The sequence below is a fragment of the Ziziphus jujuba genome, chromosome 9 (genome assembly GCF_031755915.1).
Source record: "Ziziphus jujuba cultivar Dongzao chromosome 9, ASM3175591v1".
NCBI lineage: Eukaryota > Viridiplantae > Streptophyta > Magnoliopsida > Rosales > Rhamnaceae > Ziziphus > Ziziphus jujuba.
The window spans coordinates 24,784,173-24,856,261 of NC_083387.1; the positions used below are offsets into that span (position 1 = coordinate 24,784,173).

Consider the following 72,089-nt stretch of genomic DNA (forward strand, 5'->3'; position numbering starts at 1 on the left):
AATGATTTTTACTATTAGATTTTTTCCGCAAGAACACTTAAATATATTGTTAACATTTGAGAACTGATAAAATATATAAAGAATTGTTTTTTTTTTTTTTTTTTTTTTTTTGGGCTTCACAATAACAGATTACAGATGATCATGGACGGAACAACATTAATGCTTGGGGGCCCACAAGTTTTTTTAATTTTTTTTGAAAATTTCTATATAAATATATATATATATATATATCATATAAAATTAAGTATAGTATTTAGTATCCCAAAAAAAAATTGTATCGTTTACCTTTTAAATTTATCACTTTAAAATTAATAAGTTATCAATCAATTCTTTTTTTTCCTTAATGGAGTTTATAGTTATTTTTTTCTTTGATAAAGTTTATAAATTCTTAAATATCTAAGTTATTATTAACTCTAATTAGTGATCAATTTATTAATCAAATTCTTTTTTGCCTTGATCGAGTTTATAAATCTTTTTTTTTTCCTTGACTAAGTTTATAAATTTTTAAAAATCTAATATAAGTTATTATTAATTATTTTCTTTATAAATCTTTGCCTTTTTAGTAATAAATTCTTACTTGTCACATGTGTCTTTAACCTAACCTAACTGATTTAAAGTTTTTATATGCTGGAACAAAAATTGAAATATCTTTTCCCACCACAATACTATTCTATAAGATGCAATAAAAAGAAAAAAAAAAAAAACAAATTGAGGTTTGTTTCTCATATTCAATGACATTTTTTTTTAAAATTAATTATAAATAAAGAAACCATATAAGTTTTCGTTTTTATTCATTTATAATTTATAACTTAATAATGACATGTTTTGTTTAGTTTATACTTTAAAGTTTGTATAATTTGATGTATAGATCAATATGATCATATGACAAATAGTAAAAATATGTTCTTTATATATATATATATATATGAGCAATACTATAGGCACCAAATTTTTTTACCAAAATTTTGATAACTAATTATGTGGTAATTTTTTAATGATGTTAAATTGAAATTGTCATATATACATGAGAAGATAAACCATTTAAAATATACCAAATCATGAACAAAAATTTGATCACTTTAGATTTATCCTATATATATATATATATATATAGGTTGGTACTTAATAGGAAAAGATTTAATGTTAATTCAATTATACAGATTTTTGATATTTGAAACAACATGAAGTTAGATTTTAATCATTAAACGGTTATATGTAAATTTTGAACCCCCACCTCTATAATCTTGTGGACGATTATGATAATGTTGATGATGATAATGATTATGAGAAATAAAAAAAATTAAAACATTTCTAATACAATTATTGGATAAATATATTTTCTTAAGCTACGTAAAAAGATAAAGATCTTATGTTCTCATTTTTATTTGTTAATATTCTTAAAGGACATGGCATATGAACATGGTTTGACAGGAAAAAGTAAACAAAATATTATAGAGGTATGCTTTTAATTCATGTAATTGTAATAAATTCTTCATATAATAGATAGGCAATATAATGCAGTAGTCTACCTCCAAAAAAAAATAAAACAATGTAACAAGTAAATCAATTCTTATTTTCATACACTTTGTTGTAAAATAATATTAATTTTTAAGTATATGCCTCATCTACAAAATTTAATATTAAAAAAATAAAAAATAAAATAAAGTCATTATCTCATGCGGGGACTCTCAAATTATTTTTAGTTTTATGGCCCTTACTCATCACCATTACGTGGCACCATGTCAAACATTAATTTCTACACGTATGCATGCCTTATGTGATAATTACATATTTATACATATTTATATTCTTAGCTAAAAGAAATAATTCAGTAATAACAAACACAAATTTATACGTTTGTCTCTTTTGGTCAACATTCTCCACAAAAACAGATCAACCAAACCACATTTAATTATTCCATCTCCCACCCAAGTATCTGCAGCAAAAACAAAATCTCCCATTTCATATCCAAAAAAGCCTCTTCTTTGTGCATGAAAAATCCAATATTTTTTTGGTTCCTCTTGTGTATATTGTTCTGTTGTAATTAAGCATGTATGATCTAATCATTTTTGAGGAGCAGTTACAAACCATTGGTTACTCTCTTACATCATGGTTTTATTGCATAAAATATAGTTGTTTCACAGGAAAAAGAACAAAGGAAGAAATAATATCATGGAAAAGTGATTAGCATGGTCGTTTTAGACCATGTTGCAGTCAGAAACTAACAAAATTTTCTTTTCCCTGAAATAAAGTGTATAAATGCAGTTACTGATTGTTGTTTAGTTTTTTATTCAGATCTTGATTAGTTGTCATGACGTGATTCAGGAATGTCAGTGATTATGAATATAGGATTTCAATGTGTTTCTGAAATCTGGTTAAATAAATTTCACCAAAAAAAAAAAGAAGAAGAAAATCTGATTAAAGAATATATTTATTATAGATTAAAGAAAGGTTCTTTCCTGGATGAGATGGTACAAAAGTAAATTCGGCAGTTTTCTAGACCTAGTTTGAGTATCATGGACAAGTGAGATTACACCTTTACCTTTAGGGTTTAAACTTCGATCAAGATAAAAATCTTTATATCCCTAAATTGTAACAAATATATATATATATATATATATATATATATATATATATCATGTATATTTATTACAAATTAACATTATTTTGAAGTTTTTAAAATTAGATTGAAAAATAGAAAAGAATGCAGACCATATAATGATATGTAACACGTTAATTACTTGTGGCCACTCCACTAGTAAGCTTTCAGAAGTGGAATGGAAAATGATCATGAGAATGAGATATACAAGTACCTAAAAATCAAGGGACAAACCGAAAAAGAATGTGGTTGGTTGATGCATATATTTGATGCATCGAACTCATATTTTTTTCCCTGCCTCCACATCCATTATTCTTCATCAAATTCATTAATTTCCCTGCCTCCACATCCTTTATTTTCCATCCTCCGGGATTCGGTGGAACCAAAAAAAAAAAAAAAAAAAAAAGGTTAATTATTTAAAATACTACTGTGTTTTAGGAGAGAATGTCAAAATTATTTATTTTGATAGAAGTCAAAATTTTCCTTACATTGTTGTTATTTTAAGCAATATCTCCATACTCCTGAGCAATTAAATAATTTAAACAAAATTAAATTCAGCCCATATAGATTTTTAGTTTTAAACAAAACTAAAGTGATTATTATCATGTCAGCTACAAACTCACTAATTATGATTAGCATTTACTAATGACAAATAGTAAAATTAATTTGCAGACTGTAACCAACCCTGACTTTTCATTTTTTTTTTTTTGATAAAATACGACTTGTTTAATCATAATTATAAACCAAACACATCATTATTTCCCTCACCGTCAAATCCTTCAATCTACATCCTCTCGAAACAAACCGAAAAGCAAAAACAAAAAATAATAATAAAAACTATGAGCTTCTAAGTGGAGCAAAGTTCATTTTAAAGGCATAGAGTCTAATTCTAAGCTGATTTTTTATGATTTCGACTTCTTATTATTATTATTATTATTATTTTTTTTTATATCTTATTTTTTTTAATAAAATTTAATAACATTTGTATTTATGCATTATTTAGTATTATACATAGTTAAAAATACTATTTTTTTCTAACAATCTTAAAACTAATTTATTTGGTTAAATTCAATTAAATTTGAAGAAAATTTATAAAATCCATGTCGTTTGCAACTCTTTGATAGGTTCTTGTTTTCCAATCATTATTGGTGAAATTGAGATCATAAATCATCCTAAAATTCATAGATGATCAAACCTCTCTAACCCCATTGAAAATGGAGGCCCAATGAAATAAGGTTTAAGATTTCGATATTTATGAAAATACCGAGAATTCAAAATATGAAAATATTATGAAAATATAAAAAATATATATATTGAATATTTATAAAAAATCATAAAAAATGATAAAAATTGATGAAAAATAATTTTAGAAAAAAATTTTATTGAAATTTTAGAATTAGGTTATTTAATAAATTAATTATCAAATTAATCATAAAAATTGAAAAATTATTGAGTGAATATTATATTTCTATTAATTATATAATTTATAGTAAACATTAATAAGAATACTCATATATATATATATATATATTAAAATTATTTATTAACTAAAACATATAAAATAATTATCACAATTACATTATATTTTATAAATACCATTACAATGAGCTATACAATTTTTGAGTGATTGAGAATTGTTAAATTATTCTTTATTATTATTTTTAAATGTGAAATGTGAAAATAATTATTAAAAATATATCTCCTTAAAAGTTTGCATTCATTGTTAATGTATCAATTATATATGGATTTTGTATGAAATGTCATTATATGATATATATTAGTTGAGTTTATGCATCGTTCTTATTTTTGAATGGTAGAATTTGCAAAGAAATATGTTATCTTCGTATCTTTCAATTTTCATTTATGTTTTAATTTTTTATCAACTTTATAATATTTGTAAAATGATAGGTAGATAGACTTATGTCATATCAATTTTTCTCTAAGAATAAAATAGATAGACTTGTCCGGTACAGTTTTTGGACATTATTTGTTAAATATAATTTTTTATTTATTTATTTAATTTTTAAAAGGCAATTAAAAGGTAAAGGAAAAACCTATCAATAGAGTTAGCATGACAAAAAGTTTTATTCGACAATAATAATATTTATACATTTTTTTGCTAAAAAATTTTAAAAAATTAAAAAAAATTGAACTTAATAGATATTTTTAAAATTTCTAAAAAAATAATTTATGAAAATTTCTAAAAATGTTATGAATTTTTAACTAAATTATGAAACAATTAATATATATATATATATTTTTTTTTTTTTTTATGGAAATTTCTATAGTAATTCTAGAGAAGTAACAAAAATTTTCATAAAAATTGTATCCATTTTCATATGGAAACTAAATTTCCTATTAATATACTGAAAAAATAAAATTTTTATAGAAATTTCAAAAATAATTTCAATATTTTAAACCATAATATGAATTACATACAAAGCAAGTCGCATTTTCCTTTGACTTGCAAGTGGATAGCCAACTGGAGGTTGAATGTGATGCTGCTGTCATCACATATGCTAGATGCTCACCTCATTAATCCCATTCACAAAGTCATATATATATATATATATATATATTATATCTTAGTGTAATTTTATAGTGTAGACGTTTTTATTTTTTTATTATGAAAACATTTGTAAAGACGATGATTTTTTAAAAAATTATTATTTTTGTATGATGATATTGATAATAATTTTTAAAATTATTATTTTAAAGCATCCATACCATAAAAAAATACAAACATCTGCACTGTAGAAGAATTCTTATATCTTATATAATTTTTGATAATGAGTCAAGTCATATATACATTTTAACAAGGAGATCAAGTCTTGCTCAGGCCTCGTTATCTTTTTGGTAAAACTTGGCCACATGATCTTACTGAGGAAGACTTCTTGCTGCTTTTTCTAGTCTGTTTCTAATTTTACTTAAGAATCCTCATATAAATTCCCCTAATGAAATTAGTATATTTATACAGGGCAAGATTATAAAATAGCTCCACATTTTTAATTAACAAAAAGATTGTAATTATTTAGTGAAGATTTAATTTTGACAAATGTGGGCCTTGTATCAAAATGATAACGCCTAAAATATATGAAGTATCATTTAAAAATCTTTATAAGGAGACAACCATTTTTCATACTTATACGCTAGTTCAACTGTTTCATAATTATTTAACTGAAATACATGTGTAGGAAGCCATTTTCTCTATTTAAATTTCATCAAAAAAAAACTTTCTCTATTTAAAGCTTTTATAAATAGAAAATTCGTTACATTTTATCATCTTCAAAATTATTAATTAATTTCTTTTCTAATTTTAAATTTTTCTTTTTTCAAAAAAAAAATTAAAAATTTTCATAATTTATATACTCCATTATTTATTAAGAAAAGTATAATGTAGTATTTTTCTCTTGAAGTGTACTTTTTTTTTTTTGGCAAAATATGTATCAAAACTTATGTACTCCATTATTTGGTCGATGAAGCAAAATAAAATAAAACAAAAAAGCATAAAAAGTAAAATCAACATGTGTCATCGGTTGTGGTATGTGGCGCTCTTTCAATTTTTTTTTTTTGTTTTTTTTTTTGGAGAAATGCTTTTGACAAAGTTAGAAAGATAATATTTAATTACCATAATACAATAATTAACAATAATTTCATTCACTACTATTTAAATACTCTTTTTCGTATAATATTTAATTACCATTTTAGTTAGTTAATAACCAAATTTACCTAAATAAAACAAAAAAAAATGCTTATTATAATATTTATCTACTTTATTTTATTGTAATTAAAGAGAGGTTTTACGTTTAAAAAAATAAAAGAGGTCGACTTGTCAATTCTTTCATTAGTTTTTTATTTTTTTTTTTTCATTTTCTAATTTTCAATTTACTTTGGTTAATTTTTTTTTCCCATGAGTACGCATATATTTGATAAATCAGAAAAAGAAAAAAAAAATCAAAATGGTGCATATATTAATTATTTCTTTTTCAAATTGAAATCATATTTTTTCCTAAAACGAGTTTGAAGTAAAAGAAAAAGAATTTATAAATTATTATTTTTTAGTTTAAAGAATATTCTCATTATTTGGAGAGCATGTAACCAAAATGATGCATTTTTGGATATACTTTTGTATCTCCCAAAAAAAAAAAAATGAAAAACAATTATATACTCTTTTAAAAATTGTAAGTGTGCTCCTCCCCGAAAAATTTTATAGGTCTCCCACTGCTAAGAGTTGAAAAAAATAAAAGCATCTATTTTAAAGCATGATCTAAGAGGCTCAATGTTTGAACCTCAATTTCGATGAAAATTCTTTCTTCCTAAAACTATAATAAAAAATAAACGAAGCTTAGACCCAAAAAAAAAATAAATAAATAAAAATAAAAACCCAAAAGACGACGGTGCACGTTTGGACCAAAATGTAGTTTCCAGGGCTATAACTTTGAACCCTCCTAAACATTTGGTAGTATTTTATTCATGGCCAATGTGTAAGACGTAAGTTATTTTCCAACCAAGCGCGGTATTATTTATTCATAGCCAATCTGTAAAACCTAAGTCATTTCAGGAACCATTTTTTTTTGGTTATATTGTCTCTTCACAAAACATTCTGTGCAAACACACCATACAAGAATGCTAAATCGAATGAAGACATTTGTCATTCAAATAGTTTTACAAATGGTCCAAAAATTTCCAACAATATTTGGTATGTCAGATTCAGAAGCAAGTAGAGCTGACGAGGTAGCACCAGTTGAGGGGCACAACAAAATGGCTAAATTAATAATGGGATGGTGCTTTACATGGTCAATTGAAGTAGCTCTTTAGCGGCACAGCTTCAATCCAACCTCCCTTCTCTTCCATGTCCTTTCTTTCTCAATCTTATTTGCATTTGCTTCACTTTTTATGAGCCAAATTGTCATTTCCAGATTCCCAATTCTTTCACAATTTCTTGAAAGAGCTTCTATCTTCTTCATCATCACCACCTTCTTCATATATAGCCATTTCTATTCCACTTCCTCTCTTTCTCAAAATCATTGTCTGGCTGAGTTTTGCATTTTGCTTTCTCTTTGTTATACTCTACAACTTCTTCTATTAAATTAAGTTCTAGAAAAGACAGAAAACGACACCATCCGCACGCTTGCCTACGACACTGAGCTTGTCTCTACAAGACTGTTTCCACTAATAAATTTGACTAGTTTATGTTCCATTTTTATATTATACGTATTTTTTTGCTAGTTCTCGTTTTTCTTTTTTCTTCTTTTTTTTAATTTATTTTTTATTTATTACTAGGGAAACGTGCTTTGTACGTGTATTTAAAGTGAAATTATTTGTTCTTATTTTTATTTATAAATGATAAAAGCTATTCTTTCAAAAATAAAATAAAAATAACAAATGATAAGGGCTATTTTTGAAATGAAATATTTTATCGTTGTTTTGCTTAATAAATTATTGAATTATATATATATATTGTTATTTATAACAATTCTTTCGAATTTATAATCTTATAAATATGGATATAAATGACATATCAATTAAACCAATCTTATTTAACAATATTGGATCATATTTATATAATACCTCCAAATAATTCAAGTATTTACGATTTGAATATAATAAAAATTAGTATTTAGTTTAAAAACCATCCGATGAAAATAAATAGTATAAATCTCTAATATTATATGTGTGTACTTATTCTATATAATTCATCTAGTTATATTTTCTACACTGAACTTAATCAAACTTTATATATTTTACAATCTAATTAGACTTCATGTCCACAGTCTCATGCACCTATTTAGCACAATGTACTACAAAAGAAAAAAAAGTTATTCGATATCAATTTATGGAAAAAGAATACACAGCCATATTATATGTCTATTCACCCACAAAAAAAAAAAAAAAAAAAAAAAAAAAAAAAAAACCTTATATGTTTCGTGGGACCATAATAAGCAATTCATCAAACAATTAATCCCCCAAGCACAAATTCGTAGAAATTTGGGAAACTACTCCTGCAATAGTAAATCCATAAGTAGCTACCTATCAAATACGTGAAAATTGAGAGGCAAAAAAGAATAAAAGTTCTTTTTTTTTTTTTTTTAATAAATAAAAGAGGAAATAAAGAGAGCATACATATAGAGATAGTGTCATACAGTTGACGTACGTAGGAGTTGATGCTCTCCTTCAACACAGATTAAAGATTACCGGGAGAAAAATAAAAATGAGTCAAATATTTTTCCTCCGCGCTTTGAAGGAAAGACTAAATAATTAGAGAAGATGATTAAACTTACCTTTTTTCTGCAAATGGCTAGTGAGACACCAACGGAGGGGAGACTAATTAATCTCGATCGCCGGAAAAGAAAAAATTATCAAAAGCAACTTTCTTAGAAGCCAAGGAAGACCACATTTGTAAGTGGCATATGTAGTAGTAGTAAATACTTTTGACAGAGCCTCATGAATGGCAATTTATGTTTCCTTCTATGGTTGTGACAAAGTTTAAGGAAAAACACGTGTGTTTCAAACCTTATGATTAAAGTTTTAGTGTGATTTGATACGTATGTTGCTTCCTTTGATGTTATTTTTAGAATGTCAAGGTATATATGAAACATGAAGCTGCTACGAGAATCACTTTTTTTGTTGTAATTTTTTTCCCCCTAAATTTTATTATTTATTTTGCGTCACTTGGGAAGTTGGATAAAGCTCTAAGATTTGGCATGAAAGATACGTTTGGTACCAGGTACCAGAAGGCTTTTGGATCTGGATAATATTATAGAAGTGCTAGCATATCATATGTTTGCTTTATCACATGAATTACAAAGCACATTAAAATTTTGCTGGGCCCAACCATTATACCCTGTTTACCATATTCTGACCCATAGCCCATGGATTGGGCCGTGTTACGCGGATATGCAAGTGTTTTCTTTCCTATTTTTTTTATTTTTTATTTTTTATTTTTACTTTTTTAATGTTTCCTCAATTTAATAACTCTTCTCCTTTTGTCTTTCGTTTTTTCCTTTTTTTCATGATTTATTTTTTAATGTTTTTAAATGACACGATATTATGTCAAAAGTTGATATGATTGGAAAAAGAAAAAAAATCCATACCCCATGTCTAATGTGTTCATGTATATACGCTTCCATGTCATTTTTATATAAGCCAATGATTTAATGCCATATCATAGATTTAATTCCATTTTTATTCAATACAAAAAACTTCATCTTCTTCCCAAACACAAAATGTCTCTCTCTCTAAACCCATTTTTGATTGAGCGCAGTGGCTGAGCCACGTTGAAGTGGAGGGGGGCAATGATCCCCTAAGCATTTTCAAACTTTTTATATATATAAGGTTGTTTTGAAAAAGACTAAGAGAGAATATCTTTAAAAAGATAATTGCCCCCCTAAATAAAAGTTTATCTTATCTTTACACATAATAATTTTTTATAAGTATTTCTAAATTTTAACCAATAAATTTAATTAGTAGATATCAAAATAATTATGTATTAAGTAACAAGTATTCATGTTTTTAAATTAACACTCAATATTTATTTTAGCTAGTATTTACTAAAATTGTTTGCCATTTCACTTTAGCATATTTTGATATTTTAGATTTAAATTATTTAACTGTATTTTTAATTTGTTCTTATTAGTTGAGTTTTTATTTTGATTCTACTTTTTGTGTTTTAATAGTTGATTTTTGTATGTGTCTTTCATTTGGTTAAAATAAATTCACCATCTTATATTGTTAGTTCTATTGTTATAATTCATCCAAAATTAAAACCCATATGATATCTAAGAAAACGAATACTATCTAAATTTTCTTTTAAAGAATTATACAAAATTGCTATAAAAATCCAGTTAAAAATTCTTTTAATTTGTTAGTATTTCGACTATTAATAATAATTTCGGGTACTAATATTCTTATTTCTCAAAGCATAAGTCTGATTTTGTTTACAATTGGTCCCTCTTAAGACACATCTCTGGCTCCGCCTCTGATTAAGCATTTTCTCTGCCTAAATGCATTTTTAAGTACAACCATGTGTAAAATGGAGGAGTTAGACTTCAAAGAAAAGGAGGAGAAAGAAAAACACAGGCTATTTGACTTTCAGAAAAAACTTCCTTATCGGTGGCATGATAAAATAAGAATATGATTTCATCGTAGATCTAATAAAACAACAACGTTTTCATTAGAGAAAAGCTTCAAACTTTGTTAACAACGGAGAAATGCTCATATTGAAAAATCCTATAGAAAGAAAGAATGTGCAAATTTTCTAACTCCTAGTGTACCTAAATTTTCCTTTTTTCAGGAAAAAAAAAAAAAAAAAAAAACAAAAAGGACCAAAGAAACTATTATTTTCATTTCCAATAAAAATATGGCATGGACAATTTTAAATGACATGTGAATATAATATTGATTTGTAGTAACACATCATATTTTTAATGTTATCACCATTATACACAAATTTTTCTCCGATATAATAGTTAACGTAAGGTATTGTAATAAATTCTTCATGTCATAGATAGATAACATGATGCAGTAGTTAAATAAATTTTTTTTTTCATATACTTGGTTCTAAAATAATATTTTTATTATATTCTTATGTATATGCCTTACTTACATTTAAAAAAAATATATATATATATATATATCATAAAGTCATTATCTCATGTGGGAGCGCCCAAATTATTTTTGGTTTTAAAGCCTTTACTCATCACCATCACGTGGCACCATGACAAACATTAATTTCTACACGTATGCTTGCCTTACATTTTTTTGTTCTAGCGACTCGAACTCGCGCATCTCTGACGCAAGTACTGGCTGGTCGATCACCAGGCCAGGCCACTTCCCCGTATGGTTGCCTTACATAATAACTATGTATTTATACACATTAATATTCTTAGCCAAAACAAATAATTTAGTAATAACGAATACGGATTTATACATTTGTCTCTTTATGGTCAACATTCTCCACCAAAACAGATCAACCAAACAACATTTAATTATAATCCATCTCCCACCCAAAAATCTGCCTCAAAAACAAAACCTCCCAATTCATATCCACAAAAGTCTCTTCTTCGCGCATGAAAAATCCAATATTTTCCATTCCAAAAACTTAAAAAATAATGATAATAATAATAATAATAATAAACCAATAATCATTCTCTTTTTCTGATTTTTATTTTTGAAAATGTTACCCAGAAAACTTACAAAATGCTTTAGCTTCACGGCATCAAGAGACTGGGTATACCGGCAATCGTTCATCAACGCCGGTCTCCGATCGACCACCGTTGATCTGGGTGACGGCACGATCATGCACTGCTGGGTTCCGAAAGCCTACAAGCACAACAAACCCAATCTCCTCCTCATCCACGGCTTCGGAGCCAACGCCATGTGGCAATACGGCGACCATCTCCGGCAATTCACCTCCCGGTTCAACGTCTTCGTTCCGGACCTGCTCTTCTTCGGCCACTCCTTCACGTCGAGGAAGGAGAGGACGGAGTCGTTTCAGGCGGTGAGCGTAATTAAGATGATGGAAGCTCACGGTGTCAAAAGGATGAGCGTGGTTGGGATCAGTTACGGCGGTTTTGTTGGTTACAGCATGGCGGTTCAGTTTCCCAAGGCGGTTGAGCGGATCGTTCTTTGTTGTTCGGGAGTCTGCTTGGAAGAGAAGGATCTGGAAGATGGGTTGTTTAAGGTGTCCAATTTGGATGAAGCAGCTGACATTTTGTTGCCTCAGACACCCGACAGACTCCGGCAGTTGATGAGGTTCTCTTTCGCTAAGCCTGCTAGAGGTGTTCCTTCTTTCTTCCTCACGGATTTCATTCATGTAAGATCACCTTTTTTATTTATTATTATTATTATTCTTTTTTTTTTTGTGGCATTTGATCATTTAGTCCTTTTTTTGTCCATTTGTTTTTTATTTTCTGATAAAAATTTTAATCAGATTTTTATAAAAAAGTTATTTATCACTGTTAATGAATAATAATTAATCAGATGTATAAGTTATGTTGGATGATCAATAAATTATTAGTATTAAAGAGTTTATTTTTATAATTTTAATATACAAAAATAATAAAATTAAATATTTCAACTTATTAATGATTATCGATTAATAACAAAATTCAATTTAATCATTGTAAATGGACCCAAAAAAAAAAAATTACCATTTTGTTATTGACAAAATTTTTTACTATTAGATGGTTTATGTCCTACACCAGCTGTATTTAATTGATATGCCTAGCTCACGGTCTAATACTTTTTGTATATTTATTTAATTAATTTATTTTTTTTGCATATATATGTAAATAAGATTCTTATATTTTGTGTAAAGGTAATGTGCACAAACTATGTAGAAGAGAAGAGAGAATTGATTCACGCATTACTCAAGGGCAGAAAATTTTCTGATCTCCCTCGGATTACTCAGGTTAATTTTTTAATTATTTAAACCTATCTCCTATCTCACTCGAATATGGTACGCAGGTTAATTTATTGCTGTATATATATATATATATTGTTGACAATTTGTATATATAGATGAAACGTTGTGCAGAAATTAAGTAATATTAGTATGAGCATCAAGTAAAATAGTTTAATTATCAAATATAGAATACAAATTGATTTAAGACATCGTTTTATTGATTCGTATCATATTTATTTATATATTTATACCTTTTCTAAATTTAATTTTAACTCCTTTGCAAAACTAAAAAAAGGTTTAAATTTAACGATTAGAAAAAAAAAAAAATTATCATCTTGCAAGACTTGCATTCAAAAGTTGGTAAAACTTGAGCACTATTACAGTATTACTCTATCCAAAATAATAAATTTCAAATAATCTTGCAAAATGGACCAACTAGCCGGCAGCAAGCTGGTTTTTTTTTAGTCTTCCTTTTTAATTTTCTTGGTACTGTTTTAGTCTTCCTTACTTTTTATCTTTTTATAGGCAGCTATGTGATATATGAAAATGGTTAATTGCTCAGAAGAATTTTCTTTGCTTTTTTTTTTTTTTCATTTTTTTTTTGCATTAGTACTAATATGAAAGTCATTTATCGTTTTTTCTTTGTGATAAGCAGCCAACGTTGGTATTATGGGGTGAACAAGATCAAATATTCCCTTTGGAATTAGGGTATAGATTAAAAAAGTAAGTAATTTTTTTTAAAAGAAATTAAATATGAAGAAAGATTATTATTGTAAATTAGTGTAGAATTTTGACCCTCTATTCAATTTTATTTGACTTTTCAATTTTGAACATTTTTGGAATAGACATGTGGGAGAAAGTGCTCAAATTGTAGTCATAAAGAACGCAGGGCATGCTGTGAATCTTGAAAAGCCTAAGGAGTTTGCCAAGAACTTGAAATCCTTCCTTCTTGCTGATTTATTCTCATCCACATCTTCTACATCTTCATTTACTTGCAAAGATCAGAGCCACGACCAAAGAATAGATTCAACTTGTGGTGGTTTTATACGCAAATGAAAAATTATGATTAATATTGTACAAATATCGACATACAGGATTTGGATATATTGGTCATGATGAAGAATGCTATTTATCATTATGACGATAATATTAAAGATATAACAATTTGTACACTGATTATTGTATTATATAAATTTTGAAGTTAATATTTAAATATATTATTAGTAATGTGAAATCAGTCATCAATAACATATATATTGATGAATTATATTATACATTGATAAGTATAAGAAAGGTTATTAATTATCATTAGTGATAAAATTGACAATATGTTAATAATTTATTAAATCAATTTTAAAATACATATATAATTTTACTCTTGATGCAAAATAAATTATAAATAAATAGAAATATTTTAGAGATAATTACATTTTGGTACCTTAATTTTTAAAAATTTTATAATTTAGATTTTTAATTTTTCAATTTAGTAATTTAAGTTTTCAATTTTTTGATTTGTTATAATTTGGGCATCGTTTGAATTTTAACTGTAGGATTTAACTACCTTTTCACATAATTGGTATTAAACCACATGAATTTACAAACTAAAAGATATTAAAATACAAAATATTAAAACTATATTTAAAATTTTATACTTAGATATCCTTTATTTTTTAAAAAATAATTGTGCAAAAATTTAAATAATATTAAATTGTATCAAATTTTAAATTACAAAATGCTAAAAATGCATACTTTTAAAATTTTATGCTTTAATATTTTCTATTTCTAAATTTGACATATTTTTATATTAATTATGCAAGACGATTGGTCTAAATTGCACTAAACTAAAAAATTTTAAAAATTAACTTTTAAATTGAAAAATTAAGGAATTGAATTGTAAAATCTTAAAAATCAAAATATCAAAATCTTAATAGTCAAAATATCAAAGGTAATTATTCCATAAGAAATATTTGATTAATAGTAATTATGATGTTTTGGATATTATCATATCAAATGCCTCAAACATGTATGCTAATTATAGTTTTGCCAAAAACAAAAAAATGTACGTTAAATTATAGCATATGACATGACATTTTTTTAATGAGATTGCTAATTTTTTTTTTTTTTTTAAGATAAATGGGCTTGCAATTTTAAGAGTCAAGTTTTTGGTTGAAAAGTGAAATATTGAACATTGTCGTGTGTTCTGCCATTCATTCATTCATTTATTTATTTATTATCATTATTAATTTCTGTAAATTGGCCCGGAGAAATTTTAGCACAAGATCAAGAACTTTTAGTCCCAAAAATGCTGTTCTGCCAATTACAAGTACTGTTGGTGCACATTTTAAACACAAAAAAAATAAAAATAAAAAAACGTTGTTAGTATTTGAACTTCCAATTATTTCAAATGACGGCAAATTCAATTTTGTCCTGGCAAAAACATAATCTAACGTTTAGAATTGGAATTCCCCACCATCAATATCAGAAAAAAAATATATATATATATATATATATATATACATATCTATATATATTGATGTCAATCTTCAATTATCGTCAGCAGTTAACAAAGAATAATACATTAAAAATAAACAAGACAAATGAATAAAATATTTTTCTGAAAAGAGAATAAATATTATTATTATTATTTTTTTTTCTGGTTATGTTAACGGCGATGAGATTCGAATTAGGATAGAAAATAATGACTCTACCACTTGACAAATTCATTATAATAACATTGGGACTCTTTTCAGTTGTTTCTGTTGGTCTGAATCTTTTATGGTTTTTCACGTTTTTCAAAATAATTAAAGAAAAACATGATTATAATAATAATTATGGAGGCAATTTTTATTAATTAAAACAATAAAAGGAATTAAAATGTAAGAGATGTATGTCGTTTATGCCATACATGTATGGTTATGATACTTATTTTACGCGTATTATTTATTTTTTTTGACTTAATTATACACATTATTTTTTTAATGGAATGCAAAATATGATTTTGATACGTAATTTTATTTTCTTGTTAAATCTAAGCATCACTTTACAGCTTTATACCCTTTGACTCTTTGGCCATACTCGATGTTACCCATTCAATGATTTTAGGTGAGCCACCCACGGAACTACAACTGTTTCCACGGTCCAAAATCTTTAATTTTTTCTTCCTCTTATAAATTAAAATTTCCAAAACCCCCCATCTTCACCTAAAAAGAACAAACCGAGAAACCTATGCATATTGCCCAACTTGATGAGAAACCCATATATGCATATCGCTCAACTTGGCTACTGTAAAATCCTAGCTAAACCAATTTGAAATATTAAACATTTCAAATCTTAACCATTAAATTCAAAAGAATAATGGAAACACATTTAAATCAATGCTTGTCATAGACATTTTTTTTTAAATATATAAAATTTTAATGCTTTTGGTAAGAAATTAAGAAGAATATACACCTAGTCTAAATTGTAGATTGTAAGAATAAAAATCATAAAGATACTTATAAAAGGTAATAAAAATAATTAATAAATATATAAGATTGTTTCCATATGGAATGAAATTAATCTCCTCCCGGTGTTTGGTGTGTAGATATATAGAAATTTTGTAAGAGGCATTCAAAGGAGCGTCGATATTCAATTACATTAGAATAGGCAGTATCTTTAGGCGGCCTAACCCCCCACCAAATGTGGTTATGGTGTGCCAATTTTCACTATAGAAAAATTAATTATAATAATAATAATAATAATAATAATAATAATAATATATTTTACATAAGACAATAAGACATATATATTCTCAGTCAAAAATAATAATAATAATAGAAAAGGAAAGTCTTATAAGTGTATTTAAAAGTGAAGTCTCATTTACTGTCCTGAGAAAAGTATCTGTTTCCAAAGTCGCACCTAAATAATGATAAATAAATATACAAATAAGAAAAAAAAAAAAAAAAGTGATATATACAGAACAGCTGTTTGGCAGGAGTCTCACCCTAGCAGCCTCCTAATACTCAATACCAATTCAAATTCATGGTCCAAAACGATACCCTGGAATTGTCGTCCTTCTTCCTTCTCTTGTCTTCGGGTATCTGACCCTCTCTATCTCTCTCTCTCTCTCTCTCTACCACAGGCTTACATCACACCCATATTTATATTCCACCAATCTCTTTTCTTCTTACAGATAAACTCCAAAAACTCCATTACCATATCTCCACCCTTTTCTAACACTAACCGAGAAACTTCAAATCACATCACAGAGGGAAAAAAAAAAAAAAAAAAAAACCCAAAAAACAAAAAAGACAAAAAAAGGAGAGAAAATCTGTGATTTCCAGAAAATTAACAAGCAAGAAAAAGGAAAAGAAAAACCAGACCCTTTGTCCCTTTTGTAATTTATACAAAAACCCAGATACAAGTTTACACAATCCCCGTGATCTTCTTGATGATATGGGTTTCAGGGAAGGCTCTCCGACCTCCATATCTCCATTGCTTCTTCGAAACATTTTGACTTCCATCTTTCTCTACGCAGATGACTCCTTCCTATGCTTGGCCAAGAAATACAAATCCCTCGAACTCCTCCGCCATTTGCTTATCACTTCTTTCCTCTTCTTCCTCCGTCTCCTTCCTTCCCTCTTCCCTTCTCGCCTCATCCCTCACCACCGTGATGAGAAGGAAACCCAATCCTCCCACCCTCTAAATTACCCCCAAAACGACGCCGCCCACGTGCCCCCCACGTGCTCTGGCGATTCCAGCATCTCTCGCGCGCTTTCTCAGCTCCTCTCCATCGCAATTGATATTCCGGTCAGCTCACGCAAGTACGAGGTGGTTCGGTCTTTGGCCGACCGGATTATCGACGAGAACAACAGGGAGGGTTTCGGTGCTCTTCGTGATGTTAACCGGACTGTTCTCTCGGAGGCTTTTGGTCGGACTCTTGCTCAGCTTGAAGCCGCCGTTTTGAACGAGCGAGCCGGCGAGGAGAGTGGTGGTGGTGGTGGTCGGATTGGGGGTTTTGAGTTCGGCCGGTTGAACCGGGTTGTGAAGGCGGTTCGGTCTTTTGGGGCTGGGAAAGTCAGAGAGGGAGCGAACCGCTCTGGTGGCGGTAGTGGTGGTGGGTCGGCGGAGAAACTGGCGGCCGAGTTGCTTTGGTTGGCTCAGAAGCTGGCTGGGTGTGGATTTGTGGAAGAAGCTGTTAGGAAGTGGGCGGCTGCTTCTAATTTGGCTTGGCTCGCTGTTTCGGGTGAGCCGCGGCTGCAGGGCTCCCTTGTCAAGCTTTCAGGTGCTCTCCCATAATTAATTGATACAATTTGTTTATTTTATTTTTTTATAAACTGTTATTATTGTTTTTTGGTCTTGTTATGCTAAATTTCTTAGTGGGTGTGCTAAAAAAATATTTAATTATATTAAATTGAAATTTGTAAAACTTTTGTACACGAATAAATAAATAAACAAAATTAACAAACCCACAAACACATGCCGAGATTCTATAAAATATGGTGGCATAATGTTGTGGAATATACTCCTTGGAGAGAGTAAAGTCTGGTGCATTTGGATGCATCTTTTTTTCACTTGGATCCGTACATAGATTTCTGATGTTTGCTGACCATTTATTTATTTATTTATTTTTTGTGGGACCATTTTTGAAATTTTTTTTGGATCTTTTGTCTTTGTAATGTAGTTTTCTAACCCAAAAAGGAATTAATTTATAACTTAATCAATCAATTGGCATTCTCAAGTATGTAGCAAATAGTTAAAGAGGGTAATTTAAGGAGGAACAGAATGTTGATGCAAATTAACTATAATTTAAAGGGGGTTGATATAAAACTCTATTACATATATCCTGGAATGTTTGTTCAATTATAACAGGGAAAAAAAGAAAAAAAGAAAAAAAAGAAAACTAATGCCTAGATTGGAGATACCATATGGTGGTTGTGGAATAAGGGTAGGGAATTACTTCCTTGGAGAGAGTAAATTCTGGTGCATTTTGATGCATCATTTTTACTTGGATCTCGTACGTAGATTTCCGATGTTTGATTTGTCTAGAATCTGATTGCTGATCATTGTCAGTGGGAGCAAATTTTCTTATTTTATAGCCTTTTGTCTTGTAGTATTTGTTATTCTAATCTAACAAGAAATTAATTTATTACTTTTATCACTCCATGGCATTCCCGAGAATGCATCGAATATTTAAAGGGTATGGTTTATGGAGGAAGAGAATGTTGGTGCAAATTATAATGGGGTAGATTCATGTTTAATTGAATTGTATAATTAGCATGTGTTATATTATTAGAAAATTATATTATTTATATCTAAGAATGTTTGTCAAGTTTACCCAAAAAAAAAAAAAAAAAAAAGAAAAAAAAAAGACAAAAAGAATTCTTGTTTTTTGGTTAGACTTTTGTGTGTGTATTTTTTATTTTTTATTTATTTTTGGTTAAATAGAAAATCCAAGATAAGCTAGAGATAAAGAGGCTTAAACGAAAAAGGGTAATTAAAAGAGTTGGCTTTTCTAAACTGATTATTGTGGATAAATACTCAAAAAATGTTTTAGATTACTATTGTTCAAATTGCCAACATTATTTATCAGAAATTAGTAAATAATATCCATTGCAAATGTGTGAAATAGTAGTTCTTTCTTGAATTAAAACCATAGATACAGTAGTTTCTACCATATAAACAAAAAGTATTTTCTTCTTTCTTCCTAGCATTTGAAGTTGCATTATATTTGCAGATGTTAGATTGCCTGCTATAGTTTCTGTGCTTTAGATATGGTTTATTGTCACTGAAAACGACTAAGTGTTTTTATTTTTTTGGGATCATTTGCAGCATTCATGTTCAAGCAAGCCAAAGACATGAAACTGGATAACGAAGCTGACGAGGAGGAGGAGAAGCAGGAAGTGAAGCAAATAAAGATGCAGATGCTGCTGTCATGGCTGCCATTACTATGCAGGGCTAGCAATGGCACCGATGCACCTGTTCTGAGCATTGGTGAAAGGGCGGAGCTCGAGAGAGTGCTTGAAGAAACCATAGAGAAACTGGAAGAAGAGGAGCAACAAGAGAAGGTGTTGACCCTTTGGCTTCATCACTTCACATATTGTCCCTCCTCTGACTGGCCAAACCTCCATGCCTCTTATGCACGCTGGTGCGATGCTTCCCGGAAGCTCTTGCTCCATCAATGACGGTGAAAATTTCTGGTAAGTTGGATAAGGATAATTGCTAAGCAGTTGGGAATAGCTTGGTATTCATATTTTTGTACCATTTAAAGCGAAATTGAAGCAGTGCTTGTAGTCTTGTTACTCTGTACATATATATTGGCAGAAACCTTTATTAATTAATTTGTGATATATATAAATCGCTGTTTTGGCATTGGATATGTGGTCTTCAACATGTATGATATGGCTTTTATTTGTCTTGTTAATTATTAATAATCAGGTTTTCTACCATATAAGAAACAAAAGGTAAAATTTGTGAGCCATGTAAAAGTGCATGGTTTCAGTATTAGAAAGATATATATGTGCAGTCGAATTTCAATATACACATTATATTTTGAGCTCAAGCTAAATGGGACTTTCTCGGTCAGTAAAAAAGTCGTAGGAAACATATGCACTAAAATGTGCTTTTGGATTTTGAAGCAGGTAGCTCGTGAACGAAGGCCAATGTATATTTATGCTTTTGTCGATTTCTCGAAGGACAATGGTTTTGGTCCCGTGGATTGGAGGACAACCTAATGTGGAAATGACTTTCCTTCGGCAAGGTCTGGAGCTTGAATACTCCAAGCTGGGAAGCGCTGGGAGAAACAAAAGGAAAAAGGAAGTATTAAATATAAAAAAAAAAAAAAAAAAACCTTCATGCGTATGTATCTAAAGATATATGATTAGATTTATTAATTAATAAAATACAAAAAACTTACATAGTCTACTTGAAAATCGTTTCCATTCTGTTTCTATTTATTGTATATTTGTGTATTATGATAGAAGGAAGAAGATTTATTTTTTTATTTTTTTATTTTTTTATTTTTTTTTTATTTTTTGCTTATAAGTTTAGATTAATTAGTGTTGGGTTAAATATTAATGTAAATTTTGAAATTTATATATTGAAAAAAAAAATTGACAAAATCTTGGGGACCATATTTAGATTTATATTCAATTTTATATTTATATAAATATATTTTGTTGAAAATATTCAAATTGTTGGGCCCATGAGTGGTTTCCTCCCCGTATATAACCATCCTTGATTTCAAATGGATGAAAATAATAATAATAATAATAATAAATAATAAAAGTATCCATAAAAGCACTACAATGTAGAGTTTACCTAAATCACCATTATAACCTCTTTCTCAAAAGACTATACCTTATCAAAAACTTATTAAACTCCGGATTTAATATGAGCCTAACAGAGAAAAATGACTATCGCCAAAAAAAAAAAAAAAAAAAAAAAAAGAGAGAGAGAGAGAGAGAGAGAGAGAATGACTTTAATTAAATAAAATAGCTCAATTATATTTTACTTTTACATATGCTTACCATTAAGTTTCAAAAAGAGTCGCTCTTTTTTCATTATTAGTGGTAAGTTAAAAAATGGTATACAAATTAGTTGAAGGTGAACAAGTACACACACACACACACACACACATACACCCCCACGCGGCACCCCCCCAAAACACACGTATGTGTGTCTATATTCAATTTGAAAGCGATGAAATTAACGAGATTAAGTAAATTCCATATTTTAAATTTAGTCTAATCAAATCCGGGTTTTCAAGTACACAAGATGAAATTAAACTACACAATTAAGCAGTGATTATTACAGCTTATGCATTCATACTGACACTGAAAGGTAGAATAGAGCCATGGATGTCATTTGTGCTAATTATAGAACTACGCTGATGATAATGATAATGAGGAAAATGATTATAACACTGCTTTTCATGATCGTAGTAGAAGCAAAATATCAAAACCCTCCTCCCAATATTCCTTATTTCTTCTTATTCTTATTATGATCTTTGTTCTGATCGTCAAGAAATTGACAATAAGTATAACCTTCCTAATATTTTTGTACACAGAGAATTTTATTTGTGCACGGCACTCGCTACTAGAATGTGCAAAAAAACTAAAGAAGCTGATCCAAAAACCCTAATGGATGTTGCTGAATGCTTGACAATTGAATCAAAGAAATGCCTGGACAAAATAGTTGTATCAGCACTATATTGCTCTTTTGGTTGTGCAAAGTACATGATGCGCAAAAACTGAATATTATGTATAAGATTCTAAATTAATTTATACTTCCTTTGTATTAACTCAATTCTCATTAATATATATATATATATATATGTGTGTGTGTGTGTGTGTGTATTAAAGATTTCATCAATTTAATTAATATTTATTCAGAATAAAATACCTAGAAATCTAGCTTCAAATCTCTTTACAATTATAACATAAATAGTAGTTATCATTCATAAATTTAAAACTAGGCAACAATGAAGGTAACCATACATTTTTCATGAAATATCAATTTTCTAAACTTAATTTTGTGTCACTTATATTGTTGTTGATTTTTATTTTGTTCTTCACCCATGAAAATAAGTTATTTCAAAATAATAAAAATAAATAATTTTTAATTCGATTAAAAAAAAAAAAAAAACTAAAACGCTACATCGAAAGTTATGAATTATTATTCCCCCAGTTTATTAAAAGCTTATGAATTTTACATATATATCTACACTGTAACAGAGTCGTTTGAGAGTAAAGAATACATGGAAAGTTGCTACCGTAGCTGCATCAAGAATTAAATATAATGGTCCTTATATGAATATTGCCTAATGATAAATGAAAATTAAGCAAGTTAATTAACTACTGAAAGTATTAATTTAGTTAAGTTCTTATCTAGTTTATGGCTCTGCCTTATATTTTGTTTATGTGTCTTAGTCAATATTGATAATATATTTTATGTTTGTAGATATAAATCATATGAGAAAAATATATTAATTTACATGCTATGGGTTTTTTTGAATCCTATTTTTTTATTTGTAAAGGAAACTTAAGTTAATAGGAAGTGAACTACCATTTATTTTCTCTAACAGTACACCATATCAATTGTAACATCCCGACCCAAACCACATCGGAATTCGTGCACGTCGACCGAGGTGACCGTTCATTGAGTGGGTCAAAAGTTGACTTTTTGTTCCAATTGAAATTTCTAGTTGACCATGGTACCATGGCGAAGTGCATGATGCCTCGAGTTCGTAGACTAGTAGCACGTCGAAAACGGAGCTACGGTTTGAAAGTTATGAGCAAAACAAGTCGAGGTGCAAACTGTCCAAAAGGTGCCGGAAGTTGACTTTTTATCGTTGTATAATTTTCTTTTGACTTTTGTATGGTTGTAAAGTACTCGTCGATACGAGTTCATAGACTAGCGGCACGCTTAAATTGGACATCTGGTTAAAAAGTTATGGATGTGTGAAGTTCACCGGATACCGTAATATTTTATTATATCTGGCTGAAGTGCACAATAACGCCATGTATCGTCACCTGATTGGTCCACGTGGGTGAACAGTGTCACCCACGGTGGTTTTTATTTTGGCAAAACGGGGGGAAGGAGAGAGAAGGAGATAAAGGAGAGAGAGAGTTAGAGAGAGAAACGACTGGCCACCACCGGTTGGCCACCATCCGGCCACACGCGCCGGCCAGGCAGGAGCGCCTCTCCATTTCCGACCAACCACCCAAATCTCACGGCCAACCGACCGGCGACGCGCCTGGATCGGAGCGTTTTCCGGTGACGGCGATTTTTCCCCTCCACCACCGGCAACTGCCGATTTGCCCAATTTCCAGCCACCCCAAGCTACACGCTCCTGACCAGTCTCTCACCCGTGGGAATTCTGGCCTACCCACCAAATTTCACGGCCACCGGACCTCCGACGAGCCGGGATGAGAGTATTTTCCGGCAAGGCGCCGAAAACCTTCAAACCCCGATCTATTCGCCGTCCGGCCTCCGTTTGTCTCACCGCCGGTCTCGTTGGAATGCTCCCCCCTAATTCTACAAAATCCCCAAAAATCTCAGCCATCGGCCACCGGACGCGCCGCCGCCGGCAACAGTTGCCGGTGACCGCGGCGGCTCGCCTGGAATCACTGTTCCGACGAGTACCCAATTGCACCGCTGGTCCCTCTCCACTAATTTCGACCTCCTGAATCCAAATCCGGTGTCCTTTTCCTCCAATTCGAGACGGTTTGGGAGAATCGAGGAGTTGAATCCCGAAAGCTTTCCGACGAGATTCCGGCCACCTCGGGTCCGATCTCCGGGAAGTAAGACCGAATCCGTGATCCTCGTCACTCAAGCTTCGATTCGGTATATTACTCGTCAATTTTAGTTGTCGTTTGTGTTCGCTCCCCGGGTACCCATTTGGGAGTTACCCGATTAAAATATTAATGTATTTGGTTGGTGTACTGTGGATGTTTTAGGTGCACGTGTGGATAGTGGAGTTGATCCTGCGGAGGATCTTAGCTGATATACGTGCTCAAGGTGAGTGACCCACCTTTAAAAATATTTTGGGGCAATTAATTATATTTAATTGATGTTTAATTGATATTTGAAATTATGCTCATGTGGTGCAATTTAATTATAATTGTGGAAAATTATTATTTTATTGTGATTTAATTTTATTTATTATGCATGAGAAATGTATTTTCAGTAATAAATCATATGTGGTTTTAATATTATTTATGGGCATAATTGTAACATCCCACATCAGTTGGAGAGGGGCACGAAGCGGTTTTTATAAGGCTGTGGATATCTCTCCCTTCAGGACGCGTTTTGTGAGCAAAACCTTGAGGCAAGGGGGGAGAGAGGGTGTGAACCCTGGGCCAAAGAGGACAATATCCTGATGCGGGTGGTCTGGGCTATTACAGTGGTATCAGAGCCAGTACCCTGATCGGTGTGCTAGCGAGGACGCTGGACCCCAAGGGGGGAGGATTGTAACATCCCACATCGGTTGGAGAGGGGCACGAAACGGTCTTTATAAGGCTGTTGATACCTCTCCCTTCAGGACGCGTTTTGTGAGCAAAACCTTGAGGCCAGGGGGGAGAGAGGGTGTGAACCCTGGGCCAAAGAGGACAATATCCTGATGCGGGTGGTCTGGGCTGTTACATAATTGGTTTAAATATTTTAAGAAAATTATTTGTTTAAATTGGTGGTTTAAATTTTATAATTATGCCCGTGGAATATTATTTGTTGGGCCTCGTGTTACGAGAAAAATTATTTGTATATTGTTATCGATGGTTTCGTACCGGGTATGTTAAAAGAAAATATGTGGGATGGTAAATTTGAAAACTGGTATATTTCCCACGGTGATTTTGGAAAATTGGTACGGTAATAATTAATTTAATAATTATTTTAGATGCACTCATACAGTATTGGTGTTCCGGTGTATATGTGGTTAGCGCGCAAGTATTATGTCTCCCGTGAGTTGCCATTGGACCGAGGGCAGACAAGTTTGATATTGGCCACAGCCGCCCCCCTCCTTGGCCGGGATGACGGTTTCAGCAGCGGTACTGTCGGGACGCCGAAGTGCCGTATGCAAGTTTCTCTCTTTAACCCCCCGCCAGTCGGTGCTCGGGACGCTAGGTATCGGAGGGCATCACTGGTATATGGTGTGGTGCGTCAAGTATAAATTTTCAGATAGAAATTTCAAACCCGAAAGTGTTCAAAAATTATTTATTATATTTTATTACATTTTATTTATATTTGGGGTATTTATTTATTGTTTAGTAAATTATTTGATCCCTTGGTTTTCGGAAATTACGAATATCAGGTTTTGTGAAAATGTTTTAAAAAGGGAACATTTCCAACGGAGTGAATAGTGAGAGTTTTGAGAGAAATTATTACTTTCAATTGTTTATTAATTATTTATCTATTTAATTGTCGGTATTAAATTAAATTCCCTTATTTGTTATATTATTAATATTAAAAGTGTTCAGTAGATAGGGTCGCTCACTGAGATGATTAGCATCTCATGTTTTTTAAATTCCGTTCCCTTAGGTGCAAGGGGTGGTAGACGTTCTTCCGGAGCAAACCAAATCTCCGCCGCTATCGTAGTTCGAGAAGTACCTTTGTATTCGTTTATTTCAATTGTAATATTTCTTTCATCCTTGTTATATTCTCTGTTAATTAGTACTTCATGAAGCTCTGTATATTGTTCTGGACACTTATGTATTATTTATGCACTGGATTACTGTTATTCCTGTGAAGTGCTGTAAAATTGTGGAATTCAATTTGTAGTATTGTGGGAGGAATAAGGGGATGAATATAGAAGTGTGTTTTCAGTGCAGGAAATTTGTGGTAAGTCCAACCCTTAGGGGAGGTTCTGCCGGATTTTCCTTTGGAGGGTCCGGTAGGGTTTCCCTGAGATCAAAACTTGTCTAGGGTTCCGGTGAGGAATTTTGGACGGGTCCTAACATCAATTCATATTATTCCCTAGGCCAAATTAATTGATATTGTTCTCTAATTTCTTCTTTTTAATTCATAATGTGAAATCAGTACTAGAGCAAATCTTTCTTCATGTTTTTTGAATTAAATTAAGTTCTATTAATTGTCATTGTAATTCTTCACAACTATGTAAAAACATGATATTGCTATGAAATCAATAAGCTTGGACATATATATAGGAAGTAGGCCTGGTTAATTGAAAATGACAAAAAGGGAGGTTACAAAGATCTTTTTATTCATTTAGTTGTTAATAGGAATACGAATTTTGATTCAAAGGAAAAAAAAAAAAATGGAAATACAAATTTTTATCAATTCAAAAATATATCTTACTAGACATATTTTACTTCTCTGCTGGTATACTTACTACTCAAATTCATACATAAAAACACATTAATTATGTATATACTAAAAGAAAAAGAATTTTATTTTTAGTACAGAAAATACACACACACACACACATACTTTTTCTTATCGAATTTAGACAAAATTGATAAAAATTAGAGTGAAACACAATTAATCATATTACTTCAAATCCATACTTGCGATTTTTATCTACAAATAAGTAATAAAGAAGTCGTTAGGCTTCTATAGTAATTTTTTTTTGGGGGGGATGAAAATTACGATGTATTTTATAATCTAAAAGAGAGGGGTATTTCATCGGAACCTTGTAGAACCAAGACCTGGAGGAGTACTCATATTACTTCAAATGAAGATTTACTTGCTATTTTAATTTATGAATAAGTAATAAAGAGGCCGTGGGGCTTTTATAGTACAAATTGCTTCATGTGAATATCGAATGCCATAGATGATGAAATATGAGGCTTCTGCAAATTACACAATGAAACCCATGAGAGAGTTTTCACATCGTAAAAGATGCACTAATAAGTTTTTTTCATGCTATAATTACTATGTTTTCACGTTTAACCTATATTTATCTCCTTTTTTTTTTTTTTTTTTGACGAGACATATATTTCTCTCAAGAGGATACAAGTTCTCTTAAAAAATAAAATAAAATAAAGGATACAAGTTTATTCTTACTTTATTAACTGTCAAAGTCCTTAGCTATATATTATAAATTATACCCTACCTTTTTGAAATACAACAATTGATATTTATCCTTTTTTTTTTTTAAAATCCATTTATATTTTTAAAAAAATTCATTCTACCTTTTTTTAAAATCTTATATCTCAAATACAACTACTAAACTGTTTTACAAAACGGTTCAGGAGACCCTTAACTCTATACAATTTTCAGTTTATGGATTAACTCAAGCGTATCAAGATTGTATATATATAATGGAAAAAAAAAAAAAAGACTTAGAAGAAATTGCCATATACTAATAAGAAATAATAGTGATCAGTTAAAACAACAACAAAGTTGGAAGTAAGATTGTAACCTTTGAGATATGAACTGGTGCCATGAGGATAGAATTAAAAGGACCAAATTGTAGGGGTATACCATTTTTAGCTTCATGAAATGCAGACTTCGTGCCCCTCAGCAAGCTCCCGTATGTCAATACTGGTTCATTTTGCACTGCTCTAATGAAGCTACATGTCGTCACACCCGTCAAAGCGTGTCCTCCTGATAAAACCTGCAATATATAAAAGCCTAATTATATATTCACAAGCACTTACAGAAACTATATGATAAAAAATCTCTCATCAGGTCCACCAGATAATATTATATTCACTCATAGTATTTTTCATTGCCACCTGATGATCATCACAAGCACTAATACAAACAGCTAAGCCGCCATTCGCTCCATTATAAATCCCTGGCCTTCAATAGGATCCATCCCTTTTTATTTTACAAACGAATGGCAGAACAAGGACGGTTCCGCTGTGGCTAGTATCCATGAATGCATGGAGTGTTGTGCCTGGTGGTAGTGGCCTAACTATGGTGGCATTGATTAACTTCGTCGTCTAGTATATTCGTCCCTGGGATTTTGTAATCTACGGGGCATATCATTTCGTCGAAGCCATCGACCTCGTCCATGTCCAAGTCCTGTTGTTTTGACCATGGCCGGTGTAGTAGAAGACTAATGAGTCACCTGGTTGGCAGCCACAAACAAGCCAGTTTTTGCAAGGCCCACATGATGTTTTGTTTTGTTGGTTTCATGATAGTACGATCGTTATCATAGTCTGCACAATGAATTCAGTAATTTTTAGTACATTTCTACATTGATTGAATGCATAATATGCTCTTAATTCTTGAGTACTAGCACAAATTTTCTGGAATATTATCAAGGTTCTGAAAGGGTTAATTATGGGAATATTTAACCTTACAAAAGTAATAATGTCTATTTAACTTCATTAGTATATTTAATATTGAAAAAAATTAAAAAAATTGGAAAAATTAAAAAATAGAGAGAAAAAAATAAATTAAAGGTATGCCTTTTGACATTTAGGCTCTTGCTTTTACATGCCTTAAATGTTCAAAATAGAGTTGGCCGTCTTTTTCAATGCCTCCTATAAAGATAAGGCTTTTTCCCTATGCCTCAAACTTAGGCACGCTTAAACCCTGCCTTTTACCACCTTTTAGAATATTGGTTCTTAATAGGACAAGTTAATTAAATATATATATATATATATAGTAATTTTACGGTGTGGCTGTCCACAAACGGACCACATCCAAAATCGACTTTTAGATTTTGCCGTGTATGTGTACACAACAAAATAGATATGTTTTTTTTAAAAATTTCAGTTTTGGATATGATCCGCACCGTATAAGCTCTCTCTCTCTCTCTATATATATATATATATATAAAAAGAGCAAATTCAGCATCTAATTGTATAACATGCTATAGTCATAGTGCTTCATTAAGAGTAACATGATGTCCTATCAACAATAATAAGATGTGTATGCTTGCGTATATCACAGATCTGCAAGGTCACTTTTGCAAATATTTTCTATTATATCAAATTTTTGCTTAGTGGGTGATGTGACCCAATTTGTGATGGGCAACTATTATCCCATGTAAATAACACATCATATTGAACTTATTTTATTTTCATTTGAAAATGGAATAATTCAATAGTTTTTCCATATGGCACTTTATATATCTTACCTGTAAGGACGAGTATGGATTGGTTGGGGAACCCCATTTTCTCAACAAGGAAAGATTTCATGTAAGTAATATTATTCCTAATTCCTCTGAGGGGAAAGCCTTCAGTCCCAACATAGCTAATTCCACAAAGCACTGCCCTCCTCTTTCCATAAGGGAAAGGAGGGGGCATCGTAAAAGGGGCTGGCCGGGGTGGTGGAGGGTAGTAGCCATAGCCATAGCCATAGGCATAGCCATAGGCATAACTAGATGCTCCTGGAAAGCCATAGCTTTTCACGGGAATATGCCGGGACACTGGACTGGTTGGCGTATTGAACTGCTGGTTGGCTGCATGGTTGATTGAGTAGTGTCGGGCTTGAACCAAAGGGTAATCAGCAGTTTGAACCCTGGTTATGGAATTGCAAACAGCACACTGAATGGTCTGAGCTTAAGGTGGAACCTGAAGTTGCGTTCCACAACCGTAGCATCTCTCTCTTTTAGCCATGATTGCTTAATTTGCAAGCTTTTTGAGGAAAGAACCTAAGGAAAAACCTTGTAATAGGGGAATTAATTTAAGAGTTACCATTATTATTTTTTGGGACGATTTATGATGGGTTGGTTATGTGCTTTTTTTAGGTATATATTCCAGATGAGCTTTTAGTGATGAGCTTTATATATATATATATATATAATCCAGATTAAGTGGAAGAAAACCAGATTCTCTGTCTCCTTTTCTCGTGGAGTGGAAGAGAACCAGATTCTCTTTCTGATCTTTTTAGATGTTGAAGACAGTTATTTGTTTTCCATTGAAGAAAGTCAAGAAAAAAACAACGGAAAGTTAGTTTAGCGAAAAGTCATGTAACGAAAAGTCGCTGATGGAATGTTGCTAATGCCAAGGGATGTTTCTGAAATGTTTCAAACTATAAGGTATAATTTGAAATAGGGGTAAATGTTCTAAAAATTTTTTTATCATTGTTTTCTCTTGCATATAGTAGCAGAGGTTTAAATTGCACTGTAAGAGATGCATATCACAAGCAACAATAGCAACATCTAAGAAATCAATAATGGTGACGCAATGAGCTTTCGAGCTTGCAAGCAAATTCAATCATGCTAACATTAATTTGCCTAAAAATCTAAAGGAGAAATATGCAAAGAAGAAACAAAAGTTACATGCACTGATCAAGCAGGGGAAGAAAAAGGCAACTTCATGGTCCTATGCAACAACTCCTTAATTAAATGGAATTAGTTCTGTACTTCAAGATAACATAATAACATTAAGAATAATAATGCTTGACAAGCAAAGAAAAGGTTCAACTTTCAACAACTTTAAAACTAAGAAATTCATGAGTGAAATTAACCTAAAATCCACTAAGTCCTTTTATCTTGGACGTTTGCCGCAGCTCCTTTAAATTTTCTTCTACCTCAAGGCCCTATGTCTAAAGCACAAATTGCACTAACACATCAAAATTTGGAAGCACAGCATGAGAATATTATTAGGCCCAAATCTCGGTCTAGATAATCAACAAATTAATATTCTCTGCCTTTACAAACATATATGCATAAATATATAAGATTATATATGCTATGAAAACATATATTTTTTGCATGTCAAAAACAATAAAAGCTTAAAAAAAAAAAAGGATTTCGGATTTCGGATTGACCATAATTTTTTTTTCAGAAAATAAATTTTAACTAGTCCTCCATATAAGAACTCAAGTCATAGTTTACTTATCTTCAACAGGATGGGTAGGACAGCTTACAATTTTGCATTCTTTGTTTAAAATATATAACTACTCACAGTACCATATGCAACAAACTAGCAAATATAAATATGAAAAGGGAAAAGAAAATTTAAAAAAAGGGACTGAAAAAATAACTTGACCACAACCAAAAGTCAATTGCACCACATATTCACTCTCCACGTGGCCAACACTGTTTTCAGCCTTCACGCGTTGCACTCCACACGCTTAACGGCATTCCTGAAAACAGATGAATGGTCTTTTTATGAGAGCCAATTAGTTCACAACAGATATTATTCAATTGAGGTTAGAATTGCAATTACATACCAGAAGAATTCGCATGTTATGCCAGGGCATCGTAGCTTTTAGGCACTTACGAACCCTCGAAGCATTGCATTCTGAGGAATATACAATGCAACTAGCAAAGATGCATATCAGTTCATCACATGAAGTAATTGGCAAAGACTATAGGAAAACAACTCAAAAAATGTATCACAAACATACAATAGTTATAACTGCCGTATTTATGAAAATTTAAACTATAATTTCACACCAACAATCTAGATTTAAATTAATGGCATTAATTACTTACCGCAAAGTTCAAGCTACATTGCAATTCACAATATTTGCATAACGTATTGAATGAGAATCTCTACAGATTACGACATGATATGGTTTAGATGTAGCATGTTACTCTGTACTCGACTCAATGCAACAAAACTTGTCCACAATAGAAGTTCAACTGACAAATGAAGCATATATGAGTTAAAATATACTAAGAAAACAGAATATAGTTGTATCCCATTGAAAATAAACTAAAATAATAAAAAAAATTAATTCCAAACTTACAGCCCATCTGGTAAGATTTTGTTGCCGGTCTTTGGTCAGTTGTGTCTTGATTCTATTGATGAATTTCTATAGAATAAAATAGAAGATAAGGGTTCGAGATTCTATATCCCTTACAAAAAGATATGGAAAAAAGTCGAAAGCTTTAGGAAAATTGTGGTCATGAACCTGAAGAGTGAAAAGATCAGCAGACTGTCCAACCACTTTATCATATGTAAGGCCTTCTGCTGCAAGTCCAGCCATTGCCACCATTGCAAACCTATTTTAGGCTATTACAAGTTAATCCAGCAATGACAGAGCTTTTTAGAATTCATATGTATTTTTATCATGGTGGATTTTGATCACTAATGCAAATTTGGATAGAAATGTATTGTTTGCCCGTGAAACTGGACAAACAAATAGTGGTTAAAGATTTATTGGAAATTGCATGGTTGTAGTTTTCTGCTGGAGCGAATTTATAATATTGAGAGAGATTATTAAGGACGATATCATTGAAGAGTAATCTTGATTAGAAAGACTGTCAAGTAACAACTTAAATTCCAAAGAGATCATAATTGCCCTGAAGTTGCTATATATCAAATCAAGAAAGTCTTCTGGTTAATATGCATTTACCTAAAAAATGAGCTGCTTCATGTCTAGCAATCCAATTCTGATCATCTAGAAAAAAAAAAAAAAAAAAAAATCATGAAAAGCCATCTATGGCAGCTTGAAGAAGTTTAAAAGTTGCGGATGAAAAACTCATGATGAAAGAATATCATAACTCTCAACAACAGAGATTAAAACTACTTAAGAACTGTCGGCTCATATACTGGAAAATTAATCTGATTTTAAAAGCTTTGTAATGAGATATTTTTTGCGAATAAATTATTTTTACCCACGGGAAATGCTTCCCTCAGCCAAAATACTAAAGACAAGCGATGGCTCCAATCAAGTATGGCACAAAAAAAGCCAAATTCTGAAGGTAGTTGTATGAACACAACACAGGAGAAACCAGAATTCTTTATTCTATTTTATTTTATTTTTTGTATTTGAATACATCATCGTAGAATCTAACAGCTCAACCAAAAAATTAATTGCAATCTACATAAAAGTTACGTTAAAAGATTGGCATGCATGAGAAAGTAATTAAGTACATAGGATAATTCATATTGGATTGGCTCTAAATGAAACCATGGGTGTATGGTGGATACTTTAACACCAAATTCATATAAAATCATTCAACACAACTTCCAAATTGTATATCACTTAAAAATGTATGTCACTTAAAACTTGTAGGCATTGACATTAAACAACATCCATGTATTAAATAGGTCAAACTTCAGAGGCTAAAAAATTAGCTCAAAGTCATAGTCAAACTTGGGATAGAGTAAGTTTTAATTCAAACTACTATTTGTACCTTAACCAGGCTCTCTGTATCTCGATCATCATGATAAGATTCATGTGGTCATGGTGGCCATGATCATCCCTGCGACAAAAATTGCCAAATAATGAGGTTGAATAAGGACATCTATAATACTTAATGGGGACGGAAGAGGAAAATCAAAGCATACATCAAAACATGCCAACTGATACAATTGAGTGGATGAATAGCTGAAAATGGTTATTTTATTATATGTTGATTGACATTCAAATGTAATACCAAGAAAGGGATGATTCTAAACTTGAGAACCAAGATTCAAATACCAAATCAAATTTTGGTTGGCTTTTTTGTTTGTTTGTTTGTTTGTTTTCCCCTTTCATCGTTAAAAGTGGCAGATACATGACTGAGCCACAAAGCTCTCTAAATTTATTTCCGTAAAATATGTTTTGTACATATCCATGTACCTATATATACATCAAATACATTTTATTGGTAATATATGTCCACATCAGATATTGCATACGAACATCTCAGAATGATTTCAAATCGAAAGGTTCTTCATAACCATTACTTTACTATATCAAGAACTTCTAAACATTTACAAAATCAAATTCAAATATTTCAATTTCTTCATGTAAGTCAAAATTGATGCTTGAAGCCAAAAATTATGTCCCAAATACACTATAGCTTATTTTATGATTAATTACAAGTGTAATTCTGAGAATACTTCCAGAATCCAATTTTACTTCAACAACAGGAAAACTTCATTATAAGTCTGAGAATTGAAGGAACAGAGCAAAAAATATTTACATGTTTGTAGGTAGGGGTGGGCTCGGTTCGGTTCGGTTCGGTTTTGTGATTTTTTTAAACCGAATCGACCGGTTCGGTTTGGGTTGGGTACAAAACCGAACCGAACCGACCGTTACATTCAACCCAAACCGAACCGAACCAAATGAATATTTTTCGGTTTGGGTTGGGTTCACGGGTTGGGCTTTCTGATGGGCTTCGGCCCAAATTTTTTTATTTTTGGTTTAGGCCGGTTTGGACCTTATAATGAACTTCACTTTCAGTCCAATTTTTTGTATTTTTGGTTTGGGCCAGTTTGGACCTCATGCATATTTCATGACTAAACCTTCACCTTTGGATTATTATGGGTCGGTTCGGTTTGGGTTGGGTAAATTTTCTACCCACCCGTAACCCGAACCGAAAACCACGGGTTCAATACATATGTAACCGAACCGACCCGTTTAACAGTTAAAAACCAACCCAAACCGACCCAATTAGTTCGGTTCGGGCGGGTTGGTCGGTTTGGGTCGGGTTTTGCCCAGCCCTATTTGTAGGTGATTGTCAAATTGAAAACACATAGAAGTTTATAATATATCGACATTAGAAAACTAATTTCATATTCATTCCTCATCTATGTGCAACCAAATGACTCCATAGAAGAAATGTCGGAGTTAAAAAGGAGAAAATTGCATATATATTACCGGGTGAATATACTTGTCAGAGCCTCATTAACTATCCTACTAATTATAATTTCATCTCATTTATGCACCAGACAAATTGTCAAGCCAAAGTTGTCTATATATAGCGAAAATACAAAAGAATATAATGTTTGAAACACATTAATATTGCCACATGCGAATGAATTTCAGTACTCTACCAAATACATGATATTGAAACTTAATACCGAAGTTCCAAGAAGTGCGAGAGTAAAAGGTACAAGATCCTCATTTATCGAACTACAATCATTGGGGTGTGTGAATTTTCTGAAGCTAAGAAATTGCAGAGAAAAACAATGAAAATCTGGAGGAAAGCTATAGAAAACCTAAGAAAATTTGAGATAATCTTCAAGAAACTTTTCTGTGAAAAAATTAGCTTAAAAAGTAAGCTTTTTAAGAACTTACTATTTTTTTTTTATAGTAAGCTTTATAAGCTCTACGCTGTTACCAAAACAGTCACACAGTTAAAAACAAACAGACTGCTGAGCTGGCATTCTGATGAGAAAGCAAAATAGTTGAGCTGGCATTGACTTCCACGTGGCCGACTTTAGAAACATGTCATCAACAGAGTGGGTCCGTTTGTTGCATTCCATTAAAAAATAATAATATGTGTAAAATTGAGTCAAAATAAATAAATAAATAATACGCGTAAAATAAGTATTACAACTATACATGTATGGCATAAATTTAAGGACATAAATATTTGCATTCCATGAATAAATCTCTTACATTTTTATTATTTTAATTAATAAAATTGCCTCCATAATTTTTATTATAATTATTTTTTTTTTCTGAACAACGTGAAAAAACATATTTTAATTAAAAGGAGTTAAATCAAGAAAAATAATTGAAGCCAACTCAGGCTAGTTAGAACTTTAGAAGAATCCCAGTATTATTATAATCCCAGTAGCTAGCTGATGATAATGAGGAAAATGATCATAAAGCTGCTTTTTATGGCCGTAGTAGAAGCAAACTATCATATCCCTCCTCCCAATATTCCTCCATTTCTACCTGATCATGATCTTTCTTCTCCTTTAGAAATTGACAATAAGTATAACCTTCCTAATATTTTTGCACACTGAGAATTTTATATGTGCATGGGACGTGCTATTACAACGTGCAAAACAACCTAAAAAAGGTGATCCAAAAACACTAAATTGATGATGCCGAATGCTTGTAAAATATATATAATTTACAAACGGTGCGATGCTTTTTATTTTTTAATTTTCTCTCCTATATATATTTATTTATATATCTATATATATATATATATCTATATATATATATCATTCTATCCGGGGGGGATTTTTAGTTGTTAATTTTGTTTGAGCATTTTAATTAATATTGTTCCCTAATTTCTTCTTTTTATAATTCATATTGTTAAAATCAGTACTAGAGCGAATCTTTCTTCTTGCTTTTGAATGAAATTAAGTTCTTTTAATTGTCATTGTAATTCTTTACAATCTTAAATAAATTAAAAAAAAAAAGCCATGATATTGCTAAGAAAAGGAAATAGGCCTCGTTAATTGAAATGTCCCAAAAGGGAGGCATTATAGATCTTTTTTTTTTTGTTTTTTAATTATTAATAAGAAATACGAATTTTTATCAATTTTAAAATCTAGTAGACATACTAGACAAGACATATTCTACTTCTCTGCTGATATACTTCCCAAATTCATACATGAAAACAAACTAATTACATATATACAGAATTTACTTATCGAATTTACACAAAATTAATAATAAAGTGAAACACAATTAATCATATCACTTCAAATTCAGATCTACTTGCAATTTTTACTTACGAATCAGTAAAAAAGAGGCAACGACTTTTATAGTACAAATTGCTTCATGTAAATGTCGAATTTCTCAGATGATGAAATTTGGGGCTCCTGCATTTAACATAATGAAACCAATGAGAGAGTTGTCACATCGTAAAAATGGATTAAGTTGTTCTTATGCTATAAGTAATTTTATCTAACCTATGTTTATTATTATTTTTTGACTCTACTTATATTTATCATAAGAACATACGAGTTTATTGTTATTTTATTAACTGTCAAATTAAGCTAGTTACATTTTGTAAAAGACAATGTAAAATAATATGCTTCATATTGAAGGACAATTGCAATTTATTAACACGTTTAATTATGGCCACAAATTGTCTGCTGCTTTTTTTTTTTTTTTGGGGGGGTCTATTGCGTATTAAATGTGCCGAGTCTTGTAGACTCTACAAACAAAAGCGTCATGATCCTTTTTTTTCATTTTGGTTTGAAAAATAGCAAAATACAAATAAGTTCTAAGCCAATATTAACGTGAATTTGCTAAGAGTTGTTATTCTTCCGAATAGATTTTAAATTTTAAACTAATTATTTATTGAGGTGGTGCTGTATCTAAAGCATTTGCAATGTTAACATATTCATCCACTAGAATTAGATAGTATAGTCTATACATAAAACTGTGTTCCAATTCCCCACATCCAATATAAATATATATATATATATATATATATAAAACTAATGGTATTTAAGTGAGGGTACATATATATATATATATATATATATAAAACATAGATGACTCCAATTGATTAATTTAATAGGATAGTTTGGATGCTATAAGGGTTAGTAAAATAAGTAAGAATTGGATCATTGGATTTGGAGGTAATTGGATCATTCGATGTTCCACATGTGAAATTAAAAAACAAATAGTACTGATAAGATTGTATTTTTTCCAAATCAACTTTTATAAATTTGTTAATTAGGCTTTTGGGTCAAATTGTTATTGGGAAAATTAACAATATACAATTTACAGTTTTTAGATTAACTCAAGCACTAATTAGTGAATATAAAAGGTGTCAATTTTTTAGACGTCCACACTTTGATGTCATTTGTCGTAAAATTCTACATATGTGTATATATATATATATATATAGTGTTATTTCTCCCAAAAATCAAGACTATCTATATATAATGGAGAGAAGAATAGTGGTTAGTTAAAACAACCACGAGGTTGGAAGGAAGAGTTACCTGAGACAGATCTGTTCCAATCAATTTGTTGAGGAGAGAAGCAATAGGACCTCTTAGGCGTATACCAGTTCTAGCTTCACGAATTGCAAACCTCATGGCATTCAGCAACCTTCCATATGTTAAGCCTGGTTCATTTTGCACTGCCTGGATAAAGCTATATGTCATCGCTCCTGTCAGTGTGTTTCCGGATAAAGCCTGCAAATATATATATATATATATATATATATATAGTAAGTGTCAAATAAAATCTTTTAAATTTAATTAGAAAAAATTAATAAAAATAATTAAATCATTAAGTTTATTATTATTTGCAATTTTAGTCCCTTAACTATATGATTTTTGGCACTTCTATCCCTATTTTTTTTGTCAGTTTTGTTCCTTGACTATGGTATCTGTTGGACTTTTTTATTTTTATTTTTTCAGTTTCTAAATTGGAATTTAAGATACATTTATATAATAATTATAAATTAAAAAAAAAAACTTAATTACCATAAAAAATGGGACATCAGAAAACTACCCCAAAAAAAAAAAAAAAAAAAAAAAGGGTAGAAGGGCTAGACATCCTAAAATTAAGGGACTAAAAAAAAGTTGCAAATTTTACACTGCTCACATTGGTATCTGCAGAGGTCTGATGATCATCACAAGCACTAATACAAACAGCCAAACCACCATCTGTTCCTTTGTAAATCGACGGACTTCGATGGTCTTCCCACACATAGTATCCTTCCTTGTTCATCCTACAAAGGAATGGCAGATCGAGGACTGTTGCGCTGTAGCAAGCATCAATGAGCGCATGAAGAGTTGCGCCTTTTGGTAGTGGCCTTACAATGGTGGCATTGATTTCGTCGTCCACTATCATTCCCTGGCTTTCGTAATCCACGGGGCATAACGTTTCGTCGAAGCCGTCCACCTCGTCCATGTCGTAGTCTCGTTGTCTCGAGCCGTGGCCGGAGTAGTGGAAGACTAATGAATCACCTGACTGGCAGCCATGGACAAGCCAATGGAGGGCCATCCTCATGTTTTGTTTTGTTGGAATCCTGAGAGGGTCATTCTCGTATTCTGCATAATTAATTAAGTAAAATTGTAATTAGTACATCTGCTAGATCAAACACATAAAACAAGTAATTAATCCTTCCCTTAATTTGCTTTTATTTTTATTTTATATATATATATATATATTTTTTTTTTTTATGGGTTCTCAATAATGAGTGCTAGCATAAATTTATGGTGCATAATATTAAACTCTTAATGGTCATTACTATGACACAGGTCAATAAAGGATATGTAAAGCAAATTGGGTATCCTATCATATAGCTATGCTATAAGAGGCAGCTTGCACGGTATTACAAGTAATAAAATGTGTATGCTCACTATATCATAGGCGTACAAAGTTAACTATAGCAATTTTTTTATTATTATATTAATTTTTCTATAATAGATGTGTCACCCGTTTATGATAAATAGCTAACGTCTTATTACAATTATATGAAATGGACAAAACAATAATAATAATAACTATAACAGTTAAAATGTTTTTTACATTAGAGTCTAAGAGTCTTTACCTGTAAGGATGAGTATGGAGTCATTTGGGAAACCCATTTTCTCAACAAGAAAATATTTCATGCAACTAATATCATTAACACTTCCTTTGATCTGGCGACTAGTGCCAAGATAGCTAACTCCACAAAGCACTGCCCTCCTCTTTCCATGAGTGGAAGGAGGAGGCATCGCTGGCCGGGGCAGTGGAGGAGGGTAGTAGCCATGGCCATAACTAGGTCCTCCCGTAAAGCCATAGCTACTCACAGGAGGAATATTATGGGGCATGACTGTACTGATTAGGGTTTTGAACCGGTTGGCTGCATGGTTGATTGAGCCTTGGGCTTGCGCCAAAGGGTAATTTGTGGTTCGAACCCTGGTTATGGAATTGCACATAGCACACTGAATGGTTTGGGCTTCAGGTGGAACCTGAAGTTGCACCCCACACCCAGAGCATCTCTCTCTCCTAGCCATGAATGCTTAATTTGCAAGATTTTTGAGGAAAGAAAGCTAGCTAGATACGGAATTTAAGAGGCTTTTTGGGGATGATTTATGAGAGTTGGTTTGGTGGACCTCAACGGTTTACTATTTTTTAGGATTTTTTTTAATGATGGGCTTTTTAGATATATATTCTCGATTAGGAGTGGAAGAGAACCAGATTCTCTCTCCTTTTTGTGGAGTGTGAAATTTTCTAATGAAGATTTGGTTCTTCTACGTCTGGCAAAAGAAACTTAGGCCAGCTTTTTGTTTTCCATTGAACGAAGTCTAAAAAAGAATATTAAGGCATCTGCTTTTTTACTGCTGAGAGTTTGGTTGTTGACAAATTATACATATTCTTTGAATGATTGGAGCCTATATGATTTCAAAATTAAGATTTTGCATAAGATAATCAGATTAACCGAAAAAAAGGAAAACATTGAGCAAAATCCTATTCTCGATTGGACAATTTGCGTGATCCAATCGGCAATAGAATTTTTGAATCAATGTATTTGTCTATTGTTTGGTTAATGTTGATTCATTTTCATTTCTAGCTTGGTATACCACGTGAATTATAGCCCACTAATGCTTGGCTTTATTATGATGATCTCTCTACTTCTGAATATCCAATTAAATTTTTTACCCAAAACAAAAAAAAGTATCCAATTAAATTTACTAATTAATTATAAATGTTTCAACTATTGTGATTTTGATTCCTCTATAGCACTTTGAATTAGGACAATCTACAGGAGTTATGGTTTTAAGGGTCGATTAGCATCAAAGGGAAACTATAAAACAAAGGGTATTTTGTGGTTTGGAAGGGATAAAGACTAGGTTGAATTTGGATAGGGGTTTAGAAAACATAATTTATTAGACATATTGTCTGTGCCATTTCGTCATCAGAATGACAACCGGTAATAATAAACCTGTCAGGTTCTATATTCGATGAAGCCTGGAACTAAAAGTTCCTCCTCTTGCAATTTAACATAAGAATATATATTTATATATATATATATATATAGTAAAATATTTTATTAGCAACATCAAACAACTTTTTTTTTTTTTTAGCTGAAACATCAAACAACTTATATTGCCTCATTTTGCTTGATTATATGCAACCCAAAATAAAGCTCTGTCCATTGGTGGCACACTTCTTTATGGTGTAGTACCGTAACATATCCTATATATATATATATATATATATGTATGTATAGGTATATGCAATTCTCAATTGTACTAAGCCTAGCCCATTTGCCTATGTTAAGCACCTAAAAGTTTCAAGTGGGCTAATTGGGTCCAACATTAATCAAATGGGCTTGAGCCCACCACGAGTGGTGCTTTTTACGCAATTCAAATTTCTATCTACACATCCATCTTTGTAAAATTACTAAAATGCCTTTGGCGTTTTCTACTTTTTCCTTTTAAGTTTTGTAAACCGCATTTTTCTGTTCTACTTAGGGTTTGATATTACCCCAACATCCAGCAACCATTGCAGGTAGAAAGATAGTTGGCAACCAGCCAGCCTGTAGGTGTAGGCTTGCCAGTAGACATCTAGAAACTTCCGGCGATGCTCCGGTGCAACTGATTGCAGATTTTCTTTCTTTTTTTTTTTATTTTTTTATTTTTTCATAATTCTTTTGGATGGATTTTAATTTCTTCCTCAAATATGGTAGCCAACTGACGGAGAGAAAAACATTGGCGGCCGGTGGTGTATTGTTAAGGTCATGGTTTAGGAAAGAACGAAAAAAAATTAAAAAGAAATAAAAAATAGAAAATATGTTAAGGGGTTTCTGGTAATTTTGAATAGAAAGAACGTGTAGCTAGAAAATCCGGTGGTGTGAAAAGTGTCTCTTTCTAGTTTTTGCTATAGTCCTCATCTTTTTGGTATGTGGTGTCGCTTTGGGAGAGCAAGAATATGGATTAAATGATTTGGGCTCTTTCTAATTTACAAGTCCAGGCTTGTCTAGCCCATTTACCTAAACTATGGACCTTAAAATCCCAAATTGGCTAGGTCCAACTTTAACCAAATGGACTGGAGGCTCTTTCGCTTAGATATTCTGCAACTTTTATCTTTTTATTTTATTTTATTTTTATATTTTTAATAAAATAGTGGAGGTGAGCGATTGGATCTGGTTCTTTTTTCTTTTTTATTTTTTTGGGAAGAAAAAGTAACTTAGAACTTTAATCTTAATTTTTTTTTTTCAATCTTATAAATTTCAAATATAAGATACGAATATAATATAATTAGGTAGCTTATAGAATAGCCTTTCGAGAAGATTAAACATGATCCATTATAAAAAATAAAAATTAATAAAAATTAAAAAAAAAAAAAAAAAAAAGCAAAAAGGGAAAATTTCGTTGCCCACTTTGAGGTTGGCTAAAAGTCATCAAGTTCTTCAAGATTTCAAAATTCATCAATTACCATTCCAACATTTACAAAATTTTAATCTTTGTCTTATAGAAAGTCTTTTTTGTCCTTGTATATATAAAATAAATATTACATTAATTCTTTATCCTTTTTTAATTGTGTTTTACAAAATGAAGTAAAGTAACACATATTAAATACAAACCAATGTAAACATCAATAATTCCATTTGTCATTAAACGAAAAATAGACTTTTTATAAGTTAATATAGTAAAAAATAATGAAAAATGTTCCAACGTAGGTTAAATTTTGGGGTGGAAAGAATGAATTTTGAACTATTAGGGGGCTTGACAATTTTTTTTTTTTAAACCTTGATTGGATCAAGAAACTTTCCACCCCAAAAACAAAAAGAGAGAGAGAGAGAGAGAGAGAGAGAGAGAGAGAGAGATTAAGATGTAAAGGTATAATAGAGAACATAAATTATAAATTAAAGATTTTTTTAAAGCTCTTTCTTTGTTTGTCATAATCAACATTTTCCCCATATAGATAATCTCACCGAGTTACAAGTTAAAAATAAATAAATAAAAAATAAAAATTTACCATATAAATGTACGCTAATGAGTTCATTATTTATAACCATTAGATTCTATAAAATTATGAGACAAAATCCAATATATATAGAATATGATAGTCATGATGAGTTTTATTTTTGAAAGTAAGATGCACCTTCTTAAAATCTCATTGAAAAACTATAAATACATATTAAATTGGAAACAACTGGAAACTATTTAAATTTTGTGTTTATATATTTTTCTCTTTTTTTCTTCTTCAAAAGCTTAGAAGAATGGTTTATATATTAAATTTTGTGCTTATAAGCTTACAGTGTTTCACCAATTCTTAATCATGAATTCCCTAAATCAAAATAGATTTCATAATTCTCAGCTATACAAAAACTATTAGTTATTAGTTATGTTCCATTGAAAATATATACCAAACATAAGGAGGAAACCATGTGAAGTGGGAAATGAAAAGATTGACATCTGAATTAATTATTATCCAAGCGCAAGTGACAATTTTTAGCATGCCATATCATTAGATATCGAAAAGACAAAAAATATTCTCCGAACTACACACACACACATATATATATATATATATATATATGTATATAATAATGTAGGCAATATCGTAGAGGAAATTAAGAAGAAAAACCTGGTTGATGTTTTGACAAGATATTTTCCTGAAGATTTTAGATGTGAGGCACCGTTCTGAATTGCTTACAGTTATGGCCTCAGAAATTCTCTTAAGCAAACTCTCCCACATGTTATGTCAGGACTCTGGTTCACAGTTTGAATTAGAATGTATGTCACGGCACCATTCCCTACCTTTCCACCACTATCATTATTGCCTGCATTTTATTTTAATATATAACCCTGTCATTATTGCCTGAATATCATGCATGTATATATGTATAAAATTTTTCTATTTGGGCGTGGAAGCCTATTATAGCATTTCTGAATATATATATATATATATATATAAATTTTTTTTAGAAGGGGCGACAACAAACTTTCGGCCCCAAGAATTGGTCATTTATGAGGAAGATGAAACTCTCATCGCCAAGAGTTTGCCTATAGCCCACAAAAAACTGAGCGACATCATCCACTGAATTTTTTCTTTTCTTTCATTTTTTTGGGCTGGAAACTCTGTAGTTGGATTGTATATGTACATATATATCCATATATCTATATAATATATATAAAAAAAAATCGTATGTGACACATATCAGTATGCTATTTTTTTAAATTCCTTCCTAAAGCATATTTTTATTTTTATTTTATTTATTATTTATTTATTTATTATCTTATCTTTTTATGGTTATAACCTAATATGTATCAAATGATATATGGTAATAATTTTGAAATAAATTTAAAATAAATAAAATATCTAATTTTATTTTATTTACCAAATATGTATATATATAGTTTTTTTTAATTAAATATATTTTAAATATTTTTACATTTATAAATATGGTTACATGGAAACTAATAAATATATTTTTTTATTTGGATATAAAAACATAATATCATAAATAATAATTGTTAAACATAGCAAATAAGATTTATTTTCAAAACAAATTATTTGATCGTATTTTATTACTAATTAATATATATTTTTATTATTATATTAGACAGACGATTTAGGAAGACCATATTTTAATCAAATATATTAGAGCCAATGGAGAAAATCATAGAGATCATTACCCAAGAATGCATCTCTTATCCTTTTAAATTATATATTATTATCATTATTATTATATTATAAAATATTATATTATATTATATTATATAATTTAAAAATGGTATATTGTTATAATATTTATTGCATTCAATAACTACATATGGTAATAATTTTGAAATAAACTTAAAATAAATAAAATATTTGATTTTAGTTTATTTACTAAGTCAAATATATTTGGCTATAAATAAGTCAAATAGATTTCAATTATAAGATTGGTCTCCTTATTTGATATTCTTAAATATATGTAAACATAAATAAATTAGTAATGGAATTGATCTCTTTATTTGGTAAAAAAATGAATATAATAAATGATTTTCTTATTATTACTAAATATATTTTTTGTAAAATTTCTATATACTAATACATATTCATATATGTATATTAATAAATGGAATTATATTATAAAATAATAAAATTAAAATAGAATAACTAATAATGATATCGATTATCTTACTAAAAAATTTAAGGTAAATATTGTATTTTTTAAATATTTTCCAAAGAAGTTTAAAATGACATATATATATATATATTTATGTTAACAAAGGAAACAAATGCTTAAAATGACCTAAATATATTTTTTGTAAAATTTCCATATGTAATACATATTCATATATGTATATTAATAAATTGAATTATATTATAAAATAATAAAATTAAAATAGAATAACTAATAATGATATTGGTCTCCTTATTAATAAATGGAATTGCATTATAAAATAATAAATTAAAATAGAGTAACTAATAATGATATTGATCTCCTTACTAAGAAATTTAAGGTAAATAATATATTTTTAAAATATTTTCCAAAAAAGTTTAAAATGACATATATATATGTTAACAAAGGAAACAAATGCTTAAAATGACTTATATATATATATATATATATATTTATATAAATTTCTTTTTAAAAGATAATCTTAAGATTATGATAGTATATATGTATGGTAAATAATATTTGAATTTATTTGCAAGGAATTAAATAATATATTTGAATTACATTTGAATTTCAATTTGAATTCCATATATAGAAAATATTTATAATAATAAATAAATTAATAATGAGATTACGCTCCTTATTTAGTTTCTTTTCTAAATTTTAAAAGATAAAAAAAAATCTATGTAATAAACGATTTTATTATATGGATATATAATAAATATAATTTAATTATAAAATAATAAAATTAAAATACAGTAATTAGTAATGAGATTTATTTTTCTAAAATATTTATTATGAATAATGCATTTGTTTTAATATTTTCTGAAAACTTTTTAAGATATGCTTATATATATATATATATATAGATATGTATATGTTAACAAAAGATATATATATATATATATATGTGTGTGTGTGTGTGTGTGTTTACGATGTACTTATATATATATATATATATAGATATTTTAAACTATGATAATATATATATGGTCAATAATAAATGGAATTTTATTATAAAATAATAAGATCAAAATACGGTAACAAATAATAAAATTTATTTTTTTAATCAAAAACTTTATTGTAAATAATGTATTTTTTAATATATTCCAAAAAATGTTTAAGATATATATATATATATATACACACCTTAATAAAGGAAACAAATATTTAAAAAGACTTTTATATTTATATATATATATATATATATTAAGTTGGATTTAAAAGATATTCTTAGAATTATGATAATATATATGTATATATATATATATATATGGTAATTCATCAAATATTAACTATCATGTATATTTTATTTTGTCAATGATAATTCATCAAAATATTCTCCTCATTATGATAATACATATATGTATAGTCAACTATTATGTATATTATGATAATATATTTATATACGGTCAAATATAATGTAGATTATGATAATATATATATGTGAGCCAAATTTTCATTTTTAATTATTAGGCTATCAAAACATTCTCTTCATTTATACGTGTATTCAAATTTATGAATACATAAATTTTATATACTTATATGAAAACATTAGAAAAAAGATTTTATTATATATATTTTTATTAGTTCATTTTGTTTATTTTATTACAAAATAAAAATATTTTATATACAATAATTAATAATGAAATTAATTTCCTTCTTTTATTATATAATAAAAGATATTCTTTTTATTTTACAATAAAAAGAATAGATATGGTATATATACACCTTTTTTTAGATCTAAATTATTGCTAATTGAGTTATAATAATAATAAATATAATTAAATTATATTATAAGGATTTAACATAGAAAAATTAATTATTTGTAAAAAATTAAAAAATACATTTGAATTCAATAGATAGAAAATATTATATAAATATATTTGAATTTGAATTAAATTATATAAATACATTTGAATTTAAATTTAAATTTTATAGATGAAAAAAATTAAATATGTAAATATTTTATAATTTAAATTCCATAAATATTTATCTTATAAGGTAAAAACATTTTTATAGAATAAATAATAATAATAATAATAATAATAAGTAAATAAATAAATAAATTACATTATTAGTATTTAATATATGGAAATTAATAATTTTCAAGAAATTAAAAAATACATTTGAATTTGAATTCTATAGATGAAAAACGTTAAATTTAAATTAAATTATATAAATGCATTTGAATTTGAATTTAAATTCCACATATAAACAAATTGGCTAGGAAAATTTCATAAATGAAAAAAATTAGATAGGTAAACATTTCTGAATTTAAATTATATAATTGAATAATATTATATATAACTGTCAAATTTATAGTTATTAATAAATTTTTATAGTATAGATTGAAAAAAAAAGAAAGATCCAAATATACTTACTAATAATAAAACTTTTAAGTAGATTTTCAAACATAATTAATTATTATAAATTGATTTTCAAATATAATTAATTATTATAGATTATTATTAAAATCTATGTACTATGCTTATACGTACCGTGTATCGTACGGGAATGAATGCTAGTATATATATATATATATATATCGCGATTGATATAATATATAGTTGATCTCCTTTTAGTTGCAATTAACCTAATAATACTATAATAAATATCTATTAAATCAATCATTCAGATTTAGTTTTCAAAAATAGACTCATCCAATTAAATAAGCCCAACCAAATCAAATGCTTATGATAAGCGACGTTAGTACCTTAGTATAATATAATTATATTGGCCTAGTAAAAAGTTTATAATATTATAACAAATTTTAATCTCAGATCGATCAGCTAATATACATGTATTCAATCAGAATTGTTAAAGTTCTTGGATGGGCTGGATCTATCTTTTAGGTGAGTAACATGTTCATTTTTTGATTTTTCTAGCTAATTAGATGTAATTTATTTATTTTAAATATTTGTTAATGTTAGCCAATAATATTTAGAATTTATTAAGCAAACCTATAAATTAAGAGCAAAAGAAAAAAAAATAAAAATACCAAATTGAACACAATTTGTAACAAGCTGTAGTAAAAATACACATAATTAAACAAATTTGACTAAATTGACTAAGTTTGACCAAATGAACAATATGTGGGTTCAAGTTGGCTTTTTTGATAGCCAATATTTTTTGTTTGACTGAGGTACCATTGTGTAGATCTCGTCGATACGAGTTCATAGACTGGTGGCACGTCAAATTTTAAATTACGGATAAAAAATTATGGTTCTAAGAAGTTTTAAGCATAAGTTTTATATCAGTATCCAAATCAGTCCCCAGTTTTTATCTGTTAGTGACCTTAGGCTCTATATAAGCCTCGGTAAGTGTGCCAAATAGGAAGCAAAGCCCAAAATACCCATTTCATCTCCAAAACCCGAGATATTCTCCCCCCAAACCCGTGGGTTCGAACTGGATCGTTTCGATCAGTTTACCTTCCAACCAGGTCACCGTCGTTTTACCCATTTCCGGCTAGCCACCACTTACATGTGCCATCCAAGTAGAAAGGCCACTTAAAGGTAAGCTCAACGTGAAATTTCAAGGCGACCAGCTGCTGGATGCGCCCAGATCGGGTTGGCGAAGTGCGCTGCGGCCGGTGAGGTGGGTCGCCAAATTTTCTCAATTTTTGGCCATTTCAGCCCAATCTTCACACCTTTTCCACTATTTTTGACCCCTCTAAACTCATTCCCATGGTTATTTATCCCAGATTCCTCACTGTTTGGGAGATACGACAACTTGAAGTTTGGCTGAAGCTTCAATCGAGTCTTCTGGCCACCGGAGGAAACTTTGGAGCAAAATGAGCATACCAGTGGGTTCCTTGTCTCTTGGGCTTTCCATCAAAATAAAGTTTGTGAATTTTGGAGGTCGTTTGATAATTTTTCCATTTTTGGGTCAATTAGTTAATTTTCGGATAAGTTGGGACTGTGTTTAGACAAAATTGGTCAAATTGGTTAAAATTGGAGTTGGATTAGTGAAATTGGATATTATTAAGACCCATTAGGTGGTTCAATTTTAAAAGTTTAGGCTTCAAGTGAAAATCCCCAATTTTGAGTACTGGATCCTAAGGGTACGCGGTATAATTGGACTGTTCAGTGTCCAATTTATGTAATTTTATAGCACCATAAATTATTTTAAAATATTTGGGTCATACAAGTGTCTTTGATTTAGTTATTTGGAACCTGAGGAATATTTTATTATATTATAGGCACTCGAGTTGAGCCTCGAGGTGATCCTACAAAGGAGCAGGAGTGAGCATCTGCAGTAATGTGAGTGGTTATACCATTTTTAAATGTTTTGGGTATATAGTATAATATATATATGGTTTAAATATTTTACGTATATACTATTTGATTGAAATGTTGTTTTGTGTATATATAAATATTTGCTTTCATATATATATATATGTTATCATTTTATATGACTTTTGATAATATTTTAAGTGATTTTCAATTTTAATGGGTCCATAAATGGGCTTGTAGTATTAAATATCTTGGTAATTAAATTGAGGTTTTAAATCATTCAGAAACTATTTGGTTTGAGAAAGCAGATTGAAAATGAAAATTCAGAAACTATGTGTTTAAAATTGGTTTATAGTGAATATATTTTACTGTGGTATTTCTAGTTTTCGTACGAAATGATGATTAAGATTTTTGAAATATTTAAATAAGTAGTGGAAGTTTAAATGTTAAATTACGATTTATAATACAGTATCGTTTTGAAAAGTATAGTTACAATCTTACAAGATTGTTTTAAGGATACTGTGTTGGTTATTTTTAAATTGATGTACCATCTAATGCCAATATCTTTGATCAGTATTATATTATATTATATTACAGCATGCTGGGTTTTTGCCATGGTATCATGAGGTTGGGCTCAGCTCACAGGATATTATTGCTACGCTACCGTGAGGTTGGGCTCAGCTCACAGGATATTATTGTCATAGATCGTGAGATTGGGTTTATCCCATAGGTTATTATTGTCACCGTACCGTGAGATTGGGCTCTGTCCATAGGATATTATTGCTAAGGACTGTGAGGTTGGGTACGTTCCGACGGTTTATTATTTCCACGATGCCTTTCGGATATTGAGGATCGTGAGATGGGGGGTATCCCACGGTTTACAGTTTGGCACATCAAATGGTACATTGTATACGTTCTGAGTACATGATTGATTTTCAAATATTGTGATTATTACTGTATTTTCATAAATATTCTGTGGAACTATATTCATTATATATTATGCTCAATATTTATATCTTAATTAAGACATTTTATAATATTACAATGATCATTCATTTATACTTTTGAATATTGATTTTGATGATATTAAATTGGGGTACAAGTTTGGATTTGTGAAATGATTTTTAAACGGGGAACTTTTCAAATGAGTGGAAGGAGAGATCTTGAGGGAAAGATTTTTCAAAAATAGATTATTATTTTTCTATTATACTATACTACTCACTGATATTTTTTTATTTCACGTTTTATTTGTTTTAAATTCATTCCCCTAGGCCTAGGCAGCTAGTAGCAGTCTACCTCGCACACAGCTTCTTGCTTATTTCCTTCTACGACAGCAGTCGTATTTATCATTTCTTTATCTATTGTTATCTTTTGGACTTATTTATTACTTATTTATACTCCTAGACTTCGTTGATATTTTTAGAATGCTCTGATTTTAAATATGGGACTTAGTAGAGACTATGGTACTTATGTGTGTAATTATGGCATGTAGTACAATGGGCCGGTTGTGAACTTTACACTGTTATGGATTTATATATATATATATTGAGGTATTATTGTTATCGTTTGTGTTCGTTGTCCATGTTTTAAGGTGAGGTTCCATTGGATATTCTTTAAGAATTGTCCCGTGAAACTTCACTAGGTGGGATCACCCAGGAGGTTCTAGGAGGATTTCCAGGATGGGTCCTATCAGAATTGTTGTTTTTGTTTTTGATCTTTTTTTTTCCCCTTCAAATATTTATATTATTTTTGCTAATATTTAAAATTTTAATTATTTGAAGTGCTTAATAATTTTAGTTTCGCTGATACCTATAAAAAAAATTAAAAATAAACAAATTATATACAATTATATATATATATATATATATAACACTAACACATTATAAAACGACACCTAATTAAATTTGAGATGTTAAAATTTCAGAGCTCTTCAATATAATATTACCAAGTCCAGCTGTTAGAAAACTATATATGCATACAAGTCATTGACCTTACAGAGGTATCAGCAGCGATCTTATCAACATCACGTGCACTAAGACAGATGGCCAAACCACCACTGGTACATTCTGAATTCCATGATGGAGAATTGTTGTAGGTCCACGTGCGGCGGAAAGCCTCAGCCAAGACTATTTTTAAATTCTCGTTATATACATGGTGGGAAAATTATCTCCCACATAAAGAGGATAATTATTTGCAATGATTAAATTGTATAAATTATTTATACAGATTAGTTATTATTTACCATGTAGTAAATGATTTGGCCTACCACTATATGTACGGTAGACAACTTCATTCATAATAGTGAATCTGTATATATATATATATATATGTATGCAACTACATGAAATGACACCATTCATTTTACTTATATCTAGGAGGCTATACCATTTTCCAAAAAATTAAACTCATGGGGATATACAACACGTTTTAGTTTAGGTCCAAGCTAATTATTAATGAATGAACGATATTCCAAATAATTAGATGTTTTGTCCACTTCAACTTCCGCTTATTATTCTAGCTTTAGTTAAGTGACCTAGAGTCGATATAGGTATGTGTTAAAACGGAGCTTCATGATTGGAATGTTCTATAGTTTTCTTGTTTATGTGACAATGCAAGTGTCTGAAACTGCGCATGTCGTGCGAAACAAAAGATTTTCAATAATTAAAACTGAATGAAAGGAAAATTTAAAGTGGAAGAATAGAGTGCTGACTTGTGATGGTCGTAGACATGGACAAGATCGAGAATAGTTCCACTTTGACGAGCATCGAAAATGGCATGGAGGGTGACACCCTTCTTGAGGGGCTTAACAATGTCGGTAATTATATCGGTGTCAAGGATCATTCCTTCCAGCAAAAAATCAACGGGACAAATAGTTTCATCGAATCCATCCCTTTCATCATCTTTGAAATCACGCTGCCTTAAGCCATGTCATGAGAAGTAGAAGACCAGTAAATCTCCAGCTTTACACCCATCCATCAGCCATTTAAGGGAGTTTTTTATGTTTTGCTTTGTTGGTATAAACTCCCCTTGCTCATATTCGGCACATAATATATATATTTTGCTTTTCATTATTAAAATTTCACAAGCTATTATAAACCAAACAAAATCAACCTATATATTATTACCCAAAAAAAAGTAAATAAAAAAGGAAAAAAAAAAATAACAACCTATACACATATATACACCCACACCACAGACACACATGGTGACATAATCTTATTAAAAGAATATGACATTAAAGCAACGTTAATTATTCTTTACTTTAATTTGCTGTGGGAAGAATTCAATTCCCCTTAACCTTAAGAGAATCTTAATGAAATAATCTTTTTGCAAAGCATATATCTTTTTCCACATTATTCTTGCTTGTATCTATCTTTTCTATGTATCTTAAAACCCATTTGTACTATCTTTGTCCCTATACAAATATGGTCCTGAAGACCAGCGAATCTCCAGCTTCACACCCATCCACCAGCCACTTTAAGGAGCTTTTTATGTTTTGCTTTGTTGGAGTAAACTCCCCTTTCCCGTATTCTGAAAATTTTTTTGGTCTTGGTTATTTCACGAAGTTAGAATTTTTCTAGCGAACAAAATCAAGCTACGCATAAATGTATAACAATTCTAACTCTTGTAAACAGTGCACAATCCTCCCCCCCCCCCCCCCCCCCCCCCCCCTCCCGGCGCGTCACCCTTCTATTTTTTCTTTTTTCTTTTTTCTTTTTATGTGAAATGCATGGATTTTGCGGGTGACCATGAAATGAATATGGTACTCCCAAGAGACAAACATGTTCGACCAAAGTTTGTTCTAAATGACGAGTAGAGTTTTTGGTCCTTTAACACCCCCATTTTCCCCCTTTCCTATCAAATGAAATTGGGGAAAATTTGGTTTAGGCTGTTCCAGGATAAAATTTGCTCCCCCACGGCCAAAACCTTTCTTGCAAATTACTTATTTATTTATTTATTTTTTGTTTTTTTGCTAATAAAAATAGGTTGTGGGTAGAGGTTCGCGTACTCCTACGACCCTGAGCAGCAGACCCGTTGACCCAGCCAATCTGTGTACATCTTAAGCAAGTTCCATGTATATGACTGTGTCTCCAATTTAGGTAATGGTGAGACTCCAACCTTTGCCTTTTTGGTCGAAGCCAAAACTATTTACCAATCTATCTATTTTCCTGAATAACCTTTCTAGCAATCTGAAAAAGGGTGCTTGCAGAACAGTCATGTAATAGCATAAAATCAAAATAAAACTTGGATTAAAAAAAAAAAAAAAAGCAAATGTGAGAGTGAAAGAAAACAGAATGTGGAAGAAAATAAAAAGGACTCTATTTGTTATGTATTGATAAAACATATAAATACACGTGAATGGGTTACTCTAGAACCCTACATGAACACATCCGAAACGATAGCTGGGACCACCTATTGTGATAAAGCCAAGTCTATCAACAGTAGATAAATACAACAAGATCTTTATCAATTATGGGTAGACTAACCCTTATCTTTGGACTTATCAGTAACCACATTAGTAAGAGTAGGTGGAACTCTAATATCCCCCCGCAAGCTAAAAGTGGGTGGAACCACATTTAGCTTGGTCCTAAGATAGTGAAACCGAGGAGTGGGTAAAGACTTGGTTAATATATCTGCAACTTGGTCAGTGGAAGGAACATAATGGAGTCGACCTCCATATGCTTGGTGCGTTGGTGGAAAACAGGATTGGCGGCAAGAGGCCCAGCACCCGTGTTGTCACACCACAGAACTGAAATGGAGGAGGAGGAGATTATGAGTTCACATAATAACTACTGAAGCCAGCTGATCTCTGCAGTGCCATGTGCAAGTGCCCAATATTCAAAGTCCATGCTTGAGTGGGCAACAATGTGTTGTTTTTTTTACGACCAAGAAACTAGAGAGTCACCAAGATAGATGCAATAACCGCTAGTGGATTTTCTATCATCTATGCAAGATGCCCAATCAGTATCAGTAAACCCAGTGATGCAAAGATGCACGGACGAGCGAAGAAGAAGACCAAAAGTTTTGGAGCCTTGTAAATAATGATGAATACATTTACAAGCCGACCAATGCGCATCAGTTGGGGTGATGCATGAATTGACTCAGCTTATCTACAATGAAGGAAATTTCAGGGCTAGTTGTCAGGACCCGTCCAGAATTCCTTCCCCGGAACCCTAGACAGCCCTGATCCCAGGGAAACCCTACCGGACCCTCCAAAGGAAAATCCGACAGAGCCTCCCCTAAGGGATTTACTTACCACAAATTACCTGCACTGAAAACACAGTTCTAAAAACATCCCCTTATTCCTCCCACAAACTACAAACTGATTCCACAAATTCCAGCACTTCTCAAAGCAACAACAGTCCAGTGCATAAATAAAACAGAAGTATTCCAATAGTATACAGAGCTTTAAGAAGTGCTAAACAACAGAAATACAACAAGGCTGAAAAGAAATAATACACTGAAATGAAAGAGTACAAAGAAACTTCTCGAAACACAACAGCAGCGGAAAACTTGGTTCGCTCCGGAAGAACGTCTACCACCACTTGCACCTAAGGGAACGGAATTTAAGAGTGTGAGATGCTAATCATCTCCGTGAGTAACCCGAACTACTGAACACCTTTTGATAATAATAATAAAATAATAACAATTAAGGAGTGGAACAAATACCAACAATTAATAATAAATAATAATAACCTTTGGAAAATAATGATTTCCCTCAAAACTCTCACCAATCGCTCCGTTTGAAATGTTCCCTTTTTAAAACCTTTTCGCAAAACCCAATGTGCATACCTCCCAAAAACCAAGGGATTAAATAATTTAACAACAACAATTAAATAAATACATACCCCAAATATATAAGAAAAATATAATAAATTATAATAAATAAATTTTGAACACCTTTGGGGTTTAAACCATTATTTGCAATTACACCGACAATTACACCTGACGCACCACACCATATACCGGTGATGCCCTCCGATACCCAGCGTCCCGAGCACCGACTGGCGGGAGGTTAAAGAGAGAAACCTGCAGTGGTCACTTCGGCGTCCCGACAGTACCGACTGCTAAAAACCATCACCCGGCCAAGGAGGGGGGCGGCTGTGCACAACAATAAACCTGCCTGCCCACGGTCCAATGGCAACACCGGGTGAAGTAATAACCGCACGCTAAACCACATAATAACCGCGTGCTACCACGTGTCCATACACCATACACCAGAACACCAATACTGTATGAGTGCGTCTAAAAATAAACATTAATAACCAACCGTACCGTTTTCCAAAATTACCGTGGGAAGTATACCAAATTTTCACAAAACACCATCCCACATATTTTATTTAATAACCCGGTACGAAAACATCGATAACAGATAAAACCATACCTTTTCTCGTAATACGAGATTCAACAATTGAAATACCGCGGGGCATAATTTATAAAATTAAACCACCAACTTAAACAAATATTTTCATAAAATATTTAATCCAATTATGCCCGAAATTTATATAAAAATCCAAACACAACGAATTACTGAAAATACTTACTCATGTGTAATAAATATCATTTAATCACAATAAAATAATAATCGAGAATTTCTAATGACCCCAAAATTTCATTTAGCACCAATGGGTAAATATATATATAAAATAATATTTTTCCCAATTGTATTTAAAATACGCCACATGAGCACAATTTATAGATATCAAATTAATACCACATAAATACAATTAATTACCCCAAAAATATTTTTAAAGGTGGGTCACTCACCTGGAGCACGCAATTAACCCATGATCCACCACGGGATCAATTCTACGACTCACCGGTGCTCCTAGAACAAAATTCACAGACAATCAAATAAATTAATATTTTAATCGGGTAAATAATACCCGGTACCCGGGGGCTTAAACACAAACTTTAACCAAAATGGTCGAATGATATACCGAATCGAAGCTCATGGAACGAGGATCACCAATCCGGTCTCCGTCGACCCCAATTCTGCCGGAGGTGGCCGGAATTTGGTCGGAAAGTTTCGGCCGGTGTTCACTTCTCCATATCTCGCAAACCGCTTCGAATTTTTGAGATTGGAGGCCATTTTTGGATTCAGAGGACCCAAAATAGGGGGATAGGAGGCTCAATTGGGAGTGGGCTGGCCGGAAAACACAAGAAAAGAGGAGAGAGAAACTTGGCCGGCCGGCGGCTTCTCCGGCCCGATCGGCGCGCGTCAGGCGGCGGCTGGCCGTGAAACTTGGCGGCCAAGCTCGCGAGGTGGCGGGCTTCCTTGCTGGCTGGCGCGTGAGGGCTATGGGTGGCCGGAATTTGAAACACAGAAGAGAGAGGGACGGTCGGGAGAGAAGAAAGAAAAGCTGCGTGTGTGTGTGTATTTCGGGGAAGAAGAAGGAAAAAAGAAAAAAAAAGAAAAAGAAAAAGAAAAAGAAAGGATTGGTGTTTTCCCACGTGGGGAAGGAAAAGAAAAAGAAAAAGAAAAGAAAAGAAAAAGGAAAAGAAAAAGAAAAAGGAAAAAGGAAAAATAATAATAATTAAATAAAAAAATATTATTATTTAAAATAATAATAAAAATAATTTGATTTTTCACATGGTTGACATGTGGCATTTCACCATGGTGACACATGGCCACCTTCATTGAGTCACACGTGGCACCTCGTTATGCGTGTAAAAATAATATTAAAATAATACAGTATTTGAAAAACTTTACAGGTCCATAACTTTCAAACCACATGTCCAAATCGGACGTGCCACTAGTCTACGGACTCGTATCGACGAGCACTTCACAACCATGCATGAGTCAACGCTCAACCTTGCATGAATAAAAAGTCAACTCCGGCACCCCTTGGACAGTTTGGACCTCAACTCGTTTTGCTCAAAACTTTCAAACCGTAGCTCCGTTTTCAACGTGCTACCAGTCTACGAACTCGTGCCAACGTGTATTCCGTAATGGTACCTCAGTCAACTTAGAATTCCAACCGGGTCAAAAAGTCAACGTTTGACCCCTTTGGTCAACGATCAACGGTCAACCTCGGTCAACGTGCAAAAATTCCGACATGGTTCGGGACGGGGTGTTACACTAGTAATGGTCAGTTATTATAACATACCGATAGTGCTTTAATATAAAAACATATCTTTAAAAGGATTCCTGATAGTAGCCCCAAGTTGAATAGAGGAACTAGCCAAAGAGGAGTAAAGTTTACAGTCAAGCATACCAATCCGGCTCAACAAGTCATTGACATAGGTGGCTTGAGACGGGTGCATTCCCAAGCTTGTACGCCGGACCTCAATGCCCAAAAAGTAGTGGAGAGGACCTAAGTCCTTTAGAGAAAAGGTGTTATCCAATTTAGCAACAAACTGATAAAGAAGTCTTGGATTGTCATCGGTCACGATTATATCACCCACATATACAAATAGCCAAATAAAACCATGTGAAGAATGTAGCAAAAACAGAGATGAGTCCATTTTAGAATTGCTGAAAACCCATGTAACACCCCGTTCCGAAGTATATCGAAATTTTTGCACGTTGACTGAGGTTGACAATTGACCTAGTGGGTCAAAATTTTGACTCTTTGTTTTGAATAGAATTTCGCATTGGCTGAGGCACCATTGTGGAGTACACATCTACCCGAGTTCGTAAACTAATAGCACATTAAAAACGGAGCTACCGTTTGAAAGTTAAGAGTAAAATAAGTTGAGGTCCAAACTGTCCAAGAGTACCCGAGTTGACTTTTTATTTGTTTTAGAATATAGCTTTGACTCATGCATGGTTGTGAAGTACTCGTCGATACGAGTTTATAGACTAGCAGTACGGCTAATTTGGACATTTTGTTGAAAAGTTATGGACCTGCAAAGTTTTTCGAATACCGTAATATTTTAATATATTTTTAAATTGAGTGAACAGTATGTGCCACGTGTCATGTTATCAGCCAATCCTGTGAATGAACAGTGTCACCTACGGGTGGCTTTTATTTTGGCCAAAACACATGTGGGCTGGGGGGAAAAGGGAGAGAGGGGAGGAGAGAGAGGCGAGAGACCACCACCACAGGCCATCGCCGATTTACCATTTTCCGGCCACCCTTTCCATACACACGTCACCCCACCTTAAAGCCCACTTGAAAACCGGTCGGTCACCCAAAAATCACGGCCAATCAACCACCGATGTGCCCGGATCGAGGTGATTTTGGGCGGCGGTGCCAAATCTTTCTCCGATCGATTTCTCCCAAACCAGACTTCCGTTTGCCTCATTGCCGGTCTTGTTGATTCACCCGTTTCTCGATCTATCTTCCCACCAAAAATCACGACCAGTGGCCACTGGACGCGTCGCCAATAGTGACGGGTTTAAGTGACCATGGTGGCTCATCAGAAAACCAATTTTCGGTGAGTTCCCAGTTGCACCGCCCATCTTCTCCTACTAATTCTGATCCCCTGAACCTAGATCTGAGGTTGGTTTCCTCCAACTCATAGCGGTTTGTGAGATCCAAGGATCCAAAATCTGACACCTTTCCAATAAGATTTCGGCCACCTCGGGTCCGATCCCCGGCAAGTAAGACCAAATCCGTAATTCTCGTTTCACAAACTTTGATTCAGTATACCATTCATAAATTTTGGTTATTGTTTGTGTTAGCTACAAGGGTACCCATTTGGGAGTTACCCGATTAAAATATTAATATAATTAGTTTGGTGTATTGTGGATATTTTAGGTGCACGTGTGGGTAGTGGAGTTGATCCTATAGAGGATCTCAATTGATACACGTGCTTGAGGTGAGTGACCCACCTTTAAAACTATTTTTGGGTAATTTGTTATATCTATTTTGTGTTAATTTAATATTTAGAAAATATGTTCATGTGGTGGAATTTATATATAATTGTAGTAAATTTCTATTCTTAATTTTGGTGATTTCTTTTATATATGTATATACCTATTGATGCCAAATTAAGGTTTGGATTGTTAAAGAAATTGTTGATTATTATTATTGTGATTTAATTTAATTTATTACGCTTGATCAAGATGTTTCATTAAACTAATTGTACTTGAATTCTAGATGAATTTTAATATTATTTTTGGCATGATTTGATTTTAAAGATTTTAAGAAAAATATTGATTTAAGTTATGGTGCCTTCAAAATATATATTTATGCACTTGAAATATTATCTTATTAATTTTATGATATGGAAAAAAATTATATATATTATCGATAGATTTATGCTGGTTATATTAAAGAAAAATGTGGGATTGTGGATTTGAAAAGTGCTATAATTTCCACGGTGAATTTTGAAAAACTTGGTATTTTAATAATAAATTTAGTTATTTGTTTTATATGCACTCATATAGTACTGGTGTTCTGTACTGTATATGTGGATGAGCGCGTAAGTTGTAATGTCTCCCGTAAGTTGCCATCGGATCGAGGGCAGGCAAGTTTGATATTGGCCATAGCCGCCTCCCTCCATGGCCGGGATGACGGTTTAAGCAGCAGTGTTGTCAGGACGCCAAAACGACCGTATGCAAGTTTCTTTCTTTAACCTCCTGCCAGACGGTGCTTGGGACACTAGGTATCATAGAGCATCACTGGTATATAGTGTGGTGCGTCAAGTATTATTTTTCAGATATTAATTTCAAATCCTAAAGTTTTAAAGCCATATTTAAATTAAATGTATTTAATTTGTTTTATCAATGATTTCCAATTAGTATTTTTCTAAATTGTGTTTATTCATATTTTATGTCAATTATTTTAAATCAATTTTTCTAAAATGCATCTTGCCATATTTTTATTATATAGATTGATTGAATATTTCAAACTGAATTTTATAATATTTTTACCACTTATTTTACATGGTTTGTTTGTAATTATTTAAATTCTATTATTGATTCTGTTTATATTGGATTATTAAATCAAATTTTATGAATTTTATATTGAATTTCACTTTTATGTTACATTTCTCTAATGCAAATATTTTAAATTTATTTTATTGTATTTTATTCATATTTGAATTATTTAATTATTTACTTAATTAATTATTTCTTGATTTTTGAGGCATACAATATTGGGTTTTGTGAAAATATTTTAAAAGAGAAACTTTTCCAATAGAATGAATGGTGAGGGTTTTGAGGAAAAATATTTTTTTCAATTAATTATTATTTATTTATTCTTAATTAATCAAGTGTACTATGATTATTATTACTATTATAATTATATAGTAGATTGGATCATTCACTGAGATGATTAGCATCTTATGTTTTTAAATCTATTTCCCTGGGCATAAGGATTGATAAACGTTCGTCTGGAGCGAGCTTAACCTTCGTTGCTGTTATGTTTCGAGGAGTTCTCATTCTTTTCATTTATTCTATTTGTAATATTTCTTTCTATCCTTTGTTGTATAGCTTTCATACTTAATTGTACCATATCATGCTCTGTATACTTTATTGGATATATTTTATTAAATACTGCATTAGTTCTCAGTTTAATTTATGGAAGTGCTAATTATTATAGAATTAAATTGTAGTAAGGTGGGAGGAATAAGGTGGTGTATGTAAAAGCGTGTTTTCAGCGCAGAGAATTTGTGGAAAGTCCAACCCTTAGGGGAGGTTCTGTCAGATTTTTTATTGTAGGGTCTGGTAGGGTTTTCCTGGGATCAGGGCTTGTCTAAGGTTCCGGTGAGAGATCTTGGACGGGCTCTGACACCCCAGGTACACAATGTCTTACTTAGCTGATCATGCTAGGCCTTTAGAGCCTGACGAAGACCATATATAGAACAGTTCAATTTGCACATAGCAGTAGGACGAATTGGATCAACAAACCCCTTGGGTTGTGTCATATATACATCTTCACGAAGAACACCGTTGAGAAAAGCATTGTTCATGTCAATTTGATGAATGTGCTAGCAGTGAGAGACAGCAAGAGAGAGCACAACCTGAATGGTAGAAGGTTTCATAACCGGGCTAAACATCTATTTGAAGTCCAACCCGGGTTGTTAATGAAAACCCTTGGCCACAAGCGGTGCTTTGTGGTGTGAAACAGTACCATCTGGATTCCTCTTCAATTTAAAAATCCACTTATTTCCAACTAATCTATAAGAAGGGTGAGGAGGTACAAGAGACCATGTATTATTGGTCTGAAATGCAGCAAATTCAGTGTCCATAGCTTGTTTCCATTCAGGACAAAGGAGCGCTGAGGAAACAGAAATCGGCTCATTGGTTGCAAAACTTGGCTTGGTCATTGCCAGAAGGATTTTGGGTTTGAAAATTTCATCTTTAGCCCGAGTGATCATAGGATGTGTCGGCAGTAGAAATGTAACACCCCATACCAAAAAATATACATGATTAAACAAGTTTGACCAAGCGAACAATATATGGGTTCAAGTTGACTTTTTCAATAGCCAGTATTTTTGGTTTGACTAAGGTACCATTATGTAGATCTCGTTGATATGAGTTCACAGACTGGCGGCACTCCAAATTCTGAGTTACGAATAAAAAGTTATGGTTCTGAGAAATTTTAAGCATAAGTTTTAAATCAGTGTCCAAGCTAGTCCCCAGTTTTTATCTGTTAGTGACCCAAGGCTTTATATAAGCCAAGAAAAGCGTGTCAGACAGGAAACAAAGCCCAAATACCCATTTCTTTCTCAAAACTTGAGAAATTCTCTCCTCAGATCTGTGGGTTCAAACTGGGTCATTTCGACCAGTTTACCGTCGAACCGGATCACCACCGGATTTCCCATTTCTGACCAACCACCAATTATACGCCCCAGCCAACTAGAAAGGTCACTTGAAGGCAAGCTCAACCATGAAATTTCACGGCAAGAAGCGGCCGGACGCGCCCAAATCAGGCCGACGAAGTTCATGGCTACCGGAGAGGTGGGTCGCCGGATTTTCTCATTTCTTGGTCGTTTCAGGGAAACCCATACACCTTTTCTACTATTTTTGACCCCTCTGAACTCATTTTCGTGGTTATTTTGTCCAGATTCCTCACCGTTTGAAAGATCCGACAACGGGAAGTTCGTCTGATGCTTCAACAGTATTTTTCGGCCACCAGAGGAAACGTTGGACCAAGGTGAGCATACTGATGAATTCCTTGTCTCTTGGGCTTTCCGTCAATATAAAGTTTGTAAATTTCGAAGGTCGTTTGATAATTTTTCCATTTTTGAATCAATTAGTTAATTTTCGGATAAGTTGGGGACTGTGTTTGGACAAAATTGGTCAAATTAGTTAAAATTGGAGTTGAATTAGTGAATTTGGATATTATTAGGACCCATTAGATGGTTCAATTTTGAAATATTAGGCTTCGGGTGAAAATCCTCAATTTTGGGTACCGGATCCTAAGGACACGCGGTATAATTGGACTGTCCAGTGTCCAATTTATACAATTTTGTAGTATTGTAAATTATTTTAAGACATTTGAATTATACAAGTGTCTCTGGTTTAGTTGTTTGGAGCCTGAGGAATATTTTATTATATTACAGGCACTCGAGTCGAGCTTGGAGGCAATCTTGTAAAGGAGCAGACGTGAGCATCTACAGTACTGTGAGTGGTTATTAGTTTTAAAAATGTTTTTGGTATATAGTATAATATATATATGTGGTTTGATTATTTTACTTATACCTATCGTTTGATTTCAATGTTCATTCTATGGATGCATGAGGATCTACTTTTATATATATGTGTTATCATTTTATATGACTTTTATCAATATTTTAAACGTTTGGCAATTCTAATGAGTTCATGAATAAACTTATGGTATTTAAATATTTTGGTATTTGAATTGAGATTTTAAATCACTTTGGAAATCAATCGATTTGAGAAGGCATACTAAAAATTATATGATTTTAAGCATGTTCAAATATTTATAAATTTTTAGATGTTTAAAATTGGTTTATGGTGAATATATTTCACTGTGATATTTTCTTATTTTAGTAAAAAATCATGATTTGAAGTTTTTTTTGAAATATTTAGACAAGCGGTTGAGCGTGAATATTAAATTATGATTTATGATATGGTAAGATACTGTATCGGTTATTTTAAATTGATGTACCGTATAGTACCAGAGTTTGGTTTAGTATTATATTATAGCGCGCTGGGTTTATCACGGTGCCATGAGGTCGGTTTCATCCAACGGTTATTTATTATTACCACGGACTGTGAGATCGGGTATATCTGATGGTTTATTATTATTACCACGGTGTCGTAAGGTTGGTATCATCCAATGGTTTATTATTGCCACGAACCGTAAGGTTGGGTACGTCTCGACGGTTAATTGATATTTCCACGACACCTTTCGTATATTGAGGGTCGTGAGATGGGTGTCTTTCACGGGTTACAGATTGGTACATCGTTTGGTACGTTGTGTACGTTTGAACATATTGTTGATTTACAAACATTGTGGTGATTTCTGCATTTTCATATTTATTTGGTAGAACTGTATTTATGATATTTTATGCTCAAATATTTATATTTTGATTTGAGACATTTTATAATATTACAATGAATCGTCCATTTTATATTTGAGCATCGATTTTATGATATAGTAAATTGGGATACAAGTTTGGGTTTCGTGAAATGATTTTTAAACGGGGAACTTTTCAAACGAGAGGTCTTGAGAGAAAGATTTTTCATAAATAAATTATTATTAATCTATTATACTATGCCACTCACTGACATTTCTTTATCTCACGTTTTATTGTTTTAAATTCGTTCCCTTAGGGCCAAGCGGCTAGTGGCAGTCTACCTCGCGCACAGCTTATTATTTTGTTCCTTCCACGACAGCAGCCGTATTTATCTTTCCTTTATCTATTGTTATCTTTTGGATTTATTTATTATTTATTTGTACTCCTGGACTCCGTTGATACTCTTAGAATGCTTTGATTTTAGATATTGGACTTAGTAGAGACCATGGTACTTATGCGTGTAGTTATGGCCTGTAGTACAGTAGGCTGGTTGTAGACTTTACGCTGTTGTGGATTTATTCATTATTTTTTTTATATACATATTGAGGTATTATTGTTATCGCTTGTGTTTATTGTCCACGTTTTAAGATGAGGTTCTATTGGATATTTTCTAAGGATTGTCCAGTGGAATTTCACTAGGCGGGGTCACTCGGGGGATCCTGGGAAGGTTCTCGGGACGGGTCCTGTCACGAGACTTATGGGAAGAAATAGCACCTGCAACTCCATTTGTGGAGTCAATATCAGAAGGAAATAGAGAAGAAGACTGCTGCCACACAAGAGAAGATGAAGACTGAACTGAACTAGTTTGAAGGACATGCAAAGCCCATTGGATTAAATCTGTTGGATTTGGTAGTGTGGGATCACATGGGTCTAGACTGGGACGAACTGAAGTTGACCATGGAGTAGAAGGGAGTGGAGCAAACTGTGAGAGTAGTGGTGTTTACGTGTTAGAGTGGGATTCAATCATATCAGTTTGTAAAGCTCTAGATAAGGGTAAAGACTTTCTTCCTTAAGGCATTAAGGATGGCTCTAAAAGAATTGAATCTCCACAAGGTGTGGCCTGCAAAAAAGAAATTGAAGTAGGACCAAAAATAGATTGGGCCGAATTTGGATTTGGAAGATGTGGGCTGGCCCTCTCTTGGAATGGATAACAATTTTCGCAAAATATGACATTGGAAGAAATATAAATCTCACCAGTTGAAAGACTTTGGCATTTGTAACCTTTATGAGAGGAACTATAGCTAATAAAAACACACCTCTCAGAATGAAAACTAAATTTATGTAAACAGTGTGGACAAAGAAAAGGAAAGCACTCACACCCAAAGCATTTCAAGAAGGAATAATCAAAAGGTTGATTAAACAATTTGTGCAAAGGGGATTGGAAATTCAAAACCTTTGAAGGAAGTCTATTAATTAAAAAAGTGGCTGTTGAGCATGCATTCCACTAATGGTGAAAAGTCATGGAGCCTTGAGCTAAGAGTGAGAGGGCCGTCTCTGTTATATGATGATATTTACGTTTGACTCGTCCATTTTGGTTATGACTATGGGGATACGGGTGTTGAAAAGTAATACCAAATTATTTTAAAATTGTTTTATTTTTTTGTTGAGTAAATTTTCAACCATTGATTTGAAACATAAAAAAAAATTTGTAACTTCAGCTTTAAATTTCATTGGGAAAATCCAATGGAATCGAGAAAAATTATCGAGAAACAATAAATAATATTTATAACCTTCAGGTGATTCAATTGGAGCAGGTCCCCACGCATCAGAGAAAATTAAATCCAAGGGCTTTTTACTAATATTTAATGATGGTGGTGCAAACAACCTTATGTTTTTCCCTAATTGACAAGATGAAGAAAAAGAGTCACAAGAAGTAGTAACAGAGAAAGAATTGTTGCATTAGATGCAACTTTATTCATAATGAGTGAACTAGGATGGCCTGAGCGATAATGCCATAATTTATGTAAGGAGAGCTGGGAACATTTCAATGGTCTAGAAATATTATTGAATTGAGAAAAAAAAAAATCCTAGGATGAGCACTCAAATTTTTTGATAGTGGAACTTGATAGAGTTTGTGTTTAAGGAAGCCTTTGAGAATAATCTTCTTCGTGTCCTTGTTTTTCACAAACACAAATTGATTAGTCAATTCCACTATAACATTGTTATCATTAGTCAAACTAGATATGCTTAACAAGTTTTGTGATTTGCGGAACATAAAGCATGTTATTTAATTTTATGTTTCCAACATATGTACTAAGAGAAGAGCACCTAGTAAGTGAGATTGTCAAACCTTGTCCATTACCAATGACAAGCTTGTTATTACAGAAGTAGTCATTTCTTTTGGTTATGTTGGAGGGATCGGTGGTGATGTGATTGGTAGCACCACTATCAAGTAACCAATCAGGATTAGAGATGGCATCAGATGTAGCATAAAATGCATTTGTATTACTTGGAGTTGTGTAGGTGTCATCGAATCTATGCCAACACCGATCTGCTGTATGACCAGCAAGCTTGCATATCTGACAAAAATGCATGCATTAGAACTGCTGGATCTACCACAGCCCCTGCCTCATCCTTTGGCAGAAGTTATTCCTCGACTTTGTTGCTAACCATTTGAGCCATGGTTTTGATCAGAATTTCTGCTAAAATTATAGGTGCGATTGGACTCAATTTTCTTCAACTGTTTGTTAGCTATATGAGTGAAAGGGATATCAAACAGTGTGGCCTGTTGAATTCGAACTTCTTGCATCAAAAGTAGTGAATGTACCTTCTGTATTGTCATGACTATATGACTAGAATTTATGCTGGCAACAATAGCATCATATTCTAGAGGTAAGCCGGCAAGAAGCTGCAAAATGAAATCCTCATCAGATATAGGTAAGCCTGCCATCGTAAGAGAATCGGCAATATTTTTCATTCTTGAAAAGTAAGATTTAATCGGCAGAGAATCCTTTTTTGTTGACTAAAATTGAATTTTCAATTGCATTATTTTGGCCTTTGATTGAGTGCCAAAAAAAACGTTCCAGAGAGCTCCAGAGTTGATGGGCAGTAAGAGAATTGAGGGCTTTCATTATTTGAGTTTGTATGTCAGGTGAGATGGAAGGTAAAAGCCATCCGACTAAAGCTTGATCAATTCGTCACCATTGATGATAAGTTGGATTGAGTTCAACCGTTTGTAATATTTCACCGTTATGGGTGACGTTTGTGACAGTAGTGATTGGTGGAACTGGGAGACTGCCATCAATAAAGTTTTCAAGATTGCATCCAATAATTGCTGGCAATATTTGTGAATGCCAGATCACATAGTTATGTTGTTCCAAATTGTATGGGAAGGAATCATTTAGCAGCGTAATATCAGAGAATCAAGGAATAGTTGATGATTGAATGACAGTAGAAGAAACAGACAAAGAAGTTGCCATTTGGATCGAAGAAAAGCTCGTTGGAGTATCCTATAGGATAGGCTCTGATACCAGGAAAGAAAACAAAGTGTGGAAGAAAATAAAAAGGACTATATTTGTTATGTATTGATAACACATATAAATACATGTGAGTGGGTTACTCTAGAATCTTGCATGAACACATCTGAAACGATAGCTGGGACCACCTATTGTGATAAAGCCGATTCTATCAACAGTAGATAAATACAACAAGATCTTGATCAATTATGGGTAGACTAACCCTTATCTTTGGACTTATCAGTAACCACATCAGTAAGAGTAGGTGGAACTCTAACAGAGAGTAATAGGGATTGGAAAGAGAGAGGAAGAAAGGAAAATTAAACACAGAAAAAGAGAGTGAGTGAAAGAGGAATAGATTGGTTCTAACCACTACATATTTATGTCTCCTCAATTCCAAGCTAAAGATAACCCATGCTTCTTCTTTAAAATCCCAAAATTAAGTACTTACCAATTTTGATTTTGATTAAGTGCGTGTATAAAGATGAGAAGATGAAAAATGGAGGTATGAAAAGACCAAAATTTCCCATCATTTCATTGTCACATGCAAAATTTGTGGGTTTCATGTCAATAAATAGATGGAAAATGGGAAATGATGGAAGTATATATAATTCATACTAGTTAGACATGTTAATTGGGTGCGACGGGTTGGGTTGGTCTTCCTCACTGTCTGCCACATTTATTTTTCCCCGCTCCATTTCTCATTTAATTTGAACCAGAGCGGGGTGGGGATTTCCCGACGGGAAAAAGAGTAGAGTGGGGATTCCCCGTTTACCTTAAAAAAAAAAAGAATTTAAAAATATATTTTTGGATTTTTTTAACATAAAAAAATATATTTTATACAAACATATTATAAATAATACAAATATATCATATAAATATAGTATTTATGAAACAATTTTATAAATAAGTAAAAATATATATTTAAATATAATTATATATTTATATATGAGGCTATTTATGGTGTGAACCGTTCGCATATAAATCCGTAGTATTGACGTTGGTTTTTTGAAAAACTGTTATCAACACTATCACATATGATCAAATACTACAGGTTCTTATACGGACCATCTACATCGTATCATTTCAATATATTTATATATATACATACACACATAGTGGGGATTACTTTCTCCATCCCCACCCCATCCTTGATCTGGGGAAGTAATCTTGCCTTATTCCTTGTCCCATTTCTTGTTTAATCGGGGAATCTTTGTCCCATTAAGAATGAGTTTCCATAGAGATCGCCTTAAGTGGAAATTTTTGTCATCCTTAATAGTAATTGAAGGACGAGTTTGTAACACCCCCTACTAAAGAATATACATGATTAAACAAGTTTGACTAAATTGACCAAGTTTGATAAAGTTTGACCAAGTGAACAATATATGGGTTTAAGTTGACTTTTTCAATAGCCAGTATGTTTGGTTTGACTAAGGTACCATTGTGTAGATCTTGTTGATACGAATTCATAGACTGGCGGCACGCCAAATTCTGAGTTACGAATAAAAAGTTATGGTTCTGAGAAGTTTTAAGCATAAGTTTTAAATCAGTGTCCAAGCCAGTCCCTAGTTTTTGTCTGTTAGTTACACAAGGCTTTATATAAGCCTAGGTAAGTGTGTCAAACAGGAAACAAAACCCAAAACCCGAGAAATTCTCTCCTCAAACTCGTGGCTCCGAACTGGGTCGTTTCGACCCGTTTATCGTCGAACAGGATCACCGCCATTTTGCCCATTCTCGGCCAACCACCACTTACACGCGCCAGCCAACTAGAAAGGTCACTTGAAAACAAGCTCAGCCATGAAATTTCACGGCAAGAGGCGGCCGAACGCACCCAGATCGAGCCGACGAAGTCCGCGGCCGCTTGCGAGGTGGGTCGCCAGATTTTCTCATTTCTTGTCTGTTTCAGGCCAACCCATACACATTTTTCACTATTTTTGACCCCTCTGAACTCATTTCCGTGGTTATTTTGTTCAGATTCCTCACCGTTTGAAAGATCCGACAACGGGAAGTTTGGCCGATGATTTAACAGTGTTTTTCGGCCATCGGAGGAAACTTTGGACCAAGGTGAGCATATTGATGAGTTCTTTGTCTCTTGGGCTTTTTGTCAATATAAAGTTTGTGAATTTTGAAGGTATTTTGATAATTTTTCCATTTTTGGATCAATTAGTTAATTTTCGGATAAGTTGAGAACTGCGTTAGGACAAAATTGGTCAAATTAGTTAAAATTGGAGTTGAATTAGTGAAATTGGATATTATTAGGACCCATTAGGTGGTTCGATTTTGAAATATCAGGCTTCCGATAAAAATCCCCAATTTTGGGTATCGGGTCCTAAGGACACACGATATAATTGGACTGTCTGGTGTCCAATTTATGCAATTTTATAGTACTGTAAATTATTTTGAGACATTTGGATTATACAAGTGTCTCTGGTTAGTTGTTTGGAGCCTGAGAAATATTTTATTATATTAAAGGCATTCGAGTTGAGCCTGAAGGCGATCCTGTAGAGGAGCAGGCATGAGCATCTACAGTACTGTGAGTGGTTTATTAGTTTTAAAAATGTTTTGGGTATGGTTATTAGTTTTAAAAATGTTTTGGGTATATAGTATAATATATATATGTGGTTTGAGTATTTTACTTATACCTATCGTTTGATTTGAATGTTCATTCTATGGATATATGAGGATCTGCTTTTACATATATGTGTTATCATTTTATATGACTTTTATCAATATTTTAAATGTTTGGCAATTCTAATGAGTTCATGAATGAACTTGTGGTATTTAAATATTTTAGTATTTAAATTGAGGTTTTAAATCACTTTGAAAATTAATCGATTTGAGAAGGCATATTGAAAATTATATGATTTTAAGTATATTCAAATATTTTATAAATTTTTAGATGCTTAAAATCGGTTTATGGTGAATATATTTCACTATGGTATTTTTTTATTTTTGTAAGAAATCATGATTTGAAGTTTTTTCTGAAATATTTAGACAATGGTTGAGCGTGAATATTAAATTATGATTTATGATACGGTAAGATACTGTATCGATTATTTTAAATTAATGTACCGTATAGTACCAGAGTTTGGTTTAGTATTATATTACAGCGTGCTGGGTTTACTACGGTGCCGTGAAGTTGGTTTCATCCAAGGGTTATCTATTATTACCATGGACCGTGAGGTCGGGGTTTATCCGACGGTTTATTATTATTATTACCACGGTGCCGTGAGGTTGGTATCATCCAACGGTTTATTATTGCCACGGGCTGTGAGGTTGGGTACGTCTCGACGGTTAATTGATATTTCCATGACACCTTTCGTATATCGAGGGTCATGAGATGGGTGTCTCCCACGGGTTACAGATTGGTACATCATTTGGTACATTATATATGTTTGTATATATTGTTGATTTACAAATATTGTGGTGATTTCTGTATTTTCATATTTATTTGGTGGAACTGTATTTATTATATTTCATGCTCAAATGTTTATATCTTGACTTGGGACATTTCATAATATTACAATGATCGTTCATTCATACTTTTGAGCATCGGTTTTTATGATATTAATTGGGGTACAAGTTTGGATTTTGTAAAATGATTTTTAAACAGAAAACTTTTCAAACGAGTGGAACGAGAGGTCTTGAGAGAAAGATTTTTCATAAATAAATCATTATTTTTCTATTATACTATGTCACTCACTGAGATTTCTTTATCTCACATTTTATTGTTTTAAATTCGTTCCCCTAGGTCCAGGTAGCTAGTAGCAGTCTACCTTGCACACAGTTTATCGTTTTGTTCCTTCCACGACAGCAGCCGTATTTATCTTTCCTTTATCTACTGTTATCTTTTAGATTTATTTATTACTTATTTGTACTCCTGGACTTCGTTGATACTCTTAGAATGCTCTGATTTTAGATATGGGACTATGTCACTCACTGAGATTTCTTTATCTCACATTTTATTGTTTTAAATTCGTTCCCCTAGGTCCAGGTAGCTAGTAGCAGTCTACCTTGCACACAGCTTATCGTTTTGTTCCTTCCACGACAGCAGCCGTATTTATCTTTCCTTTATCTACTGTTATCTTTTAGATTTATTTATTACTTATTTGTACTCCTGGACTTCGTTGATACTCTTAGAATGCTCTGATTTTAGATATGGGACTCAGTAAAGACCGTGGTACTTATGCGCGTAGTTATGGCCTGTAGTACAGTAGGCCAGTTGTAGACTTTATGCTGTTGTGGATTTATTTATTATTTTTTTTATATACATATTGAGGTATTATTGTTATCGCTTCTGTTTGTTGTCCACGTTTTATAATGGGGTTCCATTGGATATTCTCTAAGGATTATTCAGTGGGACTTCACTAGGCGGGGCCACCCGGGGGATCCTGAGAAGGTTCCCGGGGCAGGTCCTGTCAAGTTTGCCAAGCAAAACAGTTTAAGAATCTAGATGCAAAATGGGATATGGTTTAAAAGGGTAACGATGCCATTATTTCCTTTTAAAAATTAAGAAGATTAAGAAAACTTGTAATTATATCAACAACAAAACAAACTAAGAATAAGCAATATTTAAAAGTACGTCTCAAATAACAAGATTAAGCTAATTAATCAAAGTTACCAGTCAAGATTCAAATGGAGTAAGGAGGATACCCAAAATGATCAATTAACAAGTCTTGCATGTTGATGACATCATTAACAGTTCCTTTGAGCTTGTATTTCTTTGTACCATTGTAAGTCACCCAGCAATGAAGAGCACGCTTATTCGATCCTTTAGTAGCGGTAAACAAAGACCTATGAATATTGTTGAGAGAATCTGGGTAAGGAGATTTAATCCCCTTGTCTTTTGATGCATTTGGAAGCC

General features: G+C 31.8%; 3 protein-coding genes and 1 pseudogene across 4 annotated transcripts; 2 read left to right on the plus strand and 2 right to left on the minus strand.

Moving 5' to 3' along the window:
• The first annotated feature begins 11,498 nt into the window (after positions 1–11,498).
• LOC107421516 (uncharacterized) lies at positions 11,499–14,203 on the plus strand. Its single transcript, XM_016030767.4, has 4 exons — positions 11,499–12,413; positions 12,918–13,010; positions 13,660–13,727; positions 13,850–14,203. Exons 1-4 carry the CDS (start codon positions 11,775–11,777, stop codon positions 14,058–14,060), a joined length of 1,011 nt encoding a protein of 336 aa, XP_015886253.2. The 5' UTR covers positions 11,499–11,774; the 3' UTR covers positions 14,061–14,203.
• A 2,772-nt stretch (positions 14,204–16,975) lies between these two features.
• LOC107421569 (uncharacterized) lies at positions 16,976–20,985 on the plus strand. 2 transcript variants are annotated; one of them, XM_048481240.2, is made up of 3 exons: positions 16,976–18,267; positions 19,815–20,182; positions 20,621–20,985. In XM_048481240.2, exons 1-2 carry the CDS (start codon positions 17,439–17,441, stop codon positions 20,165–20,167), a joined length of 1,182 nt encoding a protein of 393 aa, XP_048337197.2. In that variant the 5' UTR covers positions 16,976–17,438; the 3' UTR covers positions 20,168–20,182; positions 20,621–20,985. The 2 variants fall into 2 exon arrangements, with proteins under 2 accessions (XP_048337197.2, XP_048337198.2); XM_048481241.2 differs by having other exon boundaries at positions 20,624–20,985.
• A 6,624-nt stretch (positions 20,986–27,609) lies between these two features.
• On the minus strand, positions 27,610–30,096 carry LOC132799529 (metacaspase-1-like; annotated as a pseudogene).
• Positions 30,097–36,519: 6,423 nt separating this feature from the next.
• LOC107427661 (metacaspase-1) lies at positions 36,520–40,095 on the minus strand. The gene is made up of 4 exons (XM_016038044.4): positions 39,544–40,095; positions 38,592–39,040; positions 37,982–38,176; positions 36,520–36,847 (listed from the first exon to the last, which is right to left on the minus strand). The coding sequence occupies exons 1-4, from the start codon at positions 39,989–39,991 to the stop codon at positions 36,788–36,790; spliced, it is 1,152 nt and encodes a 383-aa protein (XP_015893530.1). The 5' UTR covers positions 39,992–40,095; the 3' UTR covers positions 36,520–36,787.
• Positions 40,096–72,089: the final 31,994 nt, after the last annotated feature.

Excerpts from the sequence above, each read along its gene's own strand:
- LOC107427661 (XM_016038044.4), bottom strand. The coding sequence starts at position 39,991 with ATGGCTAGGAGAGAGAGATGCTCTGGGTGTGGGGTGCAACTTCAGGTT. Across the intron at positions 39,041-39,543 it reads CTCCATACTCATCCTTACAG|AATACGAGAATGACCCTCTC; the intron begins GTAAAGACTCTT and ends TTAATTATGCAG. Across the intron at positions 38,177-38,591 it reads AGACCTCTGCAGATACCAAT|GCTTTATCCGGAAACACACT; the intron begins GTGAGCAGTGTA and ends ATATATTTGCAG.
- LOC107421516 (XM_016030767.4), top strand. The coding sequence starts at position 11,775 with ATGTTACCCAGAAAACTTACAAAATGCTTTAGCTTCACGGCATCAAGA. Across the intron at positions 12,414-12,917 it reads TCCTCACGGATTTCATTCAT|GTAATGTGCACAAACTATGT; the intron begins GTAAGATCACCT and ends TTTTGTGTAAAG. Across the intron at positions 13,728-13,849 it reads TTAGGGTATAGATTAAAAAA|ACATGTGGGAGAAAGTGCTC; the intron begins GTAAGTAATTTT and ends TTTTTGGAATAG.
- LOC107421569 (XM_048481240.2), top strand. The coding sequence starts at position 17,439 with ATGGGTTTCAGGGAAGGCTCTCCGACCTCCATATCTCCATTGCTTCTT. Across the intron at positions 18,268-19,814 it reads CTCCCTTGTCAAGCTTTCAG|CATTCATGTTCAAGCAAGCC; the intron begins GTGCTCTCCCAT and ends GATCATTTGCAG.